Source organism: Hypanus sabinus, chromosome 26 (genome assembly GCF_030144855.1).
Source record: "Hypanus sabinus isolate sHypSab1 chromosome 26, sHypSab1.hap1, whole genome shotgun sequence".
Lineage (NCBI taxonomy): Eukaryota > Metazoa > Chordata > Chondrichthyes > Myliobatiformes > Dasyatidae > Hypanus > Hypanus sabinus.
The window spans coordinates 44,119,932-44,191,827 of NC_082731.1; the positions used below are offsets into that span (position 1 = coordinate 44,119,932).

The 71,896-nt window shown below is 48.2% G+C and overlaps 1 protein-coding gene across 1 annotated transcript; it reads right to left on the reverse strand.

Moving 5' to 3' along the window:
• Positions 1 to 26,551: 26,551 nt before the first annotated feature.
• Positions 26,552 to 49,029, reverse strand: snrpd2 (small nuclear ribonucleoprotein D2 polypeptide). The gene is made up of 3 exons (XM_059950949.1): positions 48,894 to 49,029; positions 36,098 to 36,277; positions 26,552 to 26,867 (listed from the first exon to the last, which is right to left on the reverse strand). Coding segments are annotated over exons 1-3 (357 nt in total). The 5' UTR covers positions 48,896 to 49,029; the 3' UTR covers positions 26,552 to 26,692.
• Positions 49,030 to 71,896: the final 22,867 nt, after the last annotated feature.

A 71,896-nucleotide genomic window follows, 5' to 3' on the forward strand; every position in this document is an offset into this window, starting at 1 on the left:
CTGTGACACTGACACACCCCACACCCCTCACTGTGACACCGACACACCCCTCACCCCTCACTGTGACACTGACACTCCCCTCACCCCTCACTGTGACACCGACACACCCCTCACCCCTCACTGTGACACTGACACTCCCCTCACCCCTCACTGTGACACCGACACACCCCTCACCCCTCACCGTGACACCGACACACCCCACACCCCTCACCGTGACACCGACACACCCCTCACCCCTCACCGTGACACCCATACACCCCACACTGTGACACCGACACACCCCCACCCCTCACCGTGACACCCATACACCCCACACCCCTCACTGTGACATCAATACACCCCTCACCCCTCACCGTGACACCCATACACCCCACACCCCTCACCGTGACACCGACACACCCCCACCCCTCACTGTGACACCAACACACCCCTCACCCCTCACCGTGACACCCACACACCCCCACCCCTCACCGTGACACCGACACACCCCCACCCCTCACTGTGACACCGACACACCCCTCACCCCTCACCGTGACACCCACACACCCCTCACCCCTCACCGTGACACCGACACACCCCTCACCCCTCACTGTGACACCCATACACCCCACACTCCTCACTGTGACATCAATACACCCCTCACCCCTCACTGTGACACCGACACACCTCACACCCCTCACTGACACCGACACACCCCACACCCCTCACTGTGACACCCATACACCCCTCACCCCTCACTGTGACACTGACACACCCCCACCCCTCACTGTGACACCGACACACCCCTCACCCCTCACTGTAACACCGACACTCCCCACACCCCTCACTGTGACACCGACACTCCCCACAACCCCTCACTGTGACACCGACACACCCCACACCCCTCACCGTGACACCGACACACCCCACACCCCTCACTGTGACACTGACACACCCCCACCCCTCACTGTGACACCGACACACCCCACACCCCTCACCGTGACACCCATACACCCCACACTCCTCACTGTGACACCGACACACCTCACACCCCTCACTGTGACACCGACACATCCCCACCCCTCACTGTGACACCGACACACCTCACACCCCTCACTGTGACACCGACACATCCCCACCCCTCACTGTGACACCGACACACCCCCACCCCTCACTGTGACACCGACACACCCCACACCCCTCACTGTGACACCGACACACCCCACACCCCTCACCGTGACACCCATACACCCCACACCCCTCACTGTGACACCGACACACCCCTCACCCCTCACTGTGACACCGACACACCCCCACCCCTCACTGTGACACTGACACACCCCTCACCCCTCACCCCTCACTGTGACACTGACACACCCCTCACCCCTCACCCTTCACGGTGACACTGACACACCCCTCACCGTGACACCCATACACCCCACACCCCTCACTGTGACACCGACACACCCCCACCCCTCACTGTGACACCGACACACCCCACACCCCTCACCGTGACACCCATACACCCCACACCCCTCACTGTGACACCGACACACCCCCCACCCATCACTGTGACACCGACACACCCCCACCCCTCACTGTGACACTGACACACCCCACACCCCTCACTGTGACACCGACACACCCCCACCCCTCACTGTGACACCGACACACCCCACACCCCTCACCGTGACACCCATACACCCCACACCCCTCACTGTGACACCGACACACCCCCCACCCATCACTGTGACACCGACACACCCCCACCCCTCACTGTGACACTGACACACCCCACACCCCTCACTGTGACACTGACACACCCCCACCCCTCACCGTGACACCCATACACCCCACACTCCTCACTGTGACATCAATACACCCCTCACCCCTCACTGTGACACCGACACACCTCACACCCCTCACTGTGACACCCATACACCCCTCACCCCTCACTGTGACACTGACACACCCCCACCCATCACTGTGACACCGACACACCCCACACCCCTCACTGTAACACCGACACTCCCCACACCCCTCACTGTGACACCGACACTCCCCACAACCCCTCACTGTGACACCGACACACCCCACACCCCTCACCGTGACACCGACACACCCCACACCCCTCACTGTGACACTGACACACCCCCACCCCTCACTGTGACACCGACACACCCCACACCCCTCACCGTGACACCCATACACCCCACACTCCTCACTGTGACACCAACACACCCCACACCCCTCACTGTGACACCGACACACCCCCACCCCTCACTGTGACACCGACACACCCCACACCCCTCACTGTGACACCGACACACCCCACACCCCTCACTGTGACACCCATACACCCCACACTCCTCACTGTGACACCAACACACCCCACACCCCTCACTGTGACACCGACACACCTCACACCCCTCACTGTGACACCGACACACCCCTCACCCCTCACCGTGACACCGACACACCCCTCACTCCTCACTGTGACACCGACACACCCCTCACTGTGACACTGACACACCCCTCACCCCTCACTGTGACACTGACACACCCCTCACCCCTCACTGTGACACCGACACACCCCTCACCCCTCACTGTGACACCGACACACCCCACACTCCTCACTGTGACACCGACACACCCCTCACCCCTCACTGTGACACCGACACACCCCACTCCCCTCACTGTGACACCGACACACCCCTCACCCCTCACCGTGACACCGACACACCCCACACTCCTCACTGTGACACCGACACACCCCTCACTGTGACACTGACACACCCCTCACTGTGACACTGACACACCCCTCACCCCTCACTGTGACACCGACACACCCCTCACCCCTCACTGTGACACCGACACACCCCACACCCCTCACTGTGACACTGACACACCCCTCACCCCTCACTGTGACACTGACACACCCCACACTCCTCACTGTGACACCGACACACCCCTCACTGTGACACCGACACACCCCTCACTGTGACACTGACACACCCCACACCCCTCACTGTGACACCGACACACCTCACACCCCTCACTGTGACACCGACACACCCCTCACCCCTCACCGTGACACCGACACACCCCACACTCCTCACTGTGACACCGACACACCCCTCACTGTGACACTGACACACCCCTCACTGTGACACTGACACACCCCTCACCCCTCACTGTGACACCGACACACCCCTCACCCCTCACTGTGACACCGACACACCCCACACCCCTCACTGTGACACTGACACACCCCTCACCCCACACTGTGACACTGACACACCCCACACTCCTCACTGTGACACCAACACACCCCTCACCCCTCACCGTGACACCGACACACCCCACACTCCTCACTGTGACACCCATACACCCCACACTCCTCACTGTGACATCAATACACCCCTCACCCCTCACTGTGACATCGACACACCTCACACCCCTCACTGTGACACCGACACACCCCTCACCCCTCACTGACACTGACACACCCCGCACCCCTCACTGTGACATCGACACACCTCACACCCCTCACTGTGACACCGACCCACCCCACACCCCTCAATGTGACACTGACACACCCCACACCCTTCACTGTGACACCGACACACCCCACACCCCTCACTGTAACACTGACACACCCCACACCCCTCACTGTGACACTGACACACCTCACACCCCTCACTGTGAAACCGACACACCCCCACACCCCTCACTGTGACACTGACACACCCCACAACCCTCACTTTGACACCGACACACCCCAAACCCCTCACTGTGACACCGACCCACCCCACACCGTGACACCCATACACACCTCACCCCTCACTGTGACACCTCACACCCCTCACCCCTCACTGTAACACTGACACACCCCACACCGTGACACCGACACCCCACACCCCTCACTGTGACACCTCACACCCCTCACCCCTCACTGTAACACTGACACACCCCACACCGTGACACCGACACCCCACACCCCTCACTGTGACACCGACACACCCCAAACCCCTCACTGTGACACTGACACACCTCAAACCCCTCACTGTGACACTGACACACCCCAAACCCCTCACTGTGACATTGACACACCCCAAACCCCTCACTGTGACTCTGACACACCTCACACCCCTCACTGTGACATTGACACACCCCTCACTGTGACACTGACACACCCCAAACCCCTCACTTTGACACCGACACATCCCACACCCCTCACTGTGACACTGACACACCCCAAACCCCTCACTTTGACACCGACACATCCCACACCCCTCACTGTAACACTGACACACCCCACACCCCTCACTGTGACACCGACACTACCCACACCCCTCACTGTGAAACCGACACACCCCCACACCCCTCACTGTGACACCGACACTCCCCACACCCCTCACTGTGACACTGACACTCCCCACACTCCTCACTGTGACACTGACACACCCCACACCCCTCGCTGTGACACTGACACACCCCTCACTCCTCACTGTGACACCGATCCACCCCACACCATGACACCTCACACCCCTCACCCCTCACTGTGACTCTGACACACCCCACACCCCTCACTGTGACACCGACACACCCCTCACCCCTCACTGTGACACCGACACACCCCTCACCCCTCACTGTGACATTGACACACCCCAAACCCCTCACTGTGACACCGACACACCCCACACCCCTCGCTGTGACACTGACACACCTCAAACCCCTCACTGTGACACTGACACTCCCCACACTCCTCACTGTGACACCGATCCACCCCACACCGTGACACCTCACACCCCTCACCCCTCACTGTGACTCTGACACACCCCACACCCCTCACTGTGACACCGACACACCCCTCACCCCTCACTGTGACACCGACACACCCCTCACCCCTCACTGTGACATTGACACACCCCAAACCCCTCACTGTGACACCGACACACCTCACACCCCTCACTGTGACACCGAACCACCCCTCACCCCTCACTGTGACACTGACACACCCCACTCCCTTCACTGTGACACCGACACACCCCTCACCCCTCACTGTGACACCGACACACCCCACACCCTTCACTGTGACACCGACACACCCCACACCCCTCACTGTGACACCGACCCACCCCACACCCCTCACTGTGACACTGACACACCCCACAACCCTCACTGTGACACTGACACACCCCACAACCCTCACTGTGACACCGAACCACCCCTCACCCCTCACTGTGACACCGACACACCCCACACCCCTCACTGTGACACCGACACACCCCACACCCCTCACTGTGACACCGACACACCCCACACCCCTCACTGTGACACTGACACACCCCACACCCCTCACTGTGACACTGACACTCCCCTCACCCCTCACTGTTACACTGACACACCCCACTCCCTTCACTGTGACACCGACACACCCCTCACCCCTCACTGTGACACCGACCCACCCCACACCCTTCACTGTGACACCGACACACCCCACACCCCTCACTGTGACACTGACACACCCCACAACCCTCACTGTGACACTGACACACCCCACACTCCTCACTGTGACACCGATGTACATCTCTCTCCTCACTACATTGGATGTATGTTATGTGACCATCACTGTAACATTTCTATGCCCCTTGTGCCTTTCTGTTCTATTTTCAGACCATCCCGACCCACTGTCTGGAAGTGAGAGGAGTGAGTCTTGTGGACTCGAGCACGCTGCTGGACCAGCTGGTTCCCTCCTTTCGCCTGTCGGCAGAGCCGCACTGTGAAGGGGCTCGAGTTACCCCAGAACGGCTGGGCGCATCGGTTTCACTAAGTGAGTCCACTTTGTAAAGCTAAGCTCCTTCTCTCCAGGGAAAGTCTGCCTCCAAGGTCTATTTAATACCCACTGATGGCTATCCTGCACCCCCTGGTCATTACGACGGCTGGTGTTCAGATGTGCATTTGTGGTTTTGGAATGATGGCTGATTATTTTCTCAAAAGCTGGTTAAATGTCGTAACCCTTTCATGACGCAAATCTGAGAATCCAGCCGGAGAGATCCTCAGACATTCTAGAGGTGCAATCCTGTGCAAAATCTTTTTCACATTGTTGCCTCCCAAGCAAGAAGTTTATTGTAGGTGTTTTACAGCGTAGAATCACCCGGTATTTACTTGGGGTATTTTGGCACTGATTAACAGATAAAGACTCTTTCATGTCAAAGTATAAACAGATCTCTACAATGTGATCTAAATTAAATACAAATATGAAATACAAAATAATTGATTGCATAATTACTCACCCCCCTTCAAGATGCACCTTCCACACCAATTACAGCCTTGAGTCTGTGTGGACGGGTCTCGATCAGCTTTGCACATCTGGACACTGCAATTTCCCCCATTCTTCTTTACAAAACTGCTCCGGCATTGTTAGACTGCATGGAAATGGTGACTGAACGGCCCTTTTCAAGTCTAGCCACAAATTCTCGGTTAGATTGAGGTCTGGACTTTAACTTGGCCGCTCCAGGACATTAACTTTGTTGTTTTTAATCCGTTCCTGTGTGGTTTTGGCTTTATGCTTGGGGTCATTGTCTTGCTGGAAAACAAATCTTCTCCCAAGTCACAGTTCTCTTGCAGACTGCATCAGGTTTTCCTCCGGGATTTCCCTGTATTTTGCTGCATCCACTTTACCCTCTACCGTCACAAGCCTCCCGGGGCCTGAAGCATCCCCACAGCATAATGCAGCCACCACCTTGCTTCACGGTAGGGACGGTGTGTTTTTGATGATATGTGGTGTTTGTCTTACGCCAAACATAGCATTTAGTCTTATGGCCAAAAAGTTCAATTTTGGTTTCATTGGACCATAGAGCCTTCTCCCAGCTGACTTCAGAGTCTCCCACGTTGCCTTCTGGTGAAGCACCTGGGTGTCTGCACAGTCTCTCCCATCTCAGCCACTGAAGCTTGTAACTCCTCCAGAGTTGTCACAGGTCTCTTGGTGGCCTCCCTCACTAGTCCCCTTCTTGCACGGTCACTCAGCTTTGAGGATGGCCTGCTGTAGGCAAATTTATAACTGCGCCATATTCTTTCCATTTCTTGATGATTAACTTAACTGTACTCCAAGGGATATTCAGTGACTTCTTGTATCTATCTCTGACTTGCGCTTTTCAATAACCTTTTCACAGACTTGCTTGGAGTGTTCTTTTGTCTTCATGGTGTAGTTTTTGCCAGGATACTGACTCACCAGCAGTTGGACTTTCCAGATACAGGTGTATTTTTACTACAATCAGTTGAAACACCTTGAAACACACAGGTGATCTCCATTTAACTAATTATATGACTTCTAACACCAACTGGTTGCACCAGTGATGATTTGGTGTGTCATATTGAAGGGGCTGAATACTTACACAATCAATTATTTTGTGTTTTATAATTGTAATTGATTTAGATCACTTTGTAGAGATCTGTTTTCATTTTGACAGGAAAGAGTCTTTTTCTGTTGGTCAGTGTCAAAAAAGCCAAATTAAGTCACTTTGATTCAATGTTTAAGACAATAAAACATGGAAACTTCCAAGGGGGGGTGGTGAATACTTTTTAAAGGCATTTTAGCTAGGATGCCTGAGACTTTTGCACAATACTGTACTGTGGAGGCCGAGTTTGTAAATCTGCTGGGAGCAAAGGATGTTGGGAATGGTGGGAGGGGTGTGGGACAGGGGGCAGAGAAGGAGTGTCAGGGGGTAGGGGCAGACACACCCAGCCCTGAGACACCAGGCAAGGTCATTTGATTCCAAACAATTGGTTTATTGGTCATTACAGAATGTCTCTCTGGTGCTTCCCGCTCCCTCCCCTCTCCCTCCCCTCTCCCTTCCCCTTTTCCCAACCATGATTCCCCTCTCTCTGCCCCCTTCCCACTCTCAGTCCACAACAGAGACCCAGATCAGAATCAGGTTTATCCTCACTCTCATCTGTCATGAAATTTGTTGTCATGTGGCAGCAGTAGGGTGAAATGCATAATAATAAAGATTCTAATTACAGTAAGAAGTGTTTTTAATACATTTAGAAAGTTAAAATAAATAAGTAATGTAAAAAGAGAAAAAAGTAGTGAGGTAGTGTTCATGGGTTCAAAGTCCATTCGGATGGAAGAGGGGAAGAAGCTGTTCCTGAATCATTGAGAGTGTGTCTTCAGGCTCCTGTACCTCCTCCCTGATGGCAGAGGGGAAGAAGCTGTTCCTGAATCGCTGAGTGTGTGTCTTCAGGCTCCTGTACCTCCTCCCTGATGGCAGAGGGGAAGAAGCTGTTCCTGAATCGCTGAGTGTGTGTCTTCAGGCTCCTGTACCTCCTCCCTGATGGCAGAGGGGAAGAAGCTGTTCCTGAATCGCTGAGTGTGTGTCTTCAGGCTCCTGTACCTCCTCCCTGATGGCAGAGGGGAAGAAGCTGTTCCTGAATCGCTGAGTGTGTGTCTTCAGGCTCCTGTATCTCCTCCCTGATGGCAGAGGGGAAGAAGCTGTTCCTGAATCGTTGAGTGTGTGCCTTCAGGCTCCTGTACCTCCTCCCTGATGGCAGAGGGGAAGAAGCTGTTCCTGAATCGCTGAGTGTGTGTCTTCAGGCTCCTGTACCTCCTCCCTGATGGCAGAGGGGAAGAAGCTGTTCCTGAATCATTGAGAGTGTGTCTTCAGGCTCCTGTACCTCCTCCCTGATGGCAGAGGGGAAGAAGCTGTTCCTGAATCGCTGAGAGTGTGTCTTCAGGCTCCTGTACCTCCTCCCTGATGGCAGAGGGGAAGAAGCTGTTCCTGAATCATTGAGTGTGTGTCTTCAGGCTCCTGTACCTCCTCCCTGATGGCAGAGGGGAAGAAGCTGTTCCTGAATCATTGAGTGTGTGTCTTCAGGCTCCTGTACCTCCCCCCTGATGGCAGAGGGAAAGAAGCTGTTCCTGAATCGTTGAGTGTGTGTCTTCAGGCTCCTGTCCCTCCTCCCAGACGGTAGCAATGAGAAGAGGGCATGTCCTGGGTGATGAGGTCTTTAATGATGGATGCTGTCTATGCTTTATGTCTTGTGAATGCTGAGTATAAAGGTTAAAGATTAGTTTTACTTGTCATGAAACATCAAAACTTAGAGTGAAACGCGTTTTTTCCCATCAATCCCAACATGGCCCAAGGGTGTGCTGGGCCAGGTGACAGAGGACAGGTCATGCTGAGGAAGCAGGGAGTTAACGGAAGAACCTGGAGGGATTAGGCGAGAAGGCAAAGCCGTGGCAGATGGATGTTCAGACTGATGGAAGAACAGACATAGACTGTTTTCTAAACGGAGAGCGCATTCAGAAACTGGAGCACAAAAGGACTTGGGAGTCCTTGTGTAGGACTACCTAAAGTTTACCTTATCAAAAGCACTGGGCAACAATTTTTTTCAGAAGTATTGCTTCCTCAGAATTTTTGTTTTGTTTGTGACAGACTGCTTGAAGCTGAACACAAATATAATTTCAGACTACTTGGTGTCACGTAGGAATTTAGAGAAACAAGAAATTCTATAACACGTTTAATTACATAACAGTGCCGAGGCTTTGCAATAAATCACTTCAGCTAAAAATGCTTTGTTGCTGACTTTCGTTTGTACTCAGCGTCTGAGGCTTCTCGCTGAAGTGTCCAACAATAATCAGCCAGCATTGATGGACTCCAGTTGCCCTGATTCCGTTTCTCCATGACCGCAACGTCCTGGTGAAGCCTTTCACCATCTTGTCACCGACAGCGCCAAGATTTGTAGGGAAGAAGGCTAAATGGGAATGCAGAAAATGAATCTTTAGTGACAGGTTGCACTTCATGGTTTGTATGTTTGAAGCACGTTGTCAACCAGCTCCATGTAGTTCAGTGCTCTGTAGTTGCCAAGAAAATGTTCAGCAACTTCCTTGAATGCCTTCCGTGTGATTTTCTCCAGTCCCACTAGAAGTTTGTTGAATTGCCCATCATTTCACCTGTTTGATTCGTGGACCTGCAGAAATGTCTTCCTTAATCTTGGCATCAGTTATTCTGACTTGAATCACAAATTGAAATATTAAATACAGGCAATTTCAAACCAAGATGGTGCATGATAGGGAAATTTTACTGGTGATTTTCACGATCAGTGGCCCAAATCCATAAGATATACTCAAAAGTATTCAGGAAGCAAAATCTTTGTTCAGTATAGTAAGGGAGGCAAATGTAATGTTAGCATTTATTCCAAGAGGTCTAGAATATAAAAGCAAACTAAGAATTTATAAGACATTGGATAGACCACACTTGGAGTTTCATGAGCAGTTTTGGGTCCCTTCTCTAAGAAACGATGTGCTGGCATTGGAGACAGTTCAGAGGAGGTTTACAAAAGTGATTTGTGATGATCCAAAAACGAGGAGTGTTTGATGGCTCTGGGCCTGTTCTCACTGGAGTTTAGAAGAATGGCGGTGGGGCAGGTGGGGGGGGGGGGTCCCTAACCTGTGCATTTAAGACCAAAAAACCATAAGATATAGGAGCAGATTTGGGCCATTTGGACCATTGAGTCTACTACACCATTTTCATCATGGCCGATCCACTTTCTTCAATCTCCTGCCTTCTCCCTGTATCCCTTCACGCTCTGACCAATCAAGAATCTATCAACCTCTGCCTTAAATATACCCAATGACTTGGCCTCCACAGCTGCCTGTGGCAATGAATTCCACAGATTCACCACCCTCTGGTTAAAGAAACTCCTCCTCATCTCCATTTTAAGTGAACGTCCCTCTATCCTGAGGCTGTGTCCTCTGGTCTTGGACTCCCCCACCATAGGAAACATCCTCTCCACATCCACTCTATCTGTGTCCTCTGGTCCTAGACTCCCCCACCATAGGAAACATCCTCTCCACATCCACTCTATCTGTGTCCTCTGGTCCTAGACTCCCCCACTATAAGAAACATCCTCTCCACATCCACTCTATCTGTGTCCTCTGGTCCTAGACTCCTCCACTATAGGAAACATCCTCTCCTCATCCACTCTATCTGTGTCCTCTGGTCCTAGACTCCCCCACTATAGGAAACATCCTCTCCACGTCCACTCTATCTGTGTCCTCTGGTCCCAGACTCCCCCACTATAGGAAACATCCTCTCCACATCCACTCTATCTGTGTCCTCTGGTCCTAGACTCCCCCACTATAGGAAACATCCTCTCCACATCCACTCTATCTGTGTCCTCTGGTCCTAGACTCCCCCACTATAGGAAACATCCTCTCCACATCCACTCTATCAGGGCCTTTCAACATTCAATAGGTTTCAATGAGGTCACCCCTCTGAATTCCAGTGAGTAGAGGCCCAGGCCCATCAAACACTCTTCATATGACGAGCCTTTCGGTCCCAGAATCATTTTCATGAACCTCCAATGTCAGCACACTAACTCAATTGAAGATCAAACCATAATTACAATAATTTACAGACGGACTGGGGATTGATGCTAAAATTCTTCCAATAGAGTTGTTTCATTGTAGTCGGACTCCAACCACTCTGAAGTGCCAAAGAGCCAAATGGCATTCCAGATGGACCCTCCATTTATTGAAACCCTTAGAGGCCGTTCAAAGGTTAAGTTCTGATTAAGTAGCTGTCAGTTCAATATGCTCATTTATTAATATTTAATAAATGTCTTCGGTCAGAGGTTTGTATAGTTTAGGGTAGAATAGGCAAAGAACTGTTCTATTGATTTCCATTATTTTAGATGTAACTAATACTTTAAGTAAACTTGTTTTGGTCACAGATTTTTATGTATCTGCTGCTTTCTACATCATTAGTGAAACTTGTTCCATTTAAAATGTTTTATTGAGTGGTGGAGGGCAACAGGTTAACTCTCAAACTGCTTTAGTTTTCCACTGAAGCACAGGCCAACGAGGTGTAACGTTCAAAGCAGAAGACAAAATTCTTAGAGGTAAGACGTTTGAGCTGTATTGATTTGTGACAGAACGTCAGCATGTTCAGTCCTGGGGAGAATCTTAAACTCAGAGCGTGACAATGCTTGCAGGCTGCCCTCCAACACTGGAGTATCGACAACAGTTTGGGGCCCATATCTCAGAAAGGTTGTGTTGTCATTGTAGAGAGTCTGGAGGAGGTTCAGGAGGATGTTTTCGGGAATGAAGGGGTTAACATATGAGGAGTGTTTGGCTGCTTTGGGCCTGTACTGACTGGAATTTAGAAGAATGTGGGAGGATCTCATTGAAACCTACTGAATGTTGAAAGGACTAGATAGGCTGGATGTGGAGAGGATGTTTCCTATGGTGGGGGAGTCTAGGACCAGAGGACACAGATAGGGTGGATGTGGAGAGGATGTTTCCTATGGTGGGGGTATCCAGAACTCGAGGGCACAGCCTCAAAACCGAGGGGCGACCCTTTAGAGCAGAGGTAAGGAGGAATTCTTTTAGCCAAAGGGTAGTGAATCTGTGGAATGCTCTGCCACAGACTGCGGTGGAGGCCAAGTCCATGGGTATATTTAAGGCAGAAGTTGATAGTTTCCTGATCAGTCAGGGCATCAAAGGATATGGCGAGAAGGCAGGTGTATGAGGTTGAGTGGAATCCGGGATCAGCCATGATGGAATGGCAGAGCAGACTCGATGGGCTGAATGGCCTGGTTCTGCTCCCATGTCATCGATGCATTTCACTCTGTGTCTCAGTTTTTCAAAGAGTCAAAGTGCATTTATTATCAAAGTATATATTCAGTATAGCTGGCCTGTGACATAGTGGCATCAGCACCGGACCTCGAGGCGAGCGGTCCTGGGTTCGAATCCAGCCAGCTCCTTGCACACCTCATGCTAATAAGCTAGCTCAGCCTCATTGAACAGCAACAGATAAAATGCTAAAGAAACGGCACATATGTATGCAGTATACAACCCTGAAACAAAGAAAAACATCAAAGTCATAGAAAACATAGAAACATAGAAAATAGGTGCAGGAGTAGGCCATTTGGCCCTTCGAGCCTGCACTGCCATTCAGTATGATCATGGGCCGATCATCCAACTCAGAACCCTGTACCTGCTTTCTCTCCATACCCCCTGATCCCTTTAGCCACAAGGGCCATATCTAACTTCCTCTTAAATATAGCCAATGAACTGGCCTCAACTGTTTCCTGTGGCAGAGAATTCCACAGATTCACCACTCTCTGTGTGAAGAAGTTTTTCCTCATCTCGGTCCTAAAAGGCTTCCCCTTTATCCTTAAACTGTGACCCCTCGTTCTGGACTTCCTCAACCTCGGAAACAATCTTCCTGCATCTAGCCTGTCCAATCCCTTCAGAATTTTATATGTTTCAATAAGATCCCCCCTCAATCTTCTAAATTCCAGTGAGTATAAGCCTAGTCAATCCAGTCTTTTTTCATATGAAAGTCCTGCCATCCCAGGAATCAATCTGGTGAACCTTCTCTGTACTCCCTCTATGGCAAGAATGTCTTTCCTCAGATTAGGGGACAAAAACTACACACAATATTCTAGGTGCGGTCTCACCAAGGCCTTGTACAACTGCAGTAGAACCTCCCTGCTCCTGTACTCAAATCCTTTTGCTATGAATGCCAACATACCATTTGCCTTTTTCACCGCCTGCTGTACCTGCATGCCCACCTTCAATGACTGGTGTACAATGACAGCCAGCTCTCGTTGCATCTCCCCTTTTCCTAATCGGCCACTGTTCAGATAATAATCTGTTTTCCTGTTCTTGCAACCAAAGTGGATAACCTCACATTTATCCACATTAAATTGCATCTGCCATGAATTTGCCCACTCACCTAACCTATCCAAGTCACCCTGCATCCTCTTAGCATCCTCCTCACAGCTAACACCGCCGCCCAGCTTCGTGTCATCCGCAAACTTGGAGATGCTGCATTTAATTCCCTCGTCTAAATCATTAATATATATTGTAAACAACTGGGGTCCCAGCACCGAGCCTTGCGGTACCCCACTAGTCACTGCCTACCATTCTGAAAAGGTCCCGTTTACTCCCACTCTTTGCTTCCTGTCTGCCGACCAATTTTCTATCCACATCAATACCATACCCCCAATACCATGTGCTTTTAAGTTTGCACCAATCTCCTGTGTGGAACCTTGTCAAAAGCCTTTTGAAAATCTAAATATACCACATCCACTGGCTCTCCCCTGTGCACTCTACTAGTTACATCTTCAAAATAGTCTCCTTTCCCCTTCACACACGCAAAAAGAATCGCGCAAACAGCAACAAAAAAAGGGCATTGATTAAACCTTGCACCATCCACTGGCAGCATCGAAGGAGGGAGATCACTCAGCTGCAAGGACCTTCCCTCAGGGGCAGTGAGCGAGAGAGAGCGGGGCCCACCTCCCTTCTCCGACAGCAGTGAGCGAGAGGCTGCGAGAAGCTCTGAACGCTCGCTCACTTTCCACAGTCGCCTCGATGATTTCAATCTTCCTCAGAGCCTCGGCGGGCGAGGCTGGCTTTGGTCAGAGACAGCAGGGCACCAGGCGCCCGCTCTGGCGTGCTCGTGACGAATAACGGGAAGGGGAATGTGAGGGGGAGCGTCTCCACTCAGAGGGTGGGGGGAGTGCAGATGAGCCGCAGCGCAGGTGATGGATGTGGGTTTGTTTGCAACATTGGGGAAAAGCTTGAGACAAGTACCTGGACGGGAGGGAAATGGAGGGCGCAGAACGATGGGACCAGGCAGAAGAGAAAATACAAACCGGGAGGTGGCAGGTGAAGCCAGGTGAGGGGGAAGGTGGGTGGGTGTGGGAGAGGGGGAATGGTGAGGGGGGATAAGGTGACAGGTGAAACCAGGTAAGGGGGAAGGTGGGTGAGGGAGAGGGAGGATAATGTGAGACTCTGGGAGGTGATAGGTGAGACCAGGCGAGGGGGAAGGTGGGTGTGGGAGAAGGGGTATGAAGTGAGACTCTGGGAGGTGATAGGTGAGACCAGGCGAGGGGGAAGGTGGGTGTGTGTGGGAGAGGGGGTATGAAGTGAGACTCTGGGAGGTGATAGGTGAGACCAGGCGAGGGGGAAGGTGGGTGGGTGTGGGAGAGGGGGTATGAAGTGAGACTCTGGGACAGGGGTGGGCAAACTTTTTGACTTGTGGGCCACAGAGGGTTCTAAAATTTGACAGGGGGGCCGGACCAGGAGCAGATGGACGGAGTGTTTTGGTAATACACCTCATTAGAGAAAATAAAATATCATGGGATATGTAGAAAACATGTGCTTGAATTTCAATTGAAAATGAACAAATGCATTACAACAAAATATCTGTCTTTGAAGTCCCATAGTATTTAGCTATTTATTGAAATGACTTTTAAAACACTGAAAATTAAATGAATAAAATACAGCTTTTTTAATAGTAACAGTTATTATTTTAAAGCACTGAAAATTCTGTTATCCTTCAAGATATTATCATCATCACTCTCCTCCTGCCTGTCTTTATTTCAAAAACGGTAGGAGATGCAGGTCTACTTGTCCTGCTCCTTCTTATTCAGTTGTCCCGTGCCAAAACTCAACAATGACCAGCACAAGGTCAGAACAGTGACAGCGCGCCAGTATGCGGGGCGCGTTATTTGATCTGGAGCGCATTTTTTATTTTGAGTACGTACGTGCACCTGCGCACTACTCATGTCCATCACTTAACAGAAATGACATGTAACATGTAAGGCTTATTGAAAAAAATATTTTCAAATGCATTTTTTACATTACACAACGAAGAAACATATTTTTAATTTCAGTGGGAACAGTGTTGTTGGTCTCCCTTTTTAGCCAGCGCATCAAAGTCTGGATTTAGTTTTGTTGTGGCGATTCTCAGGATGGATCTGAGGTGTTGGTCAGTTAACTTGGATCTGTGGCTGGCTTTGTTGATGTTCATGACGCTGAACACCTGTTCACACAAATAGGACGAGCCGAACAAAGAGTAAAGCGCAAATGTGGAGTAATACGCTGCACCTCAACAAAGGTCAATGTGTAGCGGTGTGCTACACGCAGCGCTAAAATTACGACACGGAGTCGGTAACTGCAGTCGAAGGAAAAAAACTTTATTCGAAATCCCCAGCCTCACTTTTAAGCCTCCCTCAACCTGCCCCCCGTGGCGCAGAGGCTCCAAAGCTCTGTGCTCGCAAATCCCCGCAGGCTATCTCCCTTAGCCAGAACGCTGGCTAATTGTGAGCCGGTTCGCATGTGCCAGGAAATGGGTCGCCACAAATGTATATAGAGTGCATCATCTATTGGGAAAACGCCAGAATTGCGGGGAAAAAACGTTAACAAGGTTTATTAATATAATTTCATCAAGTTCTGCGGGCCGGATTAAAAAGCTTAAAAAGCATATGGCCCGCGGGCCGTAGTTTGCCCATGCCTGCTCTGGGAGTTGATAGGTGAGACCAGGCGAGGGGGAAGGTGGGTGGGTGTGGGAGAGGGGGGAAGTGAGACACTGGGAGGTGATAGATAAGACCAGGTGAGGGGGAAGGTGGGTGACGGGGGGGGGTGATATAATCTGAGACTCTGGGAGGTGATAGGTGAGACCAGGTGAGGGGGAAGGTGGGTGGGTGAGGGAGGGGGAGGAAGTGAGACACTGGGAGGTGAAACCAGGTGAGGGGGAAGGTGGGTGATGGGTGGGTGATATAATGTGAGACAATGGGAGGTGATAGGTGAGACCAAGTGAGGGGGAAGGTGGGTGGGTGAGGGAGGGGGAGGAAGTGAGACACTGGGAGGTGAAACCAGGTGAGGGGGAAGGTGGGTGACGGGGGGGTGATATAATCTGAGACTCTGGGAGGTGATAGGTGAGACCAGGTGAGGGGGAAGGTGGGTGAGGGAGAGGGAGGAGGAAGTGAGATGCTGGGAGGTGTAAAATGTAAAGGGATGAGGAGGAATAGGTTAGCAGGTCACTATTACCTCTCGGGGTGTTCTAGAATACAGAGTTCAATTCCGGTGCTGTTCCGTCAGGAGTGTCTGTACGTCTGTACGTCTGTATTCCTCTGAATACGAGGGTTTTCCTGGGAGCTCCGGTTTCCTCCCACAGTCCAAAGATGTACCAGGTGAATAAAGTAAATCGTCCTGTGATTAGGCTGTTAATTGGGTTTGTTGGGGGTTGTTGGGTAAATGTGTCTCTAATGGCTGGAAAGACTTGCTCCACACGTATTGCCAAATAAATAGATAGGTAGATAAATCTTGTCGCTGAGAATACCTCCAAATAACTTACCCACCGGCCTATAATTCCCCATCTTATCCCTGGTGCCTTTCTTGAACAACATCAGCTGTCTTTCAACACCCTTCAGAGGCTGTGGATGTTTTAAATACCTCTGTCAGGGCCCCTGCAATTTGTACACAGGCCTCCCACAAAGTCCAAGGGAACACCTTCTCAGGCCCTGAGGCCTTAATCTGCCTTGAGACAGCTAGCACCTCCTCTTCTGTAATTTTATGCGATAGATCCTACAGTCGTCGGCACATGAGCACAGGATCTCAGCTAACAGTATTGCCACGGTACTGTCAGAAAGTGTTAGGTACACGTATACACGGCTAGGGTGACTGAGACTTCTGCACAGTGCTGTATTTGCCAATGTGGAGCGGAGAGCGAGTTTGTGAACCTGGCGGGAGCAAAGGATGTTGGGAATGGCGAGGGGTGTGGGACAGGTGGCAGAGAAAGAGTGCCAGGAACAGGTGCAGACACTCCTTGTCCTGAGACACCAGGCAAGGTCATTTGATTCCAAACAATTGGTTTATTGATCAGTACAGAATGTCTCTCTGGTGCTTCCCGCTCCCTCCCCTCTCCCTCCCCTCTCCCTTCCCCTTTTCCCAACCATGATTCCCCTCTCCCTGACCCCTTCCCACTCTCAGTCCACAATAGAGACTCAGATCAGAATCAGGTTTATTATCACTCACATGTCATGAAATTTGTTTTTTTTTTGTGGCAGCAGTACAGTGCAATACATAAAATCACTACAGTGCTGTGCAAAAGTCTCGGGCACCCTGGCTATAGATGTGCCTAAGAGTTTTATACAGGACTGCACCTTACAGCCTCAGTGACCCGAGTTCAATTCTGATCTCGGGGACTGTCCATGTGGAGTTCTTCCTGTAACCATGTGGATTTCCTCTGGAAGAACATGCATGATGTGCAGGTTGCAAGGCTTCATAGCCTCCGTAAATTGCCTCTAGTGCGAGGTGTCCTGAGAGAATCCTCCTCCCATTTTTTTGGTTAGCTTTCTCCTATGGATATTCCGTCGCTAACGTTACGCGCCTCCAGTCGTGCTCCAACTAAGTGTTTCCTTGTACCTGTGCATATACGTGACAATAAACGTGATTTTGGGATCTAGGAGAATTTAGAATTAGTGTAAATAGTTCATAGTAAAACCACAAGACCATTGAAACATAACACTTAGAAGCAGAACTGGGCCATTCAGCCCATCAAGTCTGCTCTGCTATTCCATCATGGCTGACTTATTATCCTGCTCAACCCCACTCTCCTGCTGTTTCCCTGTAACCTGACACCTTTACTAATGAAGGACCTATCAGCCTCTGCTTTAAATGTGCCCAGCGAAATTGCAACCTCCCCATCATTCTTATAAATTCCAACGAATACAGGCCCAGAGCCATCATACTCTCCTCAGACGTCAACCCTTTCACTCCTGGAATCATTCTCGTGACCCTTCTCCTGACCCTCTCGAATGTCACCACATCCTTTCTTAGATACGCAGCCCAAAACTGCGGACAATACAAGTTCAAGTTTAATTGTCATTTAACCGTACAGAAATACCCATGAACACAGCCAAACAAAATGGTGTTACTCCAGGGCCAAGGTGCAAAACACAGCACCAACAGTCACACACAGCACAAGACACCTGGAGAACAATTAAAATATCAGTAAAATACAGTCACACACACAAAAAAAATACAGTCCAAGGCCCTGAATGTTGCAGCAGTCTGCAGCTGAACGCAATACCAAGTGAACACCAGAGGGCAGCACGAGCTCAGACTCCACACCCCACTGCCTCCGGTCGAGAAGAGAGACTCTGACACCATGGCTTAAGGCCCAGTCCTTGCTACAACCGAGGCCGCGCAGCCTCCCCACCATCAGCCGACGAATCAGTGAGCCAGACTCGCACCGTTCCTTGCGATCACAAGAAAAGCGACTGAGAAAGCCTCTGGCTGTTAGACTACGCACCACCCTCACGCACTGACTGCTCCGACACCTCTCTGTCACAGGCAGTAGCACGATCCACAGCGAGGCCAGCTCCCTCAGTTTCTCCGCCCTCAAGCAACTCGCTGATGAGGAAGTCCTCCAGTACTCTAAGTTCTTAATGTCCGACAGGGTCTTGCAATCATAAAGAAGTACATTTAAAAAAGAAAATAACTCACCATAAAAGCAATTGCGACCGGGCACACTGCCATCTTACTGGAAGATGGTATGTCTTTTGGAAAGCAACATTTTAGGATGTGCGCGAGTGTTGTGATGGAAAATAACTGGGTCTTTGAGTCTCAACAGTAGAGGCCTGGACACACACCGTTTTAATAATAAGGAATTTATTTACAAGGGGAAGTCAGGTCAACACAAGCAACTACAATACACAGGGAGCAGTGTGGGGACAGGGTACGGTTACACAGACAAAGAACAAGGGAAAAGCACTACGACAGCTATCCCCCTTGACCTTGGATAGCTGCGGCTCCCTTACCAGGACAAACAATAGACCTTCCCAAACATAAATCAATGCACTTACCTCCAATGAGGTGGTCTGTAAGAGAGGGCAAGCCAAGGCCAAGTCTCACCTTTTAAAGCATGGGGCTGGGCGAGATAATCCAATTAAGGTGACCAATAATTTAGGTGTGCATTGATTATTTGGGAGGGACCAAATGTTGATTGGCATGTGGTGTGTCCTCCGACCAGCCAGGCAGCAGTGTGGCTGTCACGTGGCCAGTATCTCTGGATACAGCGAGGAACTGGCAAAGTGTGAGTCTCCTTCATCTTTGGTTGAAGCCGCTGTGAAAAAGCCTCAGGATTGAGGTGGAGAGGAGTAAGTGGGCCAGAGATCCTGTTCGTCTGTTGCATGACTCCCTGATGCAAAGGAAGCTGAGGATTCCCAAAACCAGGCAAGATGCTAACGACCTGTAATGAGAAGTGTTACTTTAATGAAAGCCCTTGCTTTTCTGTACACCATTCAACAAAGTCATTCATCACCAACGAGGAGGTTAGTAAAGGTTTCAAGTTCTTGAACACAAGGCAGAAGTTGTCGGCCTTGTTCTCCTAGGGTAGGGAGGGAGCCCAAGTTATTGACCAGTGACCCCTGATACTTTATCTGAGTCTCTGAGCCTTCCATTGGACAAGATCAACCATGGATGTTCTGTCCCAGGGCAATACGGAGAGCAAGCTGTTGCCTACGTAGCAAGCTCCCACTCTCCACACGGCTGATGAATCCAAAAGAACGGCAGGGACCGATACAGTTTGGCACCAGTGACACAACAGGAGTTGCCAGTCAGCATCGAACTCAATGTAGGACTGCCTTAGAGACTCCAGCTCCAGATTTTTCTCTTGGGGTTTACTACCAATGTGGGTATAGCCATAAGACTGCGGAGGCTTGAGATCAGAGTTTTGCTTCTCCTTGATCAGCTGTCAATCATTTTGCCAAACATGAATGGTTTTAAGGCACCAGTAACCTGCCTTTGCCCCTTCTCCTGTCAGTAGAAATTGTTCCGTCAGGCTTAGTAGCTAAATCACACGTGAAGGCCAGGAGCTGGGCTTGGTTGTCAGAGGCTATTTGAGGCACAAGCAACTGGGAGCATTTAATACATAAAATACTGGAGGAACTCAGCAGGCCAGGACAATATTTGCACTTTCGGTCCTGCCGAAGGGTTTTGACCCGAAGCTTCGACTGTTTACTCTTTTTCCATAGATGCTGCCTGGCCTGCTGAGTTCCTCCAGCATTTTGTGTGTGTTGCTTGGATTACCAGCATCTATAGATTTTTTTTCACGTTTGGGAGCATTTAATAGATAGTGGGAGCTTGTCCCATTACCGCCCCCAGCTATAACAACCTCAAGGAACCAATTTATCTGAGCAGGATTCTCAATTGCTGGGAACTTTCGGACTATTCTAGTGGTGCTTAGGGCTGTGGTTTTCTGGAGATTTACAGAAATATTGCTTGTGGGCCTAATTGTTTAATATTATTACGTAGTGCCTTTGGGGTGACACCAGTTGTAGATATTACTATCCGGACAATGCACACCCAGTTCAAGTTCCAAAGTCTTTCAATTCCTTTTAGTTCAAGTTATTTCTGGTGTTTTTCACATTAATTTCTGTACATCATGTGCATTTGGCAAAGCTGTTATTAACATTTCTCTTACTTCATTTGCACGGTTTGTTGACTTTTGCACACTGGTGATACGTCCAGTCGGTGCGGTCTTTCATTGAATCCATTATGGTTATTGGATTTAATGAGTATGCCCACAAGAAGATGAATCATAGGGACATATATGGTGACATGCAAGTACTTTGACAGTAAATTTACTTTCAACTTCAAGCTTTAAACTAACGTGGCCACCTCAAGAACTATCTCTGGCAGTTCCTTCCAAATTCGCCGCACCCTTTGTGCGAAGAAGCTGCCCCTGGTGTCCCTTTTAAATCTCTTTCCTCTTCCTTCTTGTGTTTAGCACCTCCTCCTGGGAAAAAAGGCTGCGCACTTTAACCCTGTCTAATATCCAAGTTACTTTTGTCACTATTATTATGTGCCACAATGGATGATATCATCATGTGCTGTGTTGCACGATGCAGACGATCATGGCTCTGACCATGTTGTTCCTTGCAAATTTTTCTACGCAAGCGGTTTGTCATTGCCTTCTTCTGGGCAGTGTCTTTACAAGATGGGTGACCCCCCCCCCCCCCCAGCCATTATCAATACTCTTCAGAGATTGTGTGCCTGGGGTCAGCGGTCACATACCCAGGACTTGTGATCTGCACCGGCTGCTCGTACAACCATCCATCACCTACTCCCGTGGCTTCACGTGACCCTGATCGGGGGCTAAGCAGGTGCTACACCCAAGGGTGACCTGCAGGCTAGCAGAGCCTCCTTTGGTAGAGACGTATCTCCACCCCACCACCCTATGACACTACTTTCCCCAAGCAGTAAGGCTGATCAACACCTCCACCCACTAAACCCACCCCTCCACACCCCAACCACCACTACTTTATCATTTCCTGTCAGTCACCTTACGTACAGACACTCCTGAGCCTAGCGTCACTTTATGGACACACAATCAATCTGTGTCAATAAGCTATCTTATGGATTTATGTTCATCGTGTTTTTTATTTTTGTGTTATCTCATTCTGTTTTTTTCTGTGCTGCATCGAATCCGGAGCAACAATTATTTCATTCTCCTTTACATTTGTGAATGGGAAATGACATTAAATAATCTTGAAGGCCTGGCATAAGATGCCAGTATTTCTGTCTGACTGTAATAAATATGTTTTATTTCTGCGCATGACAGACTCTTCAGTCAAGGCAAATATCTTTAAGTAACAGAGCACCTTAGGCAAACCGGAGCTCCTCCGGGGAAAGTGGGAGAGTGTTTGCAATTCTCTTTTACAAAGTCTGTTGCTATGTTTGTGGATTAAGCACTAAACTCTCACATGTCCCACCCCCCTCTTGTCTGGGTGCTTGGAAGTCCTACTCTGTAGTTGAAGAGTTTCAAGTGGTGTTTTGTAAACAAGCAAGCCATGACAGTCTGTAAGAAGAACCTGCCATTTGGCGTCAGACTGCAGGAATGGAATGTACTCTCCGTTACTGTAGCTGAACGGGGGCACACAGGGGGACTGAGAAGGGCTGGCTACTCTCTAGCCACACCGAACACATCATTCAGTCTAATCATGGCCCTTGGGTTAGCTGTGAGTTCCAATTTAAAAAATACTCACCCACTTAGACTGTTGAGATTGCTGGCCCACAAGCAGGTATCCCACTCCTGACACCAAACGTTGTTGCATGAGTGCAGTCACCGGGGAGAAGTACTGCTGGACATGAACCAGACTCTTTATTTGACAAAATATCTCTTTGGAGTCATGAGAGAGAATGAGAGAGACCTTTTCGGAGCAAGAGGTCTCCCTGGCCCAACACCAAACACATTTTATATGCTAAAGGTCACAGGACAATTCAGGCTAAAGTTCAATTCCATACTTACAATGCTTCCTTTAAATTACATGTAAGTTTCAAATACCTGGATCTTCCTACCACCACACCTCCCTGTTCACACCTATATTACAGACACCCAAATACACACAAGTAACAGATTTAAATCAGCACTGTCTGTTTTTCCAATTAACTTAGCAGCCTATTGTTCAGAGCTGCATTTTAGATTTAATCCACAATTTATATTTGAATCTGAAGGCCAGTGGCTGAAGTCAGTTAAAGTTATTTGCTGTATGTGCTGCCAAAAATCGCTCCAAAAAGGCAGCGGGGAGAATCTGTCATAGGTTCTCCTTTGTCCCTCTCCTCGCCATTCCTGCCCTTTCTCGTGCCCTCTCACCCCGCCTCCACCCTGTTTTCTTGTTGAATAGTGAGAACTAATGAGCACATAAAATGTAAGAAATTAGCCCCATTATAGGAAGAACGTTGAGGTTTTGGAGAGGGTGCAGAGGTTGTTTATTATATCAGCCAAACTGAGAGAAAACTTTCCACAAGAATCTATGGATCTTAACCAGCTGTTAAGCAGCAAGACCAACTCTCCCTAGTCTCTACCCATGAAGATCGAGAGGGGTATATATTGGACTGGGCATCAGTGAAAGTCATGACACAAACAAAAGACATGCAAGAGAATTCCTAGAAGCGTGGCTTTCCATGAACAATTCTGTATACAAACACGAGCATGCAAAATTCCTGATCACAACGTACGGAGTTCGCCAAACAGCCAAAGGTTCATTTATTATCAAAGTATACAACTCTGAAATTCTTCCTCTCCAGATAGCCATGAAGAAAAGAATGGTAGCATGATCAGCAACCCCCAAATCCCCTACCCCGCACAAAAAGATGAGGAAGGTCGGGCAAAAAACACAGAATCTAAACAACTACAAGACTGAAAAATGTCCATATCCAAAATGCAGTAAAACAGAGTAACATTCTCCAAAAAAGTGGCAGTTATTTCCTTCTTTGGCAGCAGAGCGATCCTACCAGCGATCAAAAGTCAAGTCACCCCTCAGCAATAAGATTTCCTCCCCACATCACAACTGATTTTCCAAAATGATGTCCAATCAGCTGATTCAAATGTATATAAAAGCCAAGCATTCGGAGGACACACCACAATCAATACCGCACCGATAATGTGTCCTCACATGATGACAAAACGCTTGCAAGTAAATTGCCAAGGTCAGAGAACAACTCATCCCAAAAGTTAAGTTTTTCATTTCCAAAGGAAGATCTGAAAGATTAAGTGAATGGGGAGAGGGTGTAACTTGCAGAAAGCTACAACACCAAGGGAGTCAGTGTGCACACACAGTGCAGCAGGTTACAGGGAAGGAAAATGGAATTGCAAACTTAAAGGAACCAGAAGTAAACTGTTACTCGTGCTGAAAATATGAGAAAACACACTGGGCCAAGAATTCAATCACTGTCATACAAATTTATTTATTTCAGCGCTGGGAGCTCAGCATTGTCAGGTGAGAAGTGAAAGGGCTAACAGTTCGCCCCACTATAAGAAGGATGTTAAGGCTTTGGAGACGGTGCAGAAGAGGTTTACCTGGTTTGGAGGGCATATGCTATCACGAGAGGCTGGATAAACTTGAGTTGCTTTCTCTTGAGTGGCGGAGGCTGAGGGGGGATCTGATAGAGGTTTATAAGATTATGAGAGGCATAGGTAAACAGGGTTGAAATGTCTAATACCAGAGGGCATGCATTGAAGAAGGGATGCTATTTTACTCAGAGTCATGGATACCTAAGAGTGCACTGTTTGGTGACGGAGGAAAATACATTAGAGGCTTTAGAGAGTTGTTTGGATAAGCACATTAATGTAAGGGAGATGGAGGGGTATAGTGTAGGGAGGAGGGATTTGTGTTTTTGATTTGCTTTTCAGCTGGTTTGACACAATTTGAGTCGAATGGCCAGTTCCTGTTCTATCTCAGGGTCGAGACTCTTTGCCAGAATGGACCAGGAAAGGATAGCGGAATGTTGGTGCTTCAAGGAGCTGGAGTACAAACGTAGTTCGACAGGAACATTCCCAACACCACGAACAGTTTAATTGCTCAATTTTAAGGAGAGAAATGATTTCAACTGGGGGCAGCTTCGAGAAGGGTTAAGTTGCTTAGGTTACCATAAGGTATGGAAGAAAGAGGTCAGTGAGTCTGCTCCATAATATACTCAATGACTTGGCCTCCACAGCTCTCTGCAGCGATGAATCCTCCACCCCCTCCCCTAATCTTATTGAGACTCTGCCCTTTGATCCTAGACTCTCCCACTAATGGAAACACAGGACCCACTCTATCCAGGCCTTGTAGTATCTGGTAGGTTTCAGTGAGACTTCCATCCTTCAAAACTCCCATCAAATACAGGCCAGGGCAGGGTGCCCAACCTTTTTCATGCCGTGGACCACTACCATTAACCAAGGTGTCCATGGACCCCAGGACCATAATCCTAATGAATGGTACAGCAGCTCGAGGCTGAATGGCCTTCTGCCATTCCTCCTCACTCAGGACTTGCTCAGACTTATGTCTTATCCATTCTTGATCAACAAGCTGCTGCCCTCAGTGGGGAATAAGACCATTAAAACATAGGGTGGGCCATTCAGCCCATCATGTCTGCTCTGCCACTTGATTGTGGCTGAGATTTTTATCCTATTAGGAGTTTTAACCCTAACCTCATTCTCCTGCCTTCTCCCCATACCCTTTGATGCCCAATCTAATCAAAAACCTATCTCTCTGCTTTAAATATATTCAATGACTTGGCCTCCACAGCCAACTGTGGCAATGAACTCCATAGATTCTCCACCCACTGGCTAAAAGTATTCCTCATCTCCGTTCTAAGGGATATCTTTGTATTCTGAGGCTGTGCCCTCTGGTCCTAGACTCACCCACTATCAGAAACATCCACTCTGTCTTGGCCTTTCAATATTCGATAGGATTCAATGAGAACCCCCCTCCATTCTTCTAAACTCCAGGGAGTACAAACCCAGAGCCATCACATACTTCTCACAAGATCACAGGATCATTCTCGTGAACCTCCCCTGGACACTCCCCAATGCCAGCACATTCTTTCGTAGATAAGGACTCCAAATGCAGACTTACCACACTTGGAGCCCTGTGAGCAGTTCTGGGCCCCTTATCAACGAAAGGATGATATTTCTAGAGGCCTGGATAATTCAGTAATCTCAAACCGTGCAGTGGTAACATCCAGGTAGATAATCCGTAGTGTTCCACAGCCTTCCTGAACTCTAAAGAGGAATATTCCTTCCACACTGCTGGACTGCACTGGAAGATTAACAATGATTTTCTGGAGAAGTGAGGTTAACAAAGTTAACCGCTGAGCCACCATGGCACTTACCTTTTACCACCCTACAGAAACCAACATGGCCATGTTGGACTACAGTGGCGTCCATCTTGGAATTGAGCTTTCCCCCTCAGACAAATTTACACTTATAAAAAAAGCCATTCATCAAAATGATAGAGTTTTTATTACAAATTTGACGCTAAACAGATATCATTAGTAAACTGATACATACAATAAAACCAAAAACCCGATTTTTTTACGTGCTTATGTCGTGCGATAAGTTACAAAACTCTCAGAAAATGGCGTTCATTTGCCTGTGATCAGTGGGTTTCTAAGTACGACAATCACAGAGTCCCCTCGAAGGAACATCTTAGAGATGTATCGGTCCTTGTTGACAGGTTTTGACTTCTTCTTGCCTTTTCCGCTCTTGGGTACCTCAGTCCACATCTCCTTCACGTTTTCTAACACCATGTTGCAATGCCTGAAACAGTAAAATGAGAAATGCTTCAGAACAGAAATGGGTTTTCATTAAGCATTACACATCAGGGCATGTACCACAGTAATACACATTTCAAGACTCCAAGACATTTCTTAGTGTGCCCGTGCATTTGTTGACAGATGAGGGAAATCTCTCTAAAAGGAATTGTGTGGATTTAAATGTTATGTTAGCATTCATTTTGCTAGGATGAGAATATAAAAGCAAGGATGTAACGTTGAGGCTTTATAAAGCACTGGTGAGGCCTCATCTGGGAACACTGTGAGCAGATCTGGGCCCTTTATCTAAGAAAGGATGTGCTGACATTGGAGAGGGTTCAAAGGAAGTTCACAAAAATTATTCCAGGATTGAAAGGCTTGTCATATGAGGAGTGTTTGATGGCTCTGGATCTCTACTCACTGGAATTCAGAAAAATGAGGGAGGATCTCATTGAAAGCTATTGAATGTTGAAAGGCCTCAAAAACAGTGGATGTGGAGAGGATGTTTCCTATAATGGGGGAGTCTAAGACCAGTATACAGAGCCTTAGAAAAGAGGGACAGCCATTTACAATGGAGATGAGGAGGGATTTCTTAGCCAGAGGATGGTGAATCTGTGAAACTTGTCACAAGCGGCTGTGGAGGCCAAATCATTAGGTACATTTAAGGCAGAGGTTGATAGATTCTTGATTAGTCAGGGCATGAAGGGAAACAGGGAGAAGGCAGGAGGGTGGGGCTGACAGAAAAATGGATCAGTTGTAATCAAATGGCAGAGCAGATGATGAGCTGAATGGCCTAATTCTGCTCCAATGATTTATGGTCTAAGTAACTGTGTTGGATTTAAAGGCTGAGCAAAACACACAAAATGCTGGAGGAACTCAGCGGGTCAGGTAGCGTCTATAGAAATGAATGAACAGTTAATGTTTCGGGTGGAAACCCTTCTGCAGGACTGGGGGAGAAAAGACCAGAAGTCAGAGCAAGAAGATGAAGGGAGGGGGGTAAGAAGCACAAGGTGGCAGGAGACAGCACATGACAAAGTTCTGGGATGCCTGCAGCAACCAGCAGGTCACACAATATCTATGGAAAAAACTGCAATCGACATCTGGGGTACTCTTTTCCACAGATGCTGCCTGGCCTGCTGAGTTCCTCCAGCATTTTGTGTGTTGCTCGGATTTCCAGCATCTGCAGATTTTCTCTTCCATGTAGTCTATTCTCCATTTTCTGCTCCAAACACAAATCAAATGGATCCATCAGGTACAGCATTAAAAACTGACAAGATCTCCCAAATGAGATTTATTGTCTTCCAATCCAAGCCAATCTATTGCTTTCTAAATGTCTTTCTGGACAATTAAGTCCAGCATTTTTCTTCTAAGGTCAGATTAGAAGTTTCCTGTTTTCCCTGCCTTCTTCTTTAGACTAGCCCGTCCACAGTTATCTCCCCCCTTGCAAGTGGAACAAGTGCCACACCTGCCCCTACACTTCCTCCCTCACTACCATTCTGGACGCCGAACGGTTCTTCCAGGTGAGGCAACACTTCACCCTAGTCTGCTGAGGTGCTCCCGGTGAGGCCTCCTGTGCGTCAGCGAGACCCGGCATAGATCGGGAGACCGCTTCGCCGAGCACCTGTGCTCCCATCCGCCACAATAGGCCGGATCTCCCAGAAGCCACACATTTCAATCCTACTTCCCATTGCAACACGTCAGTCCATGGCCTCCTCTACTGCAATGGGGCCACACTCAGGTTGGAGGAGCAACACCTTGTATTCCGTCTGGAACTTCCAGTAAATCCCCCCCTCCTTCACCCCTCTCTCACCTTGTCTCCTTACCTCCCTCTGGTGCTCCCTCCCCTTCCCCTTCTTCCCTGGTCTTCTGTCCTCTCCTATCAGGCTTCCCCTTCTCCAGCCCTTTATCTCTTTCCCAGCTCTTTACTCCACCCCTTCTCCTTTCACCTATCACATACTACCTTGTACTTCGTCCTCCCTCCCCCGAGCTTCTTACACTGACTTATCCTTTTCAGCCCGAAATGCCGACTGTTTACTCTTTTCCACAGATGCCAGCAGATCTGCTGAGCTCCTCCAGCACACGGTGCATTACGCTAAATTACGCATCTTGTGTCAAAGGTTGCATTTGTTCTTTTTTGTTTTTGTTTAGCAATACAGAGCAGAGTAAGCTCTTTCTGTCCTTCACGCCACCCCAGTAACGCCTAACCGAATCATGGGATAATTTACAATGGTGTATCTATGGACTGTGGGAGGAAACCCACACATTCCACTGGGAGGACGCTCACAGAATCCTTACAGAACTCCAAACTCCAAAACGGCCTGAGCTGCAACAACATTCTGAGGGAAACACTCTTGAATCTACGGAGTTGTGAAAGACAACAAGCACAGCAGCTCACCAAGATCATATTCGGAAAGGTTGTTTCTCCTAGTTTAAGAACCTAGAACTAGGAATCAGCTTCAGGATAAGTGGTTAATTAGGGATGAGGAGCAAATTCTGTAAAAGCTCTACAACTCTCTAACATACGCGTGTGGAGGCCCAGAACTCAAAGCAGAGTCTGCCATGAGACATAGAACTAGACCATTCGGTCCATTGCATCAGCTTTGCTATTCCATTACAGTTGATTTATTCCCCTCTCAACCCTATCCTCCAGTTTTCTCCCTGTAACCTTTGGTACCCTAACTAATCAAGAACATATCAACCTCTGTTTTAAATATGCCAACAATTTGGCCTTCACAGTCTTGTATGGCAATGAATTCCACAAATTCACCACTCTTTGGCTAAAGAAAGTCCTCCACATCTTGTTCTAAATTGGCTCCTGTCTATTAGGAGGCTGTGCGGTCTGGTCTTAGACTCTCCCACTACAGGAAACATCCTCTCCACATCCACTCTCTCTGTGTCCTCTGGTCTTAGTCTCCCCACTATAGGAAACATCCTCTCCACGTCCACTCTATCTGTGCCCTCTGGTCCTAGACTCCCCCACTATAGGAAACATCCTCTCCACATCCACTCTATCTGTGTCCTCTGGTCCTAGACTCCCTCACTATAGGAAACATCCTCTCCACATCCACTCTATCTGTGTCCTCTGGTCCTAGACTCTCCCACCACAGGAAACATCCTCTCCAGATCCACTCTGTCTAGACCTGTCGAATATTGAAAGGCCAGTGAGTACAGGCCCAGAGCCTTCCTCAAATATTAACCATTTCATTCCCAGGATCATTCTTGTAAATCTCCTCCAGATCCTCTCTAAAGCCAGCAAGGAAAACAGCGTGCATTTGAAATTAAGTAAATGACACTCGAGAGACCATACCAGCTCTGCTTTCAATGTCAACTATACCCAACTTCCTCAACAACATGATTACAAGGGCCAAGGGGGGGGGGGGGAATTCTGGCGAAGTGAAATGTCATGTTTATTAAAAACTAAAGTGGCTGGAGGACTGTTTTGAATTGGCTTCAGACCAAATACATTAAGACCATAAGACATAGTAGAGGTGGAATAGTTACAGGGAATCTGAAAAGGAACTCCTTCACTCGGTGGCGTGTGGAACAAGTTGCCAGTGGTGGATTCACGTTTGAAATGTGTGGATGGGCAAGGTATGGAGAGTTATGGTCTGGGTCGAAGGGACTAGGCAGAGTGAAAGTTTGGCAAGACTAGATGGGCCAAAGGGCCTGTTTCTGCGCTGTAGTGCTCTATAACTCTTATGTATAACTGGCGAGATGACATTGGACCGTATGACTGAAATCAGGCTCCTGAAACAGCAAGGATAGCTTCACTCACCTCACCAGTGAACTGTTTCTATAATCTATGGACTCACATTCAAGGACACTACAACTCATGTTCTCAATGTTAATTATTTATATATACCACATTTGGTATTTGCAGAGGTTGTTTTATTTTGCACAATTATTGTTTAAGTCTCTGAGTGTAGTTTTTCATTGATTCCACTGTATTTCTTTGGTCTACTGTGAATGCCCACAAGAAAATGTATCTCAGGGTAGTAAATGTGACAAACTTACTTTGAAATTTGCTCAAATCATTACACAATCACACAATAATAATGTAGAATAAAGCACACAGACTGCAGAGGAAGTGCAGAGCAGGCAGAACAAGGAGTCAGGCTGGCACAGGCAGGAACCTCCCAGTCACCTGCAGCCTATTTAAACCCAGCTCTCATCCTCCCTTCACTCATCGAACTTGAACAACAAACCGACTTTGAACAGTGGTAAGATGAATACGAGGGTGGACTGTAGTACTGAAATCAGAGACTCTGCTGTCTAAATCTGACAACTTCAGCCATGGTTTGGAAGGAACAGGAAGATAGTTCTATTATTTTGCTCAAAGTGAGAATTGCTGGCAATGAGTTGTTTACTTCCAGCTTCACTATCACATCAATCCCTGACCACACCTCATCTACATGCCATCAGATCCAATTCCCACACTTCTAATAACCTATTAAGAACCATTTTAAGGTGGCAGGGTGGAGATAAGTCTCTGCCAAAAGAGGTAAAAGGCACTTGTTCCCTCTGCTAGCCTGCAGGTCACCCTTGGGCAAGGTGTAGCACCTGCTTAAACCCCCCAGTCAGCCATGGGAGCAGGAGGCGGACGGTCGTTCAAGCAGCCGGTGCAGATCACAAGTCCTGGTTATGCGACCACTGACGCCAGGCAGACAAGCTTTGAAGAGTATTGATAATGGCTGGGGTCACCCATCTTGTAAAGACACTGCCCAGAAGAAGGCAATGGTAAACCACTTCTGTAGAAAAATTTGCCAAGAACAGTCACAGTCATGGATAGACTATGATTGGCTACATCATACAACATGGCACGAAATGAACAAATAAATGAAGAGCCACTTTAATGAGAGCAGCTGAAAAGTGGCAAGCAATTTATGATTTGAAAACATCTCTTAGTCCTTTCAATCTAGTTCCACCCACTCCTTGCCCATACCTCTGTGATGTTTTTTCCCCTTTAAGTGTTTACCAAATAGTGTTTTGAAGGGTTCTGTCAAAGTCGTCAGGCAAAGCATTCCACATCTTAAGCACTCACCCTCATTTAAAAAAGAGGTTTTGCCTTCAATTTGCCTCTGGCACCTTAAGTATCTGCCTTTTGGTTACTGACCCTACAAGCCCATTACAACTGCAACTTAGTTTAAATGCCTGAAGACAGAGTGGAAGCTATCACTCAACAATCTCTTTTGAAACCTAGCTTTCATCCTCTTTGTCATTATGGGTCCCATTGCTCTGGGTGTCAATACAAAAAGAAAATGGACAGAAATGCAAGCAGGCTTTTTCTGCTGAGACTGGGCAAGACTAGAACGAAAGGTCATGGGTTAAGAGTGAAAGGTGAAATGTTTATGGGGAATATGGTAGCGTTGTGGTAAGCACAATGCTTTACAGTACCGGTGACCCGGGTCCGTTTCCCATCGATGCCTGTAACAGGTTTGTACGTTCTCCCCGTGACCGCGTGGGTTTCCTCCGGGTGCTCCAGTTTCCTTCCATATTCCAGGACATACTAGTTGGTAGGTTAATTTCCCGTGATTAGGTTAGGGTTAAATCGGGAGCTGAAGGGTGGTGCGGCCTGAAAGCCTATTCTGCACTGACTCTCAATAAATAAATAAATACATTCTTTACTCAGAGGGTGGTGCGAGCGTGGGACGAACTGCCAGAGGAATGAGTGGATGCGGGTTCGATTTTAACATTCAAATTTGGATAGGTACATGGATGGAAGGGATATGACCCAGGTACAGGTTGATGGGACTAAGCAGAGTAATAGTTCAGCATGGACCAGATGGGCCGAAGAGCCTGTTTCTCTGCTGCAGCGCTCGGCAACTCTATATAAGAAATAGGTAACAGAATACATTCATATGCTTGATGAGAAGACTACTTTGGCAATCCTTTAACTTTTTCTGAAATTAAACCCCTCAAACTGACAGTTCTAACAGCAGCACTATTTCATGCCGGAGCTGGAATGCAGCACCTTTTAAAGCACAAGGACCATAATTATTCCCATTGTTTAAAGTTTAAAGGGTGCATCCAAATCAGCAGTGCAGAAAATGACTAACAGCTCTATAGGCAACACATTCAAAATGCTGGAGGAATCAGTTTCTCTGGAAGTGAACAAACATTCAATGTTTCAGGCCAAGAAACTTCTTTGGGTCTAAAAGGGAAGGTGTGGAGAAGGGAAGGAGGATAGCTGGAAGATTTTAGGTGAAGCCAGGTGTGTGGGAAAGGTCAAAGGCTAGAGAAGAAGAATCTGATAGGAGAGTAGACAATAGCAGAAAGGGAAAGAGGAGGGAACCAGGAGGGGATATGATAGGGTGGTGAGAAGAGGTAAAAGGCCAGAGTGTGGAATAGAGGAAGAGGATAGGGGGAGGGAATTTTTTTTAACCAGGAGAAATCAATATTCATGCCATCATGTTGGGGGCTACCAGACAGAATACAAGGTGTTACTACTCCACCCAGAGGGTGGCTTATCTTGGCACACGAGGCGGTCCTGGACCAACAGGTCAAAACGAGAATGGGAATCATAATTAAAATGTTTGGCCACCGGGAAGCTCTGCTTTTGGCAGATGCTCAACAAAGCAGTCCTCCAACAAGTCCCACCAATGTCGAGGAGGCCGGATCAGGAGCACTGGGCACAATACGTGACCCCAGTCGAATCGCCTGTGAAGTGGCGCCTCACTTTGAAAGGACTGTTTGGAGCTCTGAATGGATAGCTGTTGCTTGCAGATTAGGGAGATTAGTGGAGAGGGACGAATGGCCAAGGGAATCACAGAGGGAATGACCCCTGTGGAAAGCAGAGGGGGGAGGGAAGTAAGGAAGTGTTTGGTGGTAGGATCCCTTTGGAGATGGCAGTTATGGAGGATGATGGGTTGGATGTGGAGGCTCATGGGATGGGAGGAAAGAACAACTGCTCTTTGAGGTGGCACTTGCAGCAATATGGGATTACTTGAAGCAACCATAGTTTGAAGCAGTACTTTTGTAAAAGAGTTTTATCACAAGTGATCACTGCCATAGCTTGATGTAGGCTTCTCTCTCTCTCTCTCTTCAAAGTCAGCAAGAACTACACCACTGACAAAACCTTTCGTTGAACTACAACATAGATGAAAATGATACTATTGAGTTTCACGATTTGACTGATGAAGCAGAGCTGCTTAAGCTACTTTGACAAGCTAACCTTGCCTTGCGATGAGCCAGCAAGACTATGCATGCGCAGAGAGAGACACAATGCAGCACCTTTCCTTAAAGCTGGAGCCAGTTAGCAAAGTGTTGCCTCACAAACAGATAAACTGGGCACATACCTTGCCATGGGCAGGTTTACACTATCAGGTGCTTCAATTCCTTTGTGATAATAAGGATGTCAACAATCTGACCGCAAGATGAATGCATTATCGGCAAGCAAAGCTGATACAAATTTATTTCTTATTCAATCATTTAAAAAATGTCACTGGACCAGAATTTGGTGTTTTTCTAAATTAGATACAGCCACAAAAAAAATCACAGTAATGAAACAAGGGTCATTGATGTGGGAAAACAAGCTGAGAGTCAGAGAAGTACCAAATAGTCCCTTCAGCCCATCTAGGCCAGGCTGAACTGTTATATTACTTAATGCAATTGATCTGCACCCGGACCATACCATAATTATTCAAACTTCTCTTAAATGTTCTCTGTGCCCGTGGTGTAGTGCTATCTGCAACCAGACTTCGGAATAAGAGGTCCCTGTTTCAAATCCAACCGGCTCCTGCAGTCCTGACGAAGGGTCTCGGCCCGAAATGTCGACAGCGCTTCTCCCTATAGATGCTGCCTGGCTTGCTGCGTTCCACCAGCATGTTGTGTGTGTTGTTTGGCTCCTTACACGCTTTCCATCAAACGTCGAGCTAACGACTCAGCATCATAAAACAGACAAACACTAAAGAATTTGCAAGGTTGCCACCCGATGCACCAAACAAGGCACAGGGAGGAGCCAGCCAACTCTTAAATGTTGCAATTCAACCTGCATTCACCACTTCTGCTGGCAGCTCATTCCACACTCTAATGAAGAGGAGCCCCCCCCTCAGGGTTCACCTTTCACCCTTAGCCTATGACCTCCTGTCTCACCTGGAAAAAGCCTGCTTGCATTTGGAAAAGGGATTGATTCGAGCTGAGATTGTGCCCCTGTGAACATTAGCCCCTGACGGATACTTTACCCAAGATCATGTTCCTTGTCTAAGTGCATGTCTCCGAGTACACCCAGACAGAGAGGAGGAAACCAATTCAAAAAAAGGCCACTAAACCTCATGGATGTTTGTTACAGGGAAGTGTGAGGGGCCAGCTCAGTAAGTGTGTTACCCGAGACACAACTCAGCAATGAGACCTTTAAAAACACTCTGCTCCAAGTTAGTAATTCTGTACTCAGTTTTAATGTTTTTGTTGCAATTAGCGTATGCAGCTAAAACATAGAAATCTACAGCAGATTACAGGCCCTTCGGCCCACAATGTTGTGCTTACCATGTAACCTACTCTAGAAGCTGCCTCGAATTTCCCCAATGCTTTGTCCTCTATTTTTCTAAGCTCCATTTACCTATCTAAGTCTCTTAAAAGACCCTATCATTTCCGCCTCTACCACTGTTGCTGGCAGTGCATTCCACGCACCCACCACTCACTGTGTGAAAAACTTACTCTGACATCCCTTGTACCTACTCCCAAGCACCTTAAAACTATGCCCCTCGTGTTAGCCATTCCAGCCCTGGAAAAAAGCCTCTGGCTATTCACACGATCGATGCCTCTCATCATCTTATACACCTCTATCAGGTCACCTCTCATCCTCTGTTGCTCCAAGGAGAAAAGGCCAAATTCACTCAATTTATTCTCATAAGGCTTGCTCCCAATCCAGGCAACATCCTTATAAATCTCCTCTACACTCTCTCGATAGTATCCATATCCTTCCTGTAGTGAGGCGACCAATATCTCCCTGGCGTCCAGTGCTACATAGGGAAAAAAGTTCAAAGTCATTTTGCTGGGGTGTTTATCTCAGCCCTACATAGGGAATATTTGCAATGCAAACACGAACTATACCACAGTTCGCTCATCCAGCACAGATGCCCATCTTATAGACGATCTCAGATTCCAATCCAGCTGTTTTTTTTTAATGCTGGTGACAAGTATTAACATATAGCCCATGGCATAAAACATACCCATGGGAAAACATTGCTCTTATTACACGCTCTTTTTGTTGGTTTGGGAGGTGAGCAGAAAGAAACTTACCTGTCAAAGGCCTTGACTCTGCCCAGCAGCTTCTTGTTGTTCCGGCAGTTAATAAGGACCTGTGTGTTATTTTTGACTGACTGTGTCAGAACAGACAGGGGCCCCGTATTAAACTCCTCTTCCTCTCTCTTCTGCAACTCCTCGGGAGTCATCTCGCTCTTTGGCTTGTTTAACAGACTCCTGGGGTAAGAGAAACAAAAACATTTGTTTTATGAGGCACACAACTTTAAATAACATGACAAGCACGCTGCGAAACCTGCGGAGATTCGGCATGACATCTAAAACTCTGACGAAGTTCTATAGATGTGTCGTGGAGAGTAATGACTGACTGAATCACAGCCTGACATGGAAACACCATGCCCTTGAACAGAAAAGCCTACAAAAAGTAGCGGATACGCGCAGTCCATCATGCGCAAAGCACGCATCGAGCACGTCTACACAGAACTGGCCCTTCAGCTCACCAAATCTGCACCGGTCACCATTCCAATCAAAACTAAGCCTATTTACCTGTGGTTTATTCATTCATGTGTCTGTCCAAATACCTCTACTGGAAGTGCAGTGCAGGTGCCTATCACACAGCTGGCTGGTGGCGCAATGCCGGACTCCGGGGTGAAGGCTCCCGAGTTCGAATCCAAGTCGGGCCACCCCTGAGCACACTTGCCGGGTTGAGCGTTGAGCTAGCCACTCGGCCTCGTAAGAAATACAAGGGTCGAGTCAGGAACGTTCATATCGTGACCCGGTTAATCCGAAAGGAGACCAATCCTAACATCACGCGCCAGACAAGAATGGCTGACTATCTGGTGCAAAAACATGCTTAAAAAAAAACCTGCCACACTCTGTATAAAAACAAAATTTCTTTCTCTCATCTTAAACCTATGCCCTCTAGCATTTGATCTTTTCAACCCAGGAAAAAGACCAATACCTAATCAGCTTTTCGTTCATTATGAGCTCCACCTCCTCCCGTGGTTTCCCATGACCCTGATCCGGGGGGAGGGGGGGTCTAAGCAAGTGCTACATCTTGCTCATGCAGGCCAGCAGAGGAAAGGAGCACCTTGCAACTCCTTTGGTAGAGATTTATCTCCACCCCACCACCCTACTCTAACTAAGTCTCTCATAACTTTATACATTTCTACCAAGACTCCCCTCACCCTCCGGCATCCGGTGGCAAAATTCCCTTCCAAGCTTTCCTTATTGCCAATAGACTCCAATCCAGGCAACTTCAGCTGCATCCTGTCCAAAACCTGCCCATTCCTCCCACAGTGTGACCATATAGTCAGCAGCACGCATAATACTTCAGGTGGCTTAACTAAACTTTCATACAGCTGCAACACTACACCCCAACTTTAATGCTCAGTGCCCTGGCGATGAAGGCAAGAATATCGTAGGCCTTCTTTATAACCCTAATCGATTTGAGACAACTCCACTCAAACACCTCTATCAGATTCTCCTTTCACACAGCAGTCACGTTTCAATTGAATAAAAAGGGAACAAGTTATGAGCTCAATGGTTAATTGGGGTGCCACCATAGCACAGCAGCTATTGTGACACCATTACAGCTCTGGGCATCTGAGTACGGAGTTCAATTCGAACGTCCTCTAAGAAAGCTTGCACCCTGTTGTCATGTACACATGGATTGCCTCCAGGAGCTCTGATTTACCCCCACAGTCCAGAGACATACTGTTTATTAGGTTAATTAGTCATTGTAAATTGTCCTGCGATTAGGCTAGGATTAAATAGGTGCACTGCTCGTTAAGCCAGAGGGGCCTGTTACGCACTGTATTGCTAAATAAAAGAATAAAGTGAATTAAATAGAAACTGTGCACATATTGCAGAGAGTTTGTTGGTCTAGATCCCACACGGCTGGATGACAGCACTGTAATGCAAGCAGCTTGCAGGATTTTTTAATGTACTTGTCCACAGGGCACGGACATCAGTGCCAATGGCAGCATTTTACCGTCCGGAGCTGACTCCTCAGTCCAGGAGCAGTGACGACCAACCACTTTGCTTTTGACATCAGAGCAGCCAGAGCAGGGACGATTGGCAACTTTCCATCCCTTAAGGGCATGAGCGAAGAGCACAGGTTTTTACTCACTTTCTGGTGTTTTTAGTCACTTTTGCTGAGATTAACTTTTTATTAAAACTCCAGATTTACATTGGTTAAAGTAACACTTTACAGCAGCAGTGATCGGGGTTCAATTCCCAACCGCCATCTGTAAACAGCAATGTCCACAAAGTACTGGAGGAAGTCAGCAGGTCAGGCAGCATCTGCGGAAGTGAATAAACAGTCAACGTTTCAGACTGAGACTGTTCTTCAGGACTGGAGCTGAAGGAAGACGCCAGAATAAAAAGTGGAGGGAAGGGAAGGAGGATAGTGAGAAGGTGACAGGTGAAGTCAAGGGGGGGGGTAGAAAAGGTAAAGAATCTGATAGAAGAGAGTGTACCATCAGCGAAAGGGAAGGAGGGGCATGAGGGAAAAGTGATAGGGAGATGAGGAGAAGAGGCCAGAGTGGGGAATACAAGAGGGAAGTGGGAGGCAACCTTCGGAATACAAGGTGTTGCCCCTCCATCCTGAAGGGGCCCTCATTGCGGCAGAAATGTGAATCAACATGTCAGTACAGGAACAGGGATAGGAATTAAAATGGTTGGCCACCGGGGAATTCCAATTCTGGCAGATGGAGCAGAGGTGCACCCGACAAAGCGGTCTCCCGATTTAAGTCGGGTCTCACCAATGCAGATAAGGCAACATCAGTAGCACTGGGTAGAACAGACAACCCCAACAGATTCACAGGTGGAATGCTGCCTCACCTGGAAGGGCTCTTTGGAACCCTGAATGGAGGTGAGGGATGAGATGAATGGGCAGACGTAGCATTTCTCTCACTTGCAGGGACATGTGCCAGGAGGGAGATTAGTGGGGACACATGAATGGACAAGGGCTGTCTGTGAGGAGTTTGGACATTCTCCTGGGTTTCCTCCCTCATTCCAAAAATTAGGGGTTAAGAGTTATGAGACTGCTATACTAGTGCTGGAAACATGGCAGCTCCTTACAGGCAGCCCCCAGCACAAACTTTGTATTGTGTTCGTCATTGACAAAACACATTTCACTGTATTTTTCGATGCACAGGTAACAAATAGGGCTAATCTTTACAATCTTTACTCGAATTTAAATTACCAAACACCTATGACAGGATTCAAAATCACTGCATAGGATCAAAGATCAATCAGTACTCATTAAGCACTTCACTCCCAATCCCTTAGTAAATGCAAATTTCTCAATTTGGTCTCATGTAATTGCAAGCTCCCCTCACTTCCTGCCCAAATGCTACTGCCGTCTCTTACATGGACAACTGTGAGAACATTTAGTTGAAAGTTCTTTGAACGGTGGACATGGTTTTTTTGGTAGTTAGGGAACGTAGGGTGTCGGGGTGGAGATACGTCTCTACCAAAGGAAGTGTAAGATGTTCCTTCCCTCCGCTAACCTGCAGGTCACCCTTGGGCAATGTGTAGCACCTGCTTAGCCCCCGATCAGGGTCATGTGAAGCCATGGGGGCAGGTGGTGGATGGTCGTACGAGCAGCTGGTGCAGATCACAAGTCCTGATCATGTGACCACTGACACCAGGCAGACAATCTCTGAAGAGTATTGATAATGGCTGGTGGGGGGGGGGTCACCCATCTTGTAAAGATACTGCCCAGAAGAAGGCAACGACAAACAACATGTATAGAAAAATTTGCCAAGAACAATCACAATCATGAGAAGACCACTATTGCCCACGTCATACAACATGGCACATAATGATAATGATGGAAGCTAGTCAGATACTCTAAGATAGATTTTATGAATCAACTAGATTTTATATTTTTGTTTTTATTAAACAAGGAATCAGTACGTCACCTAAGACAACCGCAAATTTCTACAGATGTATCCTGGAGAGCATTCTACCTGGCTGCATCACCGTCTGGTATGGGGGGGGGGGGGGGCATAGGATGGAAATAAGCTGCAGAGAATTGTCCTGCATACTATGGTTTATAACTTCAAGGAGCGTCCATTATTAAGGACCTCACCACCCAGGTCATGCCATGTTCTCATTGCTATCATCAGAGAGGAGGTACAGGAGCCTGAATGTACACACCCGACAATTCAGGGGACTTCTTCCCCTCTGCCATCTGATTCCGAATGGACACTGACCCCATGAACACTACCTCATTGCTTTTTTTTTTAATTTGTTTTTGCATAAGTACTTATACACACATACTTGTTGTAATCTTGTTGTTTTTCTTCTGTTTATGCACTGCATTGTAAAACAACAGATTTCAGGACATATGCCGGTGATATTAAACATGATTCTGATTCAAGCGCACCGATTGCTCAAATTCCAACAGCAGCAACTGGATAGGCTTTTTATTCCCCCCAAATAAAAGTTAAAACCCGAGGTACAAGACATGAAAGCTGCGAGGAACTGCAGAGAGCTGTGTGTGGGGTTATATTCCAGTTTCTGACACGTTCGAGTGCTTGAGGCAGTGCGGGAAAGGTAATCTTGACTGTTGTAATGAGTAATGACACGGATACAGCTAATCTGAATTAGGTTGTAAGAACTGTACAAGAGGCAGGTGTGAACTAGTAAAACACAAACTCAAGATGCAAGACAAACACTTGGTAAGAAAACTAGCAGTGAAAACCCCAAATTTAAAACCATTTGGGTTGTAAGCCAGGATTTATAACTCTAAATTTTTTTAAACTGTCTATGCTGGAAATTACAAATAAAAACAAAAAGTAGTCCTGTAGCGGTGTGCTACACGCAGCGCTAAAATTACGACACGGAGTCGGTAACTGCAGTCGAAGGAAAAAACTTTATTCGAAATCTTCAGCCTCACTTTTAAGCCTCCCTCAACCTGCCCCCCATGGCGCAGAGGCTCCAAAGCTCTGTGCTCGCAAACCCCCGTAGGCTATCTAATTGTGAGTCGGTTCGGATGTGCCAGGAAATGGGTCGCCACATAACCCCCCCCCCCCCCCAGAACCGGCGATACACCCCCCAATGTCCACAGTCTGGGCCAGAACCTGCTTGGGAGGTCGGCCTCTGCGCCAGGTCCACATGGGCCGGTTTGAGGCGGTCCACCGTGAAAACCTCCTCTTTCCCCCCAACGTCCAGCACGAACGTGGACCCGTTGTTCCGGAGCACCATAAACGGCCCCTCGTATGGCCGCTGCAGCGGTGGCCGATGCCCGCCCCTTCGTACAAACACAAACTTACAGTTCTGTAGGTCTTTGGGTACGCAGGTCAGGTGCCGCCCGTGCTGTGAAGTGGGTATGGGGGCCAGGTTACCGAGCTTCTCGCGTAGTCTGCCCAGGACTGCTGTGGGATCTTCCTCTTGCCCCCTTGGGGCTGGTAGGAACTCCCCGGGGATGACCAGGGGTGCGCCGTATACCAACTCGGCTGACGAGGCGTGCAGGTCGTCCTTGGGCGCTGTGCGGATGCCGAGTAGGACCCAGGGAAGCTCGTCCGCCCAGTTGGCTCCTCGCAGGCGGGCCATGAGGGCCGACTTCAGGTGACGGTGGAAACGCTCCACTAGCCCGTTCGACTGTGGGTGGTAGGCAGTGGTGTGGTGCAGCTGAGTCCCCAAAAGGCTGGCCATAGCTGACCACAGGCTGGAGGTGAACTGGGTGCCTCTGTCGGAGGTAATGTGGGCTGGTACACCAAAGCGAGATATCCAAGTGGCGATCAGGGCTCGGGCGTAAGATTCAGAGGTGGTGTCGGTGAGCGGGACCGCCTCTGGCCATCTTGTGAACCGGTCCACAATAGTCAGGAGGTGCCGCGCTCCACGCGACACTGGCAGGGGGCCCACAATATCCACATGAATGTGGTCGAAACGCCGGTGGGCGGGATGGAACTGCTGCGGTGGGGCTTTGGTGTGCCGCTGCACCTTGGCCGTCTGGCAGTGCATGCACGTTTTGGCCCATTCACTGACCTGTTTGCGGAGTCCGTGCCAAACGAACCTGCTGGAAACCATCCGGACAGTTGTCCGGATGGAGGGATGCGCCAAGTTATGAATGGAGTCGAAAACGCGGCGCCGCCAGGCTGTCGGGATGATGGCGACGTCACAGAGTAGGGTCCTCTCACCCGGGCCCATGGGGAGGTCCTGGAGCTGCAAACCGGAGACTGCGGTTCTGTAACTCGGAATCTCCTCATCCGCCTGCTGCGCCTCTGCCAGTGCCTCAAAGTCTACCCCTTGGGAAAGGGCATGAACGGTAGGGCGAGAGAGCGCATCCGCCACGACATTGTCCTTACCCGAGACGTGCCGGACATCCGTCGTGTATTCAGAGATGTAGGACAGGTGGCGTTGCTGGCGGGACGACCAGGGGTCGGACGCTTTCGTAAACGCAAAGGTAAGCGGTTTGTGGTCCGTGAACGCGGTGAAGGGCCGACCTTCGAGGAAGTACCTGAAATGCCGGATTGCCAGGTAGAGCGCCAACAGTTCCCGGTCGAAAGCACTGTATTTGAGCTCGGGTGGTCACAGGTGTTTGCTGAAAAACGCCAGGGGTTGCCAGCGACCTGCGATGAGTTGCTCCAGCACCCCACCGACTGCTGTGTTTGATGCGTCCACTGTGAGGGCGGTAGGGGCGTCCATTCTGGGATGTACTAGCATTGCGGCGTCCGCCAAAGCTTCCTTTGTTTGAACGAAAGCAGCGGCGGACTCCTCGTCCCAGGTAATGTCCTTGCTTGGAACCGACATCAGGGCGAACAGGGGGCGCATGATCCGGGCAGCTGAAGGGAGGAAGCGGCTGTAGAAATTGACCATACCTACGAATTCCTGAAGGCCTTTGATCGTGGTGGGTTGGGGGAAGTGGCGGACCGCATCTACCTTAGCGGGCAGAGGGGTTGCCCCGTCTTTAGTAATCCTGTGGCCCAGGAAGTCAATGGTATCGAGTCCAAACTGGCATTTGGCGGGGTTGATTGTAAGACCGTACTCACTCAGTTGGGCGCAGAGTTGACAGAGGTGGGACAGATGCTCCTGACGACTGCTGCTGGCTATGAGGATGTCATCCAAATAGATGAACGCGAAGTCCAGGTCCCGTCCCACCGCGTCCATTAACCGCTGGAACGTCTGAGCGGCATTCTTCAGGCCGAACGGCATGCGGAGGAACTCAAAAAGGCCAAACGGGGTGATGAGAGCCGTTTTGGGGACGTCGTCAGGATGCATCGGGATTTGATGGTACCCTCGGACGAGGTCTACCTTGGAGAAGATCCGTGCACCGTGCAGGTTTGCTGCAAAGTCCTGAATGTGCGGCACAGGGTAGCGGTCCGGTGTGGTAGCCTCGTTCAGCCTGCGGTAGTCGCCGCACGGTCTCCAGCCCCCTGTCGCTTTGGGCCCCATGTGCAGGGGGGAGGCCCATGGGCTGTCGGTCCGCCGGATGATCCCCAATTCCTCCATCCTCTGGAACTCCTCCTTTGCCAGTCGGAGCTTGTCCGGGGGAAGCTGCCGAGTGCGGGCGTGGAGGGGTGGTCCCTGGGTCGGGATGTGGTGCTGTACGCCGTGCCTGGGCATGGCCGCTGTGAACTGCGGTGCCAGAACCGATGGGAAATCCGCCAGGACCCTGGTGAAGTCGTTGTCGGACAGCGTGATGGAGCAGAGGTGAGGGGCTGGCAACTGGGCTGCACCCAGGGAGAACGTCTGAAAGGTCTCGGCGTGGATCAGCCTCTTCCTGGGCAGGTCGACCAGTAGGCTGTGAGCCCGCAAAAAATCCGCACCCAGAAGCGGTTGGGCTACGGCGGCCAGTGTGAAGTCCCATGTGAACTGGCTGGAGCCGAACTGTAGCTGCACCTGACGGGTGCCATAGGTCCTTACTGTGCTGCCATTCACAGCCCTCAGGGGGGGACCCGGTGCCCTGCTGCGGGTGTCGTAACTCGTCTGAGGTAAAACGCTGATCTCAGCCCCAGTATCGACCAAAAACCGGCGTCCCGACCTTCTATCCCACACATACAGGAGGCTATCCCGATGGCCAGCCGCCGTAGCCATCAGCGGCGGCTGGCCCTGGCGTTTCCCGGGAACTTGCAGGGCGGGCGACAACGGCGGGCTTCTGCGCCCCACCGCTGGTGGTAGAAGCACCAGTGTTCATTGGGCCGGGGGTTGGCGGGCTCTGCGGCCGGGCCTGGACTGGTTTGCTGCCGGGAACGTGGCTGGGAGATCTGTGCGATGGACGCCCCGCTCACCTTTTTGGCGTTCCACAGCAAGTCCGCCCGGGCTGCCACCTTCCGGGGGTCACTGAAATCCGCGTCGGACAGCAGCAGGCGTATGTCCTCGGGCAACTGCTCCAGGAATGCCTGCTCAAACATGAGGCAGGGTGTGTGTCCGTCGGCGAGAGGCAACATCTCATTCATTAAAGCCGATGGAGGTCTGTCGCCCAAGCCATCCAGGTGCAGTAAACGGGCAGCCCACTCGCGCCGTGAGAGTCCGAAAGTCCTGAGGAGCAGGGCTTTGAATTCCGTGTACTTGCCATCTGCCGGGGGCGACTGTACGAACTCCACGACCTGGGCCGCTGTGTCCTGGTCGAGGGAGTTCACCACATAGTAGTAGCGGGTGTCTTCTGAGGTGATCTGGTGAACGTGGAATTGGGCTTCGGCTTGCTGGAACCACAGGTTCGGTCGCTGTGTCCAGAAACCTGGCAGTTTCAACGAAACCGCATGAACAGAGGCGGCGTCGGTCATTTCTGGTCCAAAAATCGTTTGGACCGTCGGGGTCACCAATTGTAGCAGTGTGCTACACGCAGCGCTAAAATTATGACATGGAGTCGGTAACTGCAGTCGAAGGAAAAAACTTTATTCGAAATCTTCAGCCTCACTTTTAAGCCTCCCTCAACCTGTCCCCCATGGCGCAGAGGCTCCAAAGCTCTGTGCTCGCAAACCCCCGTAGGCTATCTAATTGTGAGCCGGTTCGGATGTGCCAGGAAATGGGTCGCCACAGTCCAAATAATCAATAAATTACAACACACCCATGGGTAAAGCAATAGCCTTTAACCTGTAACAATACTTGCTTGGATAAATACATGGCTGACAGGGGGATGGAGGGCTATGGTCCAGATGTGGGTTGATGGTAGTAGACAGAATAACAGTTCAGCACAGACCAGATGGGCTGAAAGGCCTTTATTTGTGCTATAACTGTTATCGAGTTATCTTCCCACTGATGTGACTTGTCACCTTGCCACAATCTGACCTACTGAGCATTTCTACAATTTATTTACCTAAAATAATATAAAGGCTTAAGTCAAAAATCAAAAGAGCTGGGCCATTCAAACTGTACAAGTGAGATCTCATTAAAGTCTGAAGAAAGTTTCCAGCTCGGGTGATTTTTGAGAAGATAATTAGCCCCCTGCATAGCTCTCTACGCACGCACTGCGAGGGCAGTAGACGGGTTCAGGAGGAATGTTCTTTGGGAAGGTGAAGAGAAAAGGGAAAGCAATAGTACAGGACACTAACAGGAATAATTATACACAGAGTGTACTAGGAAGCATAGAAACATAGAAAATAGGTGCAGGAGTAGGCCATTCGGCCCTTCAAGCCTGCACCGCCATTCAGTATGATCATGGCTGATCATCCAACTCAGAACCCTGTACCTGCTTTCTCTCCATACCCCCGATCCCTTTAGTCACAAGGGCCATATCTAACTTCCTTTTAAATATAGCCAATGAACCGGCCTCAACTGTTTCCTGTGGCAGAGAATTCCACAAATTCACCACTCTCTGTGTGAAGAAGTTTCTCCTCATCTCAGTCCTAATAGGCTTCCCCTTTATCCTTAAACTGTGACCCCTCGTTCTGGACTCCCCCAACGTTGGAAACAATCTTCCTGCATCTAGCCTGTCCAATCCCTTTAGAATTTTATACATTATACAGCCCCCCTCAATCATCTAAATTCCAACGAGTATAAGCCTAGTCGAACCAGGAAGCAACAGAGCAGAGAATCATAAAACATCAAATAAGGTACAAAAATGAAAAATTAAAGGTTCCTTATCTGAATGCATGCAGCATTTTTAACAAGATAGATAAAGTGATGGAGAATGATTCAATAGACAAGCTGACCAGGGAATCAGGGAACTGCTTAAGACATGCAGGGTTGGGTTTCTTTTCTCTCTGCACAATGGGTATTTGATGGGCTTTTAATTTTATGGGTCATTTTGGGTTTCTTGGTTTTGTGACAGCCTGAATGGAGACAGATTGCAAGGTTATATATAGTATTCATACTTTGAACATGCAGAGGCACGTGACCTGTTGTTCACAAAGGAGTATATCACTGCATTAATGAGAAACGGTATGGGCTCAGAAGCTGAGGTTGCAGAACTTCCTCATGGTCCAGTCACAACGCCGAAGCCAAGCGGCACAGTAGCGTAGCGGTTAGTGCAACACTCCGTCGCATCAGCTGTAAGGCGATGGTTCAAATCTCACCGCTGTCTGTTTGTATGCCCTCCCTGTGGGTGCTCCATATTCCACAAAGGCGTACGGGTTAGGGTGCTAGGTTGGCACTAGAAGTATGCCGACACAGCAACAATCTTCGCTGATTTGATTTGGTGCAAGCAACACACTTCACTACATGTTTCAGTAATGTGTTACATATAAAGCTATTCTCATGATACAGCATGACAATTCATTAGAGGTCGGAGACAAAACAACAGTAAACTGCAGATCAGGTAATCTCATAGCTGTCATTAGGTTTATGAATATACAAGAAAATGGTTGATTGGGAGAACCAGTAGATGTTATGTATTTGGATTTCCAGACGACCTTTGACAAAGTGTTCCACAACAGATCAATGGGGCTCAGGACATTAGCTAACAGAAAGCAGAAGTGCAATAAATACTAGCACGACAGAAGATTGGCTGACTAGCAGGAGGCAAAGTGTGGGAAGAAACGAGACCTTTTCTGGTTGGCTGCCGGTGGCTAGGGGTGTTTTGGAGGAGTTGGTGTTGGAACTGCTTCTTTTCTTGTTATACGTCAATGATTTGGATAACGAGAACTGATGACTGTGTGACTAGGTTTATGGATGATATGAAGAAGGTCGAGGGGACGGAATGTTAAGGTTAATATTTCAGGAGTGTTTGATGGCTCTGGACCTGTACTCGCCGGAGTTCATGAGAATGGGGAAGCAGGGAGTCTGCAGATGGACGTAGATTAAGACCATGGACAAAGAAGTGGCAGGTGAAACACAGTGAAGGAAAGTGTATGATCAGACAGACAGACATACTTTATTGATCCTGAGGGAAATTGGGTTTCGTTACAGCCGCACCAACCAAGAACAGTGAAGAAATACAGCAATATAAAACCATAAATAATTGAATAAAAAGTTAATCAAGCAAAGTGGAAGTAAGTCCAGGACCAGCCTATTGGCTCAGGGCGTCTTGACACTCCGAGGGAGGAGTTGTAAAGTTTGAGGGCCACAGGTAGGAATGACTTCCTATGACACTCAGTGTTACATCTCGGTGGAATGAGTCTCTGGCTGAATGTACTCCTGTGAGTACATTCACAAGAGCACATGCACTTTGGTAGAAGGAATAAAAGACTATTTTCTTAACAGTAAGAAAACTCATAGAAATCAGAAGAGGAAAGGGACTTAGTGGGGGGGGGGGAGGGGTGAATCTTCATGCAGGATTCCCTAAAGGTTACGTACACAACGCTGGAAGAACTCAGCAGGCCAGGCAGCATCCATGAGAAAAGAGTAGCTAACGTTTCGGGCTGAGACCCTTCATCAGGAAGGGCAACGTCTCACAGCATCTGCAGTTGTATTTTTGTGTTCCCTAAAGGTTAACTTGCTGGTTGAGTTGGTGGTGAGGAAGGCAAATACAATGTTAGCATTCAAGATGACAAACTATAATAGCAACTATGCAATACCGAGGCTTTATAATACATCGGTCAGAACACCTTGAGCAGATTTGGAGTTCCTTATCTAAGAAAGGGTCTGCTGTCATTGGAGAGGGTCCAGAAGTTCCACTGGAATGACAGGGTTTGGGGTTGTGTTTGATGGCTCTGGGCCTGTACTGACTGATGTTTGCGAGAATGAGGGGGGAAATCGCATTGAAACCTAGAGAATTTGAATTCCTCGAGTAGACGTGGAAAGAAGGTTTCCTTTAGTGGACGAAACTAGGACCACAGCCTCTGAATAGAGGGGCATCCATTTAGAACAGACATGAGGAGGAATTTCTTCAGCCAGGGAGCGGCGAATCTATGGAATTCATTGCCATCATTGGGTGTATTTAAAGCTAAGGTTGCTTCTTGATGAGAGAGGGCATCACAGGTTACGGGGGGAAGGCGGAAAAATGGGATTGACAGGAAACATAAATCAGCCGTGATGGAGGAACAGACTCAATGGGCTGAATGGCCTAATTCCGTTCCTATGTTTTATGGTTACCGGATTGGCATTCAGTGACCAGTGGAATGCCCCACGAGTCAGTGCCGGAGCATCAGCCAGTATTTACAAGAGTAATGTAGTCAAGTTTACCGATGACATGAAAGTTAGTGGGTCGACACTCAGCTTCCTCCTCTCCGCCATTACAATGCACAATGAACACTGGGGACCGCTGTCTAAACCCACCAAGCACCAGGACAATAACGGCACCCCCGGTCTCTGGGACCCCACCAACCCCCCCCCCCCCCGAGGCCTACACCTAGGCCTCGGTCTCACGCCGCCATTCATTCGATCTCTACACCGCCCCAGACCGGCGAACATCCGCAAGTGGCCTGCGGAGAGCGGCAGAAGCGCGACCACCCCTTCTCTCCCCCCGGAAGCCGGGCTCTTCGCTCGTTTCTCGGCGACTCACATGTTTGCCGCTCTCTGTCTGTGGTGCTGGATCGCCTCCTCAACCCGCAGCCGCGCTTCGTCTCCCGCCGGAAGAGAAAGACCCGCTTCCGGTCGCCAGCCGCGATGAAATGTTTACTGGGAGTTGTAGTTCCCAATCTCTCACCTCACCGCCATGAATGGATCACAGCACTACAATTCCCACAGGCCTTCAGTTTTCCCGAGGTGAAGTCCTGCCAGAACTTCTTAAAGCTACAGATCTCAAAGTGTGACTGATAAATTCTGCAATTCTTAAAGAAATGTTTCCATTCAGCAATTATACCAGTGCCTAAGTAGAATAATGTGAGCTGCCTTATTGACTATTGTCCGGTAGCACTCACATCGACTGCTTTGTGAGGTTGATGATGGGTAGGCTGAACTGCCTCAGCAAGGACCTGGACCAATTTACCTATCATCACAATAGGTCAATGGCAGACGCAACCTCCGTGGCTCTTCACACGGCTTTAGACCACCTGGACAACACAAACACCTACTTCAGGATGCCGTTCATCGACCATCATTCCCACAATCCTGATTGAGAAGTTACAGAACCTGGGCCTCTGTTCCTCCCTCTGCAATTGGATCCTCGACTTCCTAACCAGAAGACCACAATCTGTGCTGATTGGTGATAACATATCCTCCTCGCTGACGGGCAACACTGGTGCACCTCAGGGGTGTGTGCTTAGCCCACTGCTCTACACTCACGATTGTGTGGCTAGGCATAGCTCAAATACCATCTATAAATTTGCTGACAGCACAACCAATTTTGGTAGAATATCAGATGGTGACAAGAGGGCACACAGGAGTGAGATATGCCAGCTAGATGAGTGGTGTCACAGCAATAACCTGGCACTCAACGTCAGTAAGACGAAAGAGCTGATTGTGGATTTCAGGAAGGGTAAGACGAAGGAACACATACCAATCCTCATAGAGGGATCAGAAGTGGAGAGAGTGAGCAGTTTCGAGTTCCTGGGTGTCAAGATCTCTGAGGATCTAACCTGGTCCCAACATATCGATGCAGTTATAAAGAAGGCAAGACTGCGGCTATACTTCATTAGGAGTTTGAAGAGATTTGGCATGTCAACAAATACACTCAAAAACTATAGGTCATACCATGGAGAGCTTTCTGACAAGCTGCATCACTGTCTGGTGTGGAGGGGCTTCTGCACAGGACCAAAAGAAGCTGCAGAGGGTTGTAAATGTAGTCAACTCCATCTTGGGCACTAACCTACAAAGCAACCAGGACATCTTCAAGGAGTGGTGTCTCAGAAAGGCAGCGTCCATTATTAAAGACCCTATCACCCAGGGCATGCCCTTTTCTCACTGTTACTATCAGGGAGGAGGTACAGAAGCCTGAAGGCACACACCCAGCGATTCAGGAACAGCTTCTTCCCCTCTGCCATCCGACTCCTAAATGGACAGTGGACCCTTGAACACTCCCTTACATTTTTTAATATACAGTATTTCTGTTTTTGCACATTTTTTTCTCTGCCAGATTATGTTTTGCATTGAACTACTGCTGCTACGTTAACAAATTTCACATCACATGCCAGTGATAGTAAACCTGATTCTGATTCTGAAAAGTTCAACCTCAGTGTAAATAAAATATATTAGAGTAAAGCGCAAAAACAGGCCATTTGGTCCATCTAGTCAATGCCAAACCATTTAAACTACTTACTCCCTGCACCGGGACCATAGCCCTCCATACCCCAACCATCCATGTACCCATCCAAACTTCTCTTAAGCATTCATATCAAGCTGACATGCACCACTTGAGCTGGCAGTTCGTTCCACACTCTCACCACCCCCTGAGTGAAAAAGTTTCCCCTCATGTTCCCCTTAAACTTTTCACCTTTCTCCCTTAAACCCATGACCTCTGGTTGTAGTCTCACCGAACCTCAGTGGAAAAGGCTTGCATGCATTTACCCTATCTATACCCCTCAATTTTGTATACTTCAAATCTCTCCTCAATCTTCTATGTTCCAAGCAATAAAGTCCTAACCTATTCAATCTTTCCTTATAACTCAGGTCCCCCAGTCCCGGCAACATCCTTGTAAATTTTCTCTGCACTTTTTCAATGTTTACATCTTTCCTGGAGGTGGGTGACCAAAACTGCACATAATACTCTGAATTACACCCCACCAACATCTTATACAACTTCAGCGTAACATTCCATCTCCTGTACTTTGATCTATGAAAGCCAAGGTGCCAAAAGCTTTCTTTATGACCTTAAATGAATTATGGACCTGTATTGCCAGATCCCGTTGTTCTACTGCACTCCTCAGCACCCTCCCGTTCACTGACTAAGACCTGGTCCATCGAAAGGGCAACATTTCGCAGTCTGGAGAGGATTTCCAAAGCATCTGAAGACCCAGCAGCCAATTCAGAAACAAACAAGAGGCAAGAATTACACCACACAAACAATTACGAATGGCAGGCTGGAGGAGATTACAGAGAGATCTAACTCATCAAGGAGAGTTCGGCAGGCAATGCTATTGTCTCACAGCTCCAGCCCTAGGGTCCAATCCTGACCTATGATGCTGTCTGTGTGGAGTTTGCATGTTCTTCCTGTGCACGCCTCCCCCCTGGTCTCCCAGTTTTCTCCCAGGACCCAAAGCCAGAACCAAAAGGCTCTAGGGCAGCTTCTTCCACCAGGCCATCAGACTGCTTAATTCATGCTGACAAAACTGTATTCCTGTGTCATATCGACTGTCCGGTTGTACATACTATTTATTATAAATCACTATAAACTGCACATTTAGACGGAGATGTAGCTTAAAGATTTTTACTCCTCGTGTATATGAAGGATGTAAGAAATAAAGTCAATTCAATTCAATTTAATTTTGGGAGTGGGGCACTCTGAAAGGGAAATGGGCTCTGGCCCTGATCAACCTAAGGGATAGCTCTAATGTTCCCGAACTTAAAATTAGCCATCTTAGCTTCGTGCAATCAAAATAGTTTCTCCCCAGTCCGGTGCTCTGAGTGACGATTGCACTAAACCGTTGTAACCAGATACTTGAGTCATATCTGCTGAATAAATTACCTGATCAATGAATGCAAGTCCTTGTCACGCTCCCGGCTTACATCAAAGAGCTGTCCCTCTGGATTGTTCCCGCTCAGGGCGTGCTGGTCAAGAACAGTCCCGAGAGACACAGCATTTGGGAGGATTCCGGCACTGTTGAAACGTGCGTGGTGTAGTGGTTAGCGCGGCTGCTCTGCGTCGAAGGCGGTCACCGATCGGGATTGAATCCCCGCCACTGCCTGTTCTCCCTGTGACTCCGAGGCTCTCCTCCAGGTGCCCCGCTTTCTATAGACGCTGCCTGACCTGCTGTGTTCGTGCAGTATTTTTGTGCGTGTTGCTCTGGATAGGATAAGGATTAGGGGCCAGGTGGAGAAGGTGGGAGAATGGGGAGAGAGAGAGAAACAGCCGTGATGGAATGGTGGAGCAGGCTTGATGGACTGAATCGGTTCATTCCTCACACTCCCAGTACTCTGACTGCTTTCTTGAAGTGGCAGGCAATTGGAATTGGCCTCAATTCCTCGGCTGTGGAATTTATACACCGGATTTATACAGCTTTAACTCACCCTCACCGGCTGCTTTATTCGGAATGCCTGCTCGTTAATGCAAATATCTCATCAGCCAATCACGTGGCAGCAACTCGGTGCATAAGAGCATGCAGACGTGGTCAAGAGGTCCAGTCGTTGTTCAGACCAACATCAGAATGGGGGAAGAAACATGATCTTAAGTGGGGTGATTGTTGGTGCCAGATGGGGAAGTTTAAGTATCTCCTGGGATTTTCATGCATGATGGTCTCTAGGGTTTGCAGAGAATGGAGCAAAACACAATAAACATCCAGTGAGTGTCAGTTCTGTGGGTGAAAATGCCTTGTGAATGAGAGAGGTCAGAGGAGAACAGCCAGACTGGTTCAAGCTGACTGTAACTCAGATAACCACATGTTACAACAGTGGTGTGCAGAAGAGCTTCTCTGAACACACAACATGTCAGACTCGAAGAAGATGGACTACATCACTTTGGGGACCACTCCTGTACCTAATAAAGTGGTCACTGAGTGTTACTCCCCTAATAACCTGTATTTTTAAAAATTCCCCCTGCTCTGGCTCCCTGGCAGAGTTAAATGAAGTTAAGTATTTCGGGAAGTTTGATCTGCAATTGAATGGTGCTTCAGATTCTTTCTGGCGCGAACGTTTCGTGGGGCGGGCTGTCTCTCACACACACATATACACGCACACAAAAGATAATGTCAAATACTTGACTGCGCTCCAGACACCGTGAAGGAGCCAAGATCATTGGCATGGCCACATTCAAGGTGGAGTTTCTCTCCCGTGTGCCAGCATTGTGTCAGTGTGGGACTCAATTCCGATCTCTGCCTTTGTTGTTTGCTTAATACAGATAAAGTTCCCCCCTTTAACTGCCCAGGGTGCTGGATTGCACCAGGGTACAATTACATGGGCCTCCGGGCTCCGTGTCACTTTTTTCTAAGAATATATTTCTTTGTCAGACATGGATGTCAGTAGAGTTTATGATTCAACCTCAGATCCGACGAGGTGGTTAAAATATTAAAGCACAACATGTTCAGAATATTGTGCTCATAGATGCCTCATTACAGGGAGGGTGTGGAGAGGATGCAGAGGGGATTTACCAGGATGCCGCCTGGACTACAGAGCGTGCTTAATGGGGATAAATTGAGCAAGAAAGGGCTTTTTCTTTTTGAAGTGAAGGAGGATGAGGGGAGACTTGATAGAGTTGCTGGGCAGCCTGGCTCGAAGTGACCGGGGGTGGTGGGGTGGGGGGGGGGGGCCTATTCCGCGCTTTAGCTCCAAAAATAAATAAATAAATCCCTCCCCGTCTTCACACGGGGATCCGATTTTGACTTTGCAACGGTCGGATGGAATGAGCTCTCTGAGCTTGACTGCAGTCAGAGTCAAGGATAACGATAATGTGAAGAAGGACAATGGTCCCAAGCTTTCTTAAAGGTTGTGCCGAGATCAGGCCACTCTCGATGGAGGAGCAACACCTTATATTCTGTGTGGGTGTCCTCCAACCTGATGGTATGAGTATTGATATCTCTTTATGGTGAACATTCCCCTCTCTGACCTTCTCAACTCCCTGTTACTTCCCTTTCTCCTATTCTTGGTTTCATTGCTATCTGGAGAAGAATTATTACAGTGTTGTATACTTTGAGCCCTTGAACTTCACTCGCCCCGTCACTGAACTGTTCCCACAACCTACGGACTCACTTTCAAGGACTCGAGAGTTGACCGAAGTTATCCCCTTTGGTTCAAGAGCCTGATGGCCGAGGGGCAACCACTGCTCCCGAAACTAGCGATGTGAGTCCCGAGGCCCTTGCACCCTACCCCCCCCCCACCCCTGACGGCAGCTGTGAGAAGAGAGCACGGCCCGGGTGGCGGGAGTACTGCAACAACACTTCTTGTAGTTGTACTGAATGGTGAGAGGGCTTTATGCGCGGGCCACCTCCGCTACTTCCCGCAGGACCCTCCGTTCAAGGGCACTGGTGCCTCCATACCAGGTTGTGATGTAGCCAGTCAGCACACCCTCCACCACATGTCTCCAGAAGTTTGTCAAAGTTTTAGATGTCATGCTGAATCTTCACAAACCTTTCAGGAAGTAGAGGAGCTGCCATGCTTTCTTTATAATTACACGTAGGTGCTGCAATGATAACACTGAGGGATTTAAAGTTGCTGAATCCCGACGGTCCACTCTCCTCTACCAGATTTTTTCCCCTCCAGCCCCAGACCTTTCCAACTATCCTCTTTGGCCTCCCCACCCCCCCCCCAGCTGTTTAATTCCAGCATCTCTCCCCCACGCACCCCCCTTCCTTTCCAGTCCTGACGAAGGGTCTCGGCCTGAAACACTGACTGTTGACTCTTTCCCCACAGACGCTGCCTGGTCCCACTGAGTTCCTCCATCGTTCTGTGTGCTTTGCTTTGGGCTTCCAGCATTGGCAGACTTTTCTCGTGCTTGTGCCTTTCCTGGAGGCCTCTCGTCATTTGGAAGATGATTTATTAAGGGGATTTGACTGCAATTAATTTCAGAGTACAACTGCTTGTTGTTCATTACAGTGATTAAGGGTAGGGTGCAAAGCATAGCTGGTATAATGTTCCGCCCTTAGGCCTCCCATACTGGTAATGCTTCATTCCACTGGGGTGTTGCACTATGAAGCTAGTACTGTAACTTTATGAGTAAAAACACAGCAGGTCAAACTCCGTTCAACTCAATCTTCACCGAGAGCGTTGTGTCGAAGAGTTTGGGCATCGCAACTGGGAACCTCTTGTTGATCGTGGCACGTCATTGAGCCAAGGGTATGGTTGTGAGTCTCAGCGTCACAGAACACCTCAGCGCAGAAACCGGGCACACAAAGTGCTGGAAGAACTCGGAGAAAATGGATAGATAGTGGACATTTTGGGCTGAGAGCCTTCTTTGAGCCTGGAAAGGAAGGGGGGAAGACAACAGAGAAAAGGTGAGGGGTGGGAAAGGAGGACCAGGTGGTGGGTGGGTGGAAAGGTAGGGAAGGAACCTGACAGGAGAGGAGAGTGGACCATGGGAGGAGGTTTCCCAGGGGGGAAGAGGTAACAGGCCCAATGGTGGATTAGAAGAAGGAGGGAATGGGGAGGGAATTTTTTTTTGTACCAGAAGGAGAAAGTCTATGTTCATGCCATCAGGTTGGAGGCTACCCGGACGGAATATAAGCTGATACTCCTCCATCCTGTGTGTGACCTCATCGTGGCACAAGAGGATGCTGTGGACTGACATGTCGGAACAGGAATGGGAAGTAAAATGTTTGGCCAGCAGCAAGTTCTGCTTCTGGGGGATGGAGTGGAGGAACCAGGCCTTTCAGCCCATCCAGTCTGTGCCAACCCATTATTCTGCATAGTTCCATTGACCTGCAAGCGGACTATGGCCCTCCATACTTCTCCCAACCATGTACCCATCCAACCTGCATCTACCACTTCTGCTGGAAGCTCGTTCCACAATCCAGCCACATTCCGAGTGAAAAATCTCCCCTTAAACATTTCACCTTTCACACTTAACCCATGACCTCTGGTTCTAGTCTCTCCCAACCTCAGTGGAAAAAGCCTTCTTGGGTTTACCCTATCTATACCCCTCATTATTTTGTATACTACGATCAAATCCCCCCCAATCTTCCACACTTTGGGGAGTAAAGTCCTCGTGGCACATGGTAGGGGTCCACGACATAAAAAAGATTGGGAACCCCTGTCCTGGCCTACTCAACCTTTCCCTACAACTCAAGTCTTGGCAACATGCTTGTAAATTTTCTATGCACTCTTTCAATCATTTTGACATCTTTCCTGTAGGCCGGTGACCAGAAATGCGCACAATGCTCCAAATTAGGCCTCACCAACATCTATATAACTTCAACTTTGGTGAGGTCGGACTCTCCAAAAAAAAAACTGAGTGAAGAATGTGGAAAAGTATAATTTCTCTCAAGGATTTGGAATTGGTTTGTTATTATTATGTGTTGAAAAACAGTGAAAAGGTGGTCTTGCCTTCTGTCCACACGGACCAACTCATTACAAACTGCATTGATATAGCTTCAAAGATTCAAAGTAATACATTTGTTATCAAAGAATGTATAAATTATACATCTTAAGATTTGTCTGCGTACCGGCAAGAAACCTGAAGAACCCAATTAAAAAAGACCAAAATCCACTGCGTTGTTTGTATCAGCGACCAAACACGATCATAGATGTGCTGATGGGGCAGCCCGCAGGTGTCGCCATGCTGCTGGGACCAACAAAGCATGCCCACAACTCACTAATCCTAGCCCATACGTCTTTGGAACAGGGAGAATGGGAAACCTCCTTACGGACAGCTGCAGCAATTGAGCCCGGATTGCCGGTGCATTACGCTAACCGCTACAGCACTGCGCTGCCTGTAAGGGTGTCGGGGTGGGGGGGGGGGACCACAGGTGAAGGAGGTTCTACTCAGCAGTCAGCCTCATCGAGAGAAATAAAGAGTTGGCATCCTTCACCTGGACTTGAAAGGAAGGGGGACGAAGCCAGAATAAGAAGGTGGAGGGGGAAGGACTACAAGCCGGCAGGTGATAGGTGAGACCGGCTGAGGGGGAAGCTGGGAGGTGATTAGTGGAAGAAGGGGCTGAAGAAGAAGGAATCTGATTGGAGAGGAGAGTGGACCACGGGAGAAAGGAAAGGAGGAGAGGCACCAGAGGGGGTTGATGGGCAGGCGAGAAGAAGGTGTGAGGGGGGTCAGGAACCAGAGTGGGGAATGGAAAAAGGATAGGTGGGGGGTAGAATTACCAGAAGTCAAGAAAAAATTGATGTTGGTGCCGTCAGGTTGGAGGCCACCCAAACGGAATTTGAGATGTCGCTAATCCAGTCTGAGGGAGACCTCATCGTGGCGGTAGAGGAGGCCGTGCACAGACATGAAGGAATGAGAATGGGGGACGGAATTAAGGAAGGAATGCCAGAATCCCGGGTCTCGGCAGCTGAGAGCAGGGATAGATATGCGGGATGTTTAACTGGAATCAGAAGGAGTCTGGAGCCGGGAAGGGCTGTAAGAAGGTTACCAGCAGAGGGAGGAGGTAACGGAACGGGGGTTAGTTGGAGGTTAGGATCGGTGGATGCAGAACTAACATGGGTCAATGAGTTCATCTTGGCCAAACACAAGGACTTTATACTATCCTATCCTTCAGCTCAGTAAGCTATAACATTCCTGGGTGTCAACATCTCTGAAGATCTATCCTAGACCCGGAACGTTGATACATGCAAGGCACACCAGCAATACTTCATTGGGAGTTGGAGGAGATTTGAAAGGATTCTAGCAAATTTCTGGAATTGTACTGTGGAAAGCATTTGGAATGGTTTCATCACCATCTTGTATGGAGGTTCCAACGCATAGGACTGGGAGAGCCCGCAGAGGGTCATAGACTCAGTCAGCTGACTCACGGGCACAACCCTCCCCACCATCGAGGCCATCTTCAAAAGACGATGCCTCAAAAAGGCAGCATCCATCATTAAGGACCCCCCGTCACCTGGGATATACCCTCTTCTTATCACTGTCGTCAAGGAGGAGGGACCGGAGCCTGAAGACACACACTCAATGTTTTAGGAACAGCTTGCTCCCCTCCGCCATCCAATTCCTTAACAGTCCATGAACACTTCTCCACTACTTTACTCTCTTTTTGCACTATTTCTGTACTTTACACAAAACGTGGAGCGGAGAGCGAGTTTGTGTATCTGGCGGGAGCAAGGGATGTTGGGAATAGTGAGGGTGGGGCGCCGCAGGACAGGTGTGGGACAGGTGGCGGAGAAGGAGTGCCAAGAGAGGGGTGGTGTGGGTGCAGACACACCCAGCCCTGAGACACCAGGCAAGGTCATCTGATTCCAAACAACTGGTTTATTGACCATTACTGAATGTATACACCTCAGATTTTTGCACAGCACTATATATTTCTCATTGGAACTACTTAGTAATATTTTGCTATTGCACAGTCCTGCTGCCACAAAACAAATTTCATAGCATACTGTATGTCTGAGATAATGGACCTGATTCTGATTATATCTGTTACAAGTCGCTTGGCTGTGAATCTCAAAAACACCCCACCCTTAGTCACCACTCATTCTTCCATGTGCAATTCTATTCTACAAGTTCTGTCTATTATCTAAGAGTATTATATTCACTTTTTTGTTTTATGTTATGTGTGGATATGATATTTACTTGAAGGAACATGCCAAACTGGTTGATTCTTGTGATCAACACAGGGTGATGGTTTTACAGCTCTGTAACACGAAACTGATGCTCTGCAGCACAATATGTCATTCTAAATTAATATAAAAACAAAATTAGCTTTCAGAAAATGTGCCTTGTGTTAGGACATGTTTTGTAACAACATGATTCCAACTTCAAGGATAATTGACCTTAAGTAGTATTAAACTGTAATACTCTGATTCAATACAACTCTGGGGACATTTGCAAAACATTATACAGGTTCAGTGCCCCTTACCCGAAATCCTGTAAAAGTTCACTGTGCACAATGATACCAGAGTTTAACAGTCACAATACTACAACAATCTGGAATAACATGTAAACCTGCAAACTAGCATACAACTGTACAGTTACGGGAATCTAGAGTAGAGACTCTACAAGGCTAGTTAGCCTACACGAGTGAATCTGCAGATGCTGGAAATAAATAAAAACACAAAATGCTGGCAGAACAGCAGGCCAGACAGCACCTATGGAAGGAGGTAGTGACGACGTTTCGGGCCAAAACCCTTCATCAGGAGGCTAGTTAGCCTCTTGGGTCTCAGAATCAGAATTAGAATCAGGTTTATTACACTGGGCAAGAAAGCTTTTGCTTCCTGAATACATTTGGGTGTGTTACGAAATCCCGTAACTGGATCACTTACCAGCAAAGATAGAGAGGTCCGTTGAAGTCTGATGGTACTATTTTTTAAAGTATTTATTGATAAAGGGCACAAAATATAAGATTAATGCAAACATACAGATAATTTACGTCGTCAATACTAAATCTAAAGCGCGGGTATAATAATAACCAATAAGAAATAGCTCTATCGTTGTCTAGGGGATAATGTATTGTCCGATGGAAAGATAACAGTCACTGTTAGTTTGTTCAAGCTGCAGCGTTTTTGGGTTTAAGAGTGAGGCGGTTTAAACTTGCCCAGGTCTTTTATGATGCCAATCCGTTGAGTCAGGGGAGTGGGTTTCCCCGTTGTCAGCTAAAAGCTGTTTTCCGTGGTTCCAGCCACCAGTTCCATCAACGGAACTGAACGCACGTGGCCTCCTTCAGATAACTTCCTGCTGTTACGAGGTCGCTCAACGTTTCTTCTGGTGCGTCTGAGGGGCTGTTCCTACAGACCCTCTTTTATCCTGACTCGCAGGATCGTAGATGTCAATCAGGTTGGGGGTGTGCAATCTCTCCCTCAACCAGCCCACTTTGCCTGAGGGGGTTCACATAGCATAGTAGCTCAATCCACAAATTGGTCTCCAAGAGACAATGGCCATGTCCCGTAGCTTTACATCGCCGGGGAAACGAGACATTCTGCACATCTCTTCTCTCATTTCCTGGGCCCCTTGACCCAACCCAACAGTGATCTTGCGATTCTCACAAAGGAGGGGGCTACGGAAATAACAGGTGTATCTTATAGATTTTGGGCTGTTGGTCATGAAAATCGCCATGAAATTTCCCGATCATGCACCTTTTTTAAAAAGAAAATCACCCATAGTTGTTATTTCAATTTACAATTCAAAATAACCGATGCGCAGATTAAGGAAGGTGTTTCTGTTGGTCCACAAATCAAACAGGTCATCAATGACAGGCAATTCGAAGAACTTCTAGTGGGACCAGAGAAAATCACATGGAAGGCATTCAAGAATGTTGTTGAATAATTTTTTGGCAACTCCAGAGCACCAAACTACGTGCAGCTGATTGACAACGTGCTTCAAGCATACAGAACCATGAAGTGCAACATGTCACTAAAGATTCATCTACTGCATTCCCATTTGGACTTCTTCCCTACAAATCTTGGTGCTGTTAGTGACGAGATGGTGAAAGCCTTCAGTGGGACATTGCGGTCATGGAGAAATGATATCAGGGCAACTGGAATCAGTCATCGCTGGCTGATTATTGTTGGACACTTAAGTGAGAATCCTCGGACACTGAGTACAAACGAAAATCATCAACAAAACATTTTTAGCTGAGTTGAACAATTGCAAAGTGTCAACACCATTATGAAATTAAACACATTATATTCAATAAAAAGTTAATCTCTCTAAATTAGTAATCTCTCCAAATTAGTTAGTTTCTCCAAATTCCTACATGATACAAATAGTCTGAAGTTATCTTTGTGTTCAGCTTCAAGCGGTCTGTCATAAACAAAAGAAACATTCTGAGGAAGCGAAACTTTGAGAAAATATGCTGACAGACACTCAATATCCACTTTATTAGACACCTCACTAGATGTTATTTTGCTTCTCCAACCATTCTCTATAAACTCTAGAGGAGGGGACAACTAGCCAGAGGTCCTCAGACCTCTTGCTTAAAGGCACTGGTCTATGGCATATAAAAAGTTGGGAATTCCTGCTCTAGAGACTGTTGTGCATGGAAATCCCAGGAGATCAGCAATTTCTGATATACTCAAACCGCCCAGTCTGGCACCAATAATCATTCGACGGTCAAAGTCACTTAGATCACATTTCTTCCCCATTCTGATGTTTGGTCTGAACAACAACTGAACCTCTTGACCATGCCTGCGCGCTTTTATGCATTGAGTTACTGCCATCTGATTGGCCGATTAGATATTTGTGTTCATGTGCAGGGGTACTAATAAAGTGGCCACTGAGTGTATGTCATGAAATGTGTCGTTTTGCAACAGCAGTAGTGAAATACAGAACAATTACTATAAATTACAATAAGAATATTTTAGAAAAATGAATAGTGAAGTTGGTTTCATGGACCATTCAGAAATCTGATGGTAGAGGGGAAGAATCAAGGGCTGTGAGGTAATGTTACAGCTATACATTTAGTTCAACCCACTTGGAGTACTGTGCTCGGTTCTGGTCACCTCTCTATGGGAATGATGTGGAGCCTATAGAAAGGGTGCAGGGGAGATTTACAAGGACGTTGCCTGGACTGGAGAGAGTGCCTTATGAGAATGGGTTGGCCTTTTCTCCTTGCTAGCAATGGAGGATGAGAGGTGACCTGATAGAGGTGCATGACGAAGCTGGCTGAGTTTACAACCCCGTGCAGTCCCTTGCAATCCTCTGCATTGGAGCTTCCACATCAGATGCTGATGCAACCAGTCAGGAAGCTCTCCATGGTACGTCTGTCAAAATCTTCGAGAGCCTTTGGTGACAGACCGAATCTCCCCAACCTCCTGATGAAACCTAGCTGCTGTTGTTCCCTGTTCATAACTGCCTCGACGTGTTGGGCCCAGGGTAGATCTTCAGAGACGTCGACACCCAGGCACGTGAAACTCCTCACCCTTTGCACTGCTGATCCGTCACTGAGAACCGTTGTGTGTTCTCCCGATTACCCCTTCCTGAGGTCCACAATCAACTGCAGCATTGCTGAAACCATGGGCCGTCTGTGACCTGGCCCCCTTCCCCAAACCTGATCGCCAAGTGACCGTGGTCTTCAGCGAGCTCAGCTCAAAGTCCTCACACTGACCTTAGTCCTTGTCTAATCTCATTTCTCAACTGCAGCATCAATTCACCGTTTTGGGCCCTTGTCCTGGTCATGTGTCCCTGTTTGCAGAAGGTAAAAGAAATTGACTGACATATAAATTATTGCCCTTTGCAGAAGTAGACCATAAAACCATAAGACAAAGGAGCAGAAGCCGGCCATTTGGCCCATCGAGTCTGCTCCGCCATTTCATCATGAGCTGATCCAATCTCCCATTTTGTCCCACTCCCCCGCCTTCTCACCATTACCTTTGATGCCCTGGCTACTCAGACACCTATCAATCTCTGCCTTAAATACACCCAATAATTTGGCCTCCACTGCCACCTGTGGCAACAGATTCCACAGATTCACCACCCTCTAGCTAAAAAAAAATTTTCGCATCTCTGTTCTGAATGGGCACCCTTCAATCCTCAAGTCAAGTCCTCTCGTACTAGACTCCGCCACCATGGGAAACAACTTTGCCACATCCAGGAGATCTGCATTTCTTACCCAGTCTGGGGAATAAGGGACCATAACTGTGAACTTATCTAACAAAATATAACTTCCTTCTGCCTCCCTTGATTCCTTCCAGTTGTTATAGCCGGGGGTGGTAATGGGGACAAGCTCCCATAACCTATAAAATGTTCCCAAAGGAGTGAGTGTCAGATAGCCTCTGACAACCAGTCCAGCTCCTGGGCTGCACGTGTGGTTTAGCTGCTAAGCCCAACAGGAGAAGGGGGCAAAGGCGGGTTACTGGAGCCTTAAAACCAGTCGCTTCGAGCAGACGGGACTCATCAGCCGTGGTCGGCAGCTCATCTCGGAGAAGGAAAACTCTGATCTCAAACCCCCGCAGCCTTGTGGCTACACCCACACATGGGGGAAGTTTCATGAGTGAACTCCGAGGGAAAAATCTGGAGCTGGAGTCCCTGAGGCAGTCCTACGTTGAGTTCCACACTGACTGGTACCAAACTGTATCGGTCTCTGCCGTTCCTTTGAGTTCATCGGCTGCGTGGAGAGGGGCTTGCTGCATGGGCACCAGCTTGCTCTCCATATTGTACTGCCCAGGCTTGTGTATCTAGACAACTAGGGACACAATATCCATGGCTATTTGAGGCACATGCCATTGGGAGTATTTAATCAGTAGTGGGGAGTTATCCCTTCTACCACACCCAGCTATTACAACCTTAAGCAAGCTGGTCTGATTATTCCTGAGAAAAATTATAAGTGGTGTGGTCTGATCTTGGTCAGTTTTTACCCAAACAGTTCCCTGCTCTGGCTGGATCTCCATCACTGTGTGGCTCAGTGCTGCCACCTCTGTTAGAATTCTGAACAACAGGGCTGGCAAAATTCAAGTTTCTGAGCAAATCTGAGGCCAGCGGCACTGTTGGCGACACACGTGACCAGTTCACGTGACCAGCAAGGCTAATCTTTTAAAAGCTGACTAGGGGCACTGAGAAAGCCAGATCCAACTGCTCTTCTGCAGAGAGCACAGAGTGAAAGGAGGAAGGGTGGAGAGTCCAGCACACTCTCGATGGGTGAGCATCGGGAGGAGATAGAAAAAGCCAAGGAAAGAAATGTATGTTCTGGCTCGACGACGTAAGCGAGGTGAAAAGGCGACTCATAAGACCAGAAGATATAGGAGCAGAATTAGGCCATTTAGCCCATCAAGTCTGATCCATCATGGCCGATCCAATTTCTGCTCAGCCCCCAATCTCCTGCCTTCTCCCCGTAACCCTTCATGCCCCGACTAATGAAGAATCTATTTGCCTTAAATGCACAGAAAGACTTGGCCTCCACAGTCACCTGTTGCAACAAATTCCACAGATTCTCCAGCCTCTGACTGAAGAGATTCCTCCTCATCTCCGTTCTAAAAGGACGCCCCTCTATTCTGAAGCTGTGCTCTCTGGTCCTAGACTCTCCCATCTCAGGAAACATCTCACATCCACTCTATCGGGGCCTTTCAATGAGGCCATCCCCTCGTTCTTCTGACTTACATTACAGGCCCAAAGCCTTCGAACGCTCCTCATACGACAAGTTTTTTGTGAGCCTCCTCCAAACCCTCTCCAACGTCAGCACATCCCTTCTTGTATGAGAGGCCCAAACCTGTGCACAATACTCCAAGTGATTCACTCCGACAGAAAACATTTTGTTTCTGATTTATTTGTGAACTTATAGAAATAAGAGTAGGTCATTTGGCCTTTCAATCCTGCTATCACTTAGAGCATAAGACATAGGAGCAGAATTAGGCCATTCAGCCCATCAAGTCTGTTCCACCATTCCATCATGGCTGACCCCGGATCCCACTCAATCCCATACACCTCGACCTCAGAAAGTTCTGAGTAATCATCATAAATGGGGTGTTCCTTGGTTGCTGTGGATGACCATGACATCATCTGTGTCTTGTCGTGCCCTTTGCTCTCCACGGAGCGTCGCAGATCCACCTTCCCGGCCGTTGGATCTCACTGTAGATCCCATCCGCCCAGTCCGCCGGAGCTGACTTTGCACGCTGGGACAGGCGTGTCCCCCTCTCACCCGGGGTATGGGGCCGCTGGCCACCCTCGTCTGGTTTAGCCCGCCTGTCGGAGCGGTGTACGGGGGGTGTGGCCGCTCTCACATGCAAACAGCTACTTGGAGCCAAAGGGAGAGCTGAGTGTCCGGTGGGGACCAAAGGTGAGCGAGCTGCTTCAGAGTGGACACGACAAACCCCTTCCCCAGAGGTGTCACCCCTCCCTGGACACACTGGACACTTCAAAGGGACCAGTATAACATGTTAAACTTCTCTCTCCACCCCCCCCCCCCCCCCAGAGTTTAGAGTTGCTAATCCCTAGCTTGGGTGGCAGGGTGGAGATAAGTCTCTACCACAGGAGGTGAAAGGTGCAGGCAAGGTGTGGCACCTGATTAGCCCCCGATCAGGGTCACGTGAAGCCATGGGAGCAGGTGGTGGATGGTCGCACGAGCAGCCGGTGCAGATCACAAGTCCTGGTTATGCGACCACTGACACCAGGCAGACAATCTCTGAAGGGTATTGATAATGGTTGGGGTCACCCATCTTGTAAAGACACTGCCCAGAAGAAGGCGATGGCAAACCACTTCTGTAGAAAAAATTGCCAAGAACTATCATGGTCAAAGACCATGATTGCCCACGTCATGCAACACAGCACATAATGATGATGTCATATGACATGGCATTTAATGATGACCTGAATCCAAACCAGAATCATTTTTACTATCACCAGGATCCTGCTGAAGGGTCCCAGCCCAAAACATCATCTGTACTCTTTTCCATAGATGCTGCCTGGCCTGCTGAGTTCCTCCAGCATTTTGTATCTATACAATTTTTTAATAGTTAAATGAAATAAGCAGTGGAAAAAACAAGTAAAAAAGTAGTGAGGTTGTGTTCATGGGTTGAATGTCCATTCAGAAATCTGATGGCAGAAGCTGTTCCTGAATCATTGAGAGTGGGTCTTCAGGCTTCTGTACCTCCTCCCTGATGGTAGTAATGAGAAGAGGGGTCTTCAAGCTCCTGTACCTCCTCCCTGATGGTAGTAATGAGGGGTCTTCAGGCTCCTGTACCCCCTCCCTGATGGTAGCGATGAGAAGAGGGGTCTTCAGGCTCCTGTACCCCCTCCCTGATGGTATCAATGAGAAGAGGGGTCTTCAGGCTCCTGTACCCCCTCCCTGATGGTAGTAATGAGAAGAGGGGTCTTCAGGCTCCTGTACCCCCTCCCTGATGGTATCAATGAGAAGAGGGGTCTTCAGGCTCCTGTACCCCCTCCCTGATGGTAGTAATGAGGAGAGGGGTCTTCAGGCTCCTGTACCCCCTCCCTGATGGTATCAATGAGAAGAGGGGTCTTCAGGCTTCTGTACCTCCTCCCTGATGGTAGTAATGAGGGGTCTTCAGGCTCCTGTACCTCCTCCCTGATGGTAGTAATGAGAAGAGGGGTCTTCAGGCTCCTGTACCCTCTCCCTGATGGTAGCGATGAGAAGAGGGGTCTTCAGGCTCCTGTACCCCCTCCCTGATGGTATCAATGAGAAGAGGGGTCTTCAGGCTCCTGTACCTCCTCCCTGATGGTAGTAATGAGAAGAGGGGTCTTCAGGCTCCTGTACCCTCTCCCTGATGGTAGCGATGAGAAGAGGGGTCTTCAGGCTCCTGTACCCCCTCCCTGATGGTATCAATGAGAAGAGGGGTCTTCAGGCTCCTGTACCTCCTCCCTGATGGTAGCGATGAGAAGAGGGCATGTCCTGGGTGAAGGGGGTCCTTAATGATGGACGCCACCTTTTTGAGTCATCGCTCCCTGATCAAACAAAAAAAAGCGGTATGTTCTAAGTCAGTCTCTGTGAGAATGTTTTGGGACGTTCCTGGATGATACAAAAGGAATTTCCCTTCCTGTTACCTGTAGCGCTTAGTGTGCATGCTCCCACTCTCCAATACTGTGGGTCACTGCACTGGCCTTGGAGGAGTTGTAACATCAACTTCACAGTCAGCCAAACTGAGAGTCAGGATGTAGCCTCCTAGCTCACAGAAACACAGAAAACTTACAGCGCAATATAGGCCCTTCGGCCCACAAAACTGTGCCGAACATGTCCTTAACTTGGGTTTATTCCCATCTCAAGGCATGGCATCTCGAATAAGGAGAGAAACTGAAAAACAACAAAATGTTCCATTCATACAAGGAAATATACACAGATAAGTAAGAACTTAGTTAAGCTTCCTGCAGGTAAATGTTATAAGATTTTGACAAGTAAGTTCTACAGGTTCAGTAAATAGTATGTGTAAACTATGAGCACCTAGGTTAATAAACTCAAATATAACATTCTATTTCAGCAAAATCTTATTGATACCTTTTGCTTAACATTTAAACAATATAACAAGCAATGCTTCTGCTGGGGAAATAACAGGATGGCTTTAGATAGAAATTGCTTTCGCTCCTAACATAAACCTCTGGCCATCTGTCAGCCAATGTGCTTTCCTACTTCCTGGACGCACAGGAAGTGCCCTAATACCTAATACCTTTCTCATGCCATGGGCCGATACCATTAAGCAAGAGGTCCGCGGACCCCAGGTTGGGGTTTACAGGGAATGGTGGGAGAAGCAGAACACATCCAGTAGGTAGCACTTTTGTGGGTGAAAAACGCCTCGTTAATGACAGAGTCAGAGGGGAATGGCCGGACTGGTGCTAGCGGACACATCGAACACACAGCACAGAAGCAGAAGATGGGCTACAGCAGCAGAAAACCATGAACATACACTCAGTAGTCACTTTATTAGGTACAGGGGATACACAGTAAGGTAGGCAGTGAGTGCAAATTCCATAAAATTAAAATCCATATATCTCTGCCCACTGTTTTCAGTCATTGTAACATCAAACTCTCTGACAAATATCTGAAACATTTTGTGTTAACAATTGAGTGCTTTTAACGCTTCCAAAGTTTAAAGTTCAAAGTACATTTATTATCAAAGTATGTATACATTGCACATCCTTGAGATACACCTCCTCATAGGCAGCCACGAAACAAAGAAAGCCGATAGAACCCATTTCAAAAAAGACCGTCAAACACCCTGAACGAAAGTGAGTCCAGCAACAACAAGCTGGAGCAGACCCCAGCCCCTGTTCAGACCAGGGCCGAGCGAACGTCAGAGAGCCTCTGGTCCCGACTGCCTCCCCTCCCTGCCGCTTCAATCTGGCCCGCCTTTGAATGGTACAAACGCCGGGTCATTCCTTGCGCCAGGGCCCCGTCGGTTCAATACGCTCTGGGCCTGGACCTCGCTGCCGCGTTTCAGCCACACCCAGCCTTTCCTGGTCGGCCCGACGCTTAAATCGATCAAACCTCAGCTCTTTCCTCGCTCTCTGTTTTGGTGGACGGGTCTCGCCTCGACTCTGCCTCAACCGCACCTCGATTCTGCCTCGCACTCGCTTGCCTGCCTCTTCCTCGACTTCATCTCCCCTCCACTCTCCTCGTCTCCGCCTCACCTCCACCACTTGCGGTGATCGTTTACCAGAAATCTAATTTTTCCAGGCAGAAATATGGGATTTCGGGTCATCAGGAGCAGCAAGCGGATGTATGCCAGGAATCTGGTTTGGGAGCAGTCCTGCCAATGGGGAAGCTCCCTCTGCAGCTCTACAGAATTCAGCAGCAGAACTGAAACAGCTCAGAGAGCGAGATCTGTAAACACAGAAGTTGTAATCACTTACCTATTTACCAGGCCAAGACAATTGCAGGACAATCTGGAAGTTCAAAGTAAATTTATTATCAAAAAGTGTGTATGTCACCATATACTACCCTCAGACCTGCTTCCTTGCGGGCACTCACAGGACAACCAAATTTACGAAGAACTATAAATAGCAAAGACTGACAAACAACCGAAGGACTTTGCTACAACTTCAGGGTTTTTGCCTTTAACGAGCAGGTTACCAGCCGGTATCCAGTGTTACACAAGAAAGCAGCATTCATCAGTGATAACCCTCAGCAACCAGGCCATCCTCCCTTCCCGTGCTACTGTCAGGCAGGGGGTACAAAAACCTCGCAACTCACCAGCACCAGGCTCAGGATCTGTTATTACTCAACGATCAGGCTGCTGAACAAATGTGCTGAGAAGACAGGAGCAGAATGAGGCCATTCGGCCCATCATGGCTGATCCAATTTCCCTCTCAGCCCCGATCTCCTGCCTTCTCCCTGACTAGCCTTTCATGTCCTGACCAATCAAGGACCTATCAAACTCTGCCTTAAATATACCCAATGCCTTGACCTCCAGACCCACCTGTGGCAATGAATTCCACAGATTCACCACTCTCTGGCTAAGAAATTCCTCCTCATCTCCGTTCTAAAAGGACGTCCCTCTATTCTGAGGCTGTGCCCTCTGGTCCTAGACTCTCCCAACATAGGAGACATCCTCTCCACATCCACTCCATCAAAGCCTTTCAACACTCGATAGGTTTCGATGAAGTCACCCCTCACTCTTCCGAATCTTCGTGAGAAGAGGCTCAGAGCCCTCAAACGATCCTCATATGACAAACCTTCCAATCCCAGGACCATCTTCGTGATCCTCCATTGAACCCCCTCCAATAACTTCATCCTCCTCAGCGCTGAACTGATTCCACAACCTGCAGAGTCACTTTCAAGGACTCGTGTTCTTAGGACCTCTTTTTAAAAATTTGAACAAATTGCCATCTTTTGCACATTGCTTATTCGTCAATTTTGCTTATGTATTGTATTTTTTGTGAATTCTATTGTATGTCTTTACTTCCCTGAAAACGCCTGCAAAAAAAAAAGAATCTAGAAGACAGAACAACGCAGGAACAGGCCATTCGGCCCACAATGTTGCACCTAACCAGCTAAAAAGCAAATCGAACACGAATCCCTCCTACCTACACCATGTCCATATCCCTCCATCTCCCTCACATCCACGTGCCTATCCAAACATCTCTTAAAAGCCTCTACCACCATACCAGGCATCCACCACTCTCTGAGTAAAAAAACTTACCCCTCACATCCCCTTCGAACCTTCCCCCCCTCACCTTCAATCCCTGTCCTCTGGTGTTAGACGTTTCATCCCTGGGAATCGCAAGCTGGTATCAGGTGACATAAGTGTTCTCTAACAGTAAATGCAACTTCATTTCTACAATTCCATTAAGTTTGTATTTCTACTGAAAAGTTAACATTTTTTCTAATTGCCAAAGCAATTTTACAGCCCGAACTGTCTTAATGTAGGAAGCACAACTGATAATTCCTATGCAGCAGGCTTCCTTCAACAATAATTTAATATCAGCCTATTTTTGTGATGTTGGATAAGGTATAAATATTCACCAGGATAGTGGCTGATATCTTTGAAGCAGTGGCCATGGGATCTTTTACATCAGCTGTGAAACAGCTTTTCCCCCGAACCATTAGGCTTCTGAACACCCTGCTCCCTCGCAGCATCCATGTACCTGCAGTCTGAATGCCCTGCTGATCCCCTCTCGCACTCCCCAACCCATAGGCATGCTCCCATCCTGCGCTGGCCTGTCTCCATGTGTGCTGGCAATTTTGGTACCCGAGTGCCGACAGACTCCAATGCAGAGATAACACCCAGAGTTTATTCATAATAATTCCGACAGAACATCGGTGCTCAGCCGAGCGACACTGCGAGATGTAAGGTTCTCAGAAGTGGGACCCCGCGATTAGCACTAATCAGGCATCCACTTAAATGATATCAGTTACACGGAACCCTGGAGCCCATCAAAATAAACTTAACAAGTTTAAACAGAAAGCACCAGGAGACCACGTTACAAAGAGCAAATAAATCGTGAAAAAAAATCACAGGAAACTCGAAATGGTTAACTACTCTTGCAAAAACACACACAAAATGCTGGAAGAACTCAGCAGGTCAGGCAGCAGCTATGGAAAATAATAAACAGTTGATGCTTCAGGCTGAGACCCTTCTTCAGGACTGGGAAGCAAGGGGGAGGATGTCAGAATAACATGTTGGGGGGGTGGGGGGGGGGAGGAGGGTAGCCAGAAGGTGATAGGTGAAATCTGATGGTTGGCCAATTCAGGTGCTTTAAAAATCTCGGAGCCCAATGCTCTCCGACGCCCCACACGGGCCTACAGAGCTCATTACACTGACCACTGTTCATCTTTCATTGCTGCTCTTTCACATATTTAGACGACGGCTTGTTTTGTAACGATAGTGTCAGTAACATTATACTGACAGGCACCTCGCTCTTTAAGTCAGCCTGCCAGTCCTCAGTCTGTGCGACTCCGGGACTTGTCCTGATGTCATTCTGGGATTCCTCTGTATTTTAAGGAAATGCTGTGTTCTGCACCTTGGCCCCCGAGGAATGATATTTCATTTAGCTGTATATATGTGTATGTTTACTGACAATAAACTCCAACTGTAACACCTGTGTTACATCACAGGGCAACTTTAGTGCCTAAAGACTAGCTCTCCCTCAGTACACTTCTTTCTCTCTCTTTGCACTATTTAGTTAACTTAACATATATATATATATATATACTATATGTGTAGTAAACCACAATGCTGTGCTGAACATGTACTTACTTTAGAAATTACCTAGAGTTACCCACAGCCCTCTAATTTTCTAAGCTCCATGTACCTATCAAGAATCTCTTTAAAGACCCTATCGTATCCGACTCCACCACCACTGCTGGCAGCCCATTCCACACACTCACCACTCTCTGCATAAAAAATTTACCCTGGATATCCCTTCTGTACCTACTTCCAAGCACCTTAAAACTGTGCCCTCTCGTGTTAGCCACTTCAGCCCTGGGAAAAAGCCTCTGTGTATATATACACAGGCATATAGGCATATACATTTACAGTAAATTTACAATTGTTATTATATATTGCAATGTATTGCTGCATAACAACTGATTTTACAACTTTCGCTGGTGATAATAAACTTGATTTGGAAATAAGAGGGAGGGTGGGATGAATCTATTGCGAGCTATTATTGACTTGATGGGACCACGGTGTTGTAATAAGTAAGCAATTAACTAGTAATGTATTTATTCCTTTGTGTCACCTGCAGTGAAGATGTCAAATCTAAAGCCCAGTTGGATTTACATGAGGGGTATTCCTCAAACTTGCCCACCCTTCCACAACCTCTTTCCCTTTCAAGTCAAGTTTATTGTCATTTTGACCATAAACTGCTGATACAGTTAACATTAAAAATGAAACAATGTTCCTCCAGGACCCTGGTGTTACATGAAACAACACAAAACTACACTAGACTATGTGAGACAGCACAAGGCTACACTAGACTACAGACCTGCACAGGACTGT

Coding starts and splice junctions, on each gene's coding strand:
- snrpd2 (XM_059950949.1), bottom strand. Junction 26,868..36,097: donor AGAGTCAAGGCCTTTGACAG/GTAAGTTTCTTT, acceptor TTACTGTTTCAG/GCATTGCAACATGGTGTTAG.